Source organism: Oratosquilla oratoria, chromosome 44 (genome assembly GCF_046742065.1).
Source record: "Oratosquilla oratoria isolate Oo_2021 chromosome 44, ASM4674206v1, whole genome shotgun sequence".
Lineage (NCBI taxonomy): Eukaryota > Metazoa > Arthropoda > Malacostraca > Stomatopoda > Squillidae > Oratosquilla > Oratosquilla oratoria.
In genome coordinates, this window is record NC_134820.1 from 8,276,174 (window position 1) to 8,348,262 (window position 72,089).

The 72,089-nt window shown below is 42.1% G+C and overlaps 2 protein-coding genes and 1 pseudogene across 5 annotated transcripts in view; 2 read left to right on the top strand and 1 right to left on the bottom strand.

Annotated features, from left to right (window-relative positions):
- Positions 1–3,979: 3,979 nt before the first annotated feature.
- LOC143022219 (chromosome transmission fidelity protein 8 homolog) lies at positions 3,980–33,668 on the top strand. Of its 2 annotated transcripts, none has more exons than XM_076180328.1 (3): positions 3,980–4,020; positions 13,395–13,512; positions 33,376–33,668. In XM_076180328.1, exons 1-3 carry the CDS (start codon positions 3,995–3,997, stop codon positions 33,595–33,597), a joined length of 366 nt encoding a protein of 121 aa, XP_076036443.1. In that variant the 5' UTR covers positions 3,980–3,994; the 3' UTR covers positions 33,598–33,668. The 2 variants fall into 2 exon arrangements, with proteins under 2 accessions (XP_076036443.1, XP_076036444.1); XM_076180329.1 differs by lacking the exon at positions 3,980–4,020 and adding an exon at positions 4,294–4,433.
- A 9,126-nt stretch (positions 33,669–42,794) lies between these two features.
- Positions 42,795–44,422, top strand: LOC143022215 (uncharacterized; annotated as a pseudogene).
- A 22,659-nt stretch (positions 44,423–67,081) lies between these two features.
- Positions 67,082–72,089, bottom strand: part of LOC143022409 (small integral membrane protein 8-like) — a 7,047-nt gene continuing 2,039 nt past the window's right edge. For all 3 annotated transcript variants that reach the window (XM_076180581.1, XM_076180579.1, XM_076180578.1), the window contains exons 2-3: positions 70,027–70,176; positions 67,082–67,237 (exon numbers count right to left, since the gene is read on the bottom strand). In XM_076180581.1, the coding sequence (XP_076036696.1) occupies positions 67,082–67,237; positions 70,027–70,158 (288 nt within the window). In that variant the 5' untranslated portion in view covers positions 70,159–70,176. The remainder of the gene's footprint in view (positions 67,238–70,026; positions 70,177–72,089) is intronic.

Genomic DNA, 72,089 nt, shown 5'->3' on the forward strand with positions numbered 1-72,089 from the left:
AGCTACTTCAATTAGTGATATGGCGAGTGGTTGTGTTACCGTGTTCAGCACCGATTAGGTACAATCTCTACTTAGTAGAATTGAAGCCTTGGAGGATGCTGTAAAGTGCCTTAAAGAGGAGAATCGAGTTCTCCGCTCGAAGGCCCAAAATACGGAAGACAAAACTAGCTATGAGCTTGGATGGAAAACGGTGAAAAATAAGATGCGGAATAGTGGAAAAAAGTCCTCACCAGCCCCGCTCGATTGCAAGAACTCGTTTCAAATACTAGCGGGTCTAAAGGAAGATGAAACAAATGAAATTCAAGAGAGGGAGGGAAGGGCAGACGCTGAATCCCTGCCCACAGATAAGATTTTGGTTGTAGGAGACAGTCAAGTGAGGTACTTAGACAAGGCTTTCTGCGATAAAGATAGGAAATATAGGACGCAGGTGTGTTTCCCCGGCGCGGGGATAGGAGATGTTAGAGATAGGATTTGAAGAGTGTTTAGTAGGGGAAGGTAAGGACCCTGTAGTTTGCTGAAGTGCCGGGGGCAATGATATAGGTAAGTTAGGGAGTGAGGAATTGTTTGTGCGGTTCTGGGATGCGCTAGACAAGATTAGAAACAGAGGAGGTGTTCCTATTGTATGTGGAATCCTTCCGAGGCGTACAGTTGGAGGCATGTGGCATTCTAGGGCTATTGCGATGAATTGTAGGCTGGCAAAACATTATAAGGCCAATGGATGGGCCTTTGTCGACAACTGGGACCGCTTTTAAGGTAGGAATCATCTATATACAAGGGACGCGGTGCACTTGTCGCCCAGAGGTTTTCGGCTCCTTGCTGAATCCCTTGAACGAGAAGTAGGCACCCTACATGTTCTTTTTCGGGTAGATTACGTGGGAGTAGGGGGGGGGGAGTATCGGAATATAGTTTAGGCAATAGAAACAACTTAGAGAGAGACTGTGAAAAGAATCACCAAAGCAGGTGGAGGGAAGATAAACTAAAAGTTTACTATACAAATAGCAGAAGCATAATTAACAAAATTGATTTTCTGCGAGGTAAAGCAAGTGTAGAGAATTTCGATATTATAGCTATTACTGAGTCCTGGATCAACATGGCTGATAAACATTTATTTCCGGAAATCGAAATAGAAGGATATACTTTTTTTCACAAGGATAGGGTTGGCAGGAGTGGGAGAGGTGTAGCACTTTTTTGTTAAAAATACAATAAACCGTATTATCAACAATTCGATTAAGGAAGAGGACTGTACAGAATCCATTTGGGTAGAGATTATAGGGAAGAATAAAAAAGTTAGTATTGGCGTCTTGTATAGACCTCCTAACTTCAGCATTGAGCAGACTGACCCCCTGATTCATGAAATTCACAGAGCGTCCCAGTACAAAAACGTTGTGATCATGGGAGATTTTAATTATAGAAACATTGGCTGGGAAATTTTAATAGGAGATCAGGAAACAAAGAAATTCCTAGATGTGGTGCAGAATAATTTCCTAAAACAAGTGATTACCGATCCTACGAGGAGAGAAAATACTCTGGACTTACTTTTAACTAATAATGAGCACCTAATGAGTAACGTAAAAGTGGGAGATAGTCTAGGCTCTAGCAATCACCAAGAAATGAGATTTGATATTATTTGGGAAGAATTAAAAAGTACGAATAACGTCCAAGTGCCAGACTTCAGGAGAACAAACTTTGACAATATAAAAACCTATTTGAAGTTGAATATGAAATATCATGCAGACGTTTCGGACATTGTCGAGTCTCGGTACGTGACCGGGGGTCAGGTCATGGTCAGGGGTCGGGTCACGGAGGGTAATATGCATACCTTGGGTCAGGTCATTCTGGGGCGAGTGCTCAACAGACAGGTCAGCGATTTGGATGAAATGTATAGCAATCTAACTGATTTAATTATTAATGCACAAAATATATTTATCACCCTGAAGTCAATACGGAAAAATAGTAATACTCCCAAATGGATGACGGACAGATTGAGACATGAGATCGGAATGAAAGGAGGACTTTACGTAAAGATAAAAAACGGGGAAACACACCTTGGATAAAGATATAACGAAATGGCAAAGCTGGTTAAAAAGAATATACGTACAGCGAAACGTAATTATGAAATTAAAGTTGCTAGTCAAGCAAGATCCAACCCAAAGGGTTTCTTTCATCTCTACAGAACAAAAAATAAAGAAAGAATTGGACCAATCAAAAACGATGAAAATGTCATGATAGAATCGGAGGAAAAAATGAGTGAGGAGTTTAACAATTATTTTCTATCGGTGTTTACTAATGAGAGGTTAGATAAAGTACCTGACTGCGATCCGATTTTCAGAGGGGATGAAGAAAGTAGTCTGTCTAATATCAGCATTGGTAAAGTAGAAGTAGTCAAGCAGATTGAAAGACTTAAAGCTACAAAATTTCCGGGTCCAGACGATTTTTTCCGAGAATGCTAAAGGAGTGTAAATTTGAAATCTGCGACCAGTTAACTGAAATATTTAATAAATCAGTAGACACTGGTTTTGTGCCTACTGCTTGGAGGCAAGCAAACGTTGTTCCTGTTTATAAGAAGGGAGATAGATCGTCTATATGCAACTACAGGCCAATCAGTTTGACATCGGTTATAGGAAAAATACTTGAATCAGTAATAGTAAATAGACTCAGAGAACACATCGAAAGATGTAATTTAATTCGTGATTCACAGCATGGTTTCTCCAAGGGCAAGTCATGTGTGACTAATATTTGATCCTTTTACACTAAAGTATATAAGGCGTCAGATAATAATGATAACTACGATGTTATTTACCTTGACTTTAGCAAAGCGTTCGACAAGGTGCCACACCAGAGACTACTAAATAAAAACAAAGCCCATGGCATAGGAGGAAAAGTGTTAGAATGGATTAGAGCTTGGATTAGTAACAGAAAACAGCGGGTCACTATAAATGGAATAAAATCTAGGTGGGGCAATGTTACTAGTGGGGTCCCCCAGGGCTCGGTTTTGGATCCCTTGTTGTTCATTATGTACATAAACGACTTAGACGACGGGATAAATAGTGATGTTAGTAAATTTGCGGACGACACTAAAATAGGGCGCCTAATTAGGTCAGGAGACGACGCAGAGATTCTGCAGGATGATCTTAACAATTTGTTCACATGGTCGGTGAAATGGCAAATGAACTTCAATATCTCAAGTGTAGCGTGTTAAACGAAGGGCTATACAACCCCGAAGATAGATACAACTTAGATAACACGCTTTTAGAGAAAACTGAGTGCGAGAGACTTGGGAGTTCTAGTGAGTCCGGACCTCAAAACCAGGAAGTAATGCATTAGCGCCAGGAATAAAGCTAACAGAGCATTAGGTTTCATTGCTAGGACGGTAACGAATAGAAGTGCAGAGGTAATTACTCAACTCTATCTAGCGATAGTTAGATCCATCCTTGACTATGCGGTACAGTTTTGGTCTCCGTCCTACAGAATGGACATGAATTCACTAGAATCAGTACAGAGAAGAATGACCAAAATTATACATGAACTCAGAAATTTACCTTACGAGAAGAGGCTTACACTCTGGAAAGACGTAGAGTGCGGGGTGATCAAATAGAGGTGTTCAAGTGGATCAAAGGCTACAAGGGTGATGCAAACAAGGTCATCATATTAAAACAACAGGGCAGGACTCACAGTAATGGTTATAAACTGGACAAATTTAGATTTAAAAAGGAAATAGGCAAGAATTTGTTTACTGATAAGGTGGTCGACGAATGGAATAAACTAACCATGTAGTAAGCGCTGAAACTATCAGTTGTTTTAAGAAACGATTAGACAACTTTATGAATGGGGATGACTGGTGGTGATGGATACGGAGCTGCCTAGTGTAGGACTTATGGTCTCTTGCAGTCTCCTTCATTCTTATGTTTATTCCCGAGATCGTTCCCTGCCAAGTGTTTATAACCGCCGCAATACAAGCCATCACTAAGATGGCAACGCAACCAGAGCAGCGACAATGCGATGTTTACTGGATGAACTGATGTGAGCCTTCTAATTTACATTCTAGCTCTGTGGGAAATCCTTGCTAGAATGACTGAGCAGGACCACAATTGAAATTAGTTTACATGTTTTTGTGTTATCCTCGGCAATTGTAGTTATTTCAAACTATGTGTTCTTTTCATTATCTGCTCTTCTTGTACATCGATGCAATGCCAAATAAACTTCCTTATTACCTGATTTAGTTTTCTTGAAAGTGGCGTTCATAAAAACGTAGCAGTTGACTTTACGGATATACACTTTTAATTTCATCGATGACAAAAACATAACAAAACCCCCTGAAAGAATTGGCGCCTTTGTAAATAAAATTTCAAGGTTAGAGATCATACGATACCAAGTACGTTTCATATAAGTTCATCATTCACCCTCGACATAAAGATGCAGATACCAATTAAGATGTAGGTGTAAAGTGTGGAAATTTAGACAATTCACGAATCTTTAATATTATATTTTATTTCATTTGGAAGATTAGAACATTAATATGTTCTATAATGTTGATTCATGTCCAGAATTTGAATTCAACTAAGATGTTTTTTCCAGATTTGGACATCAGTTATTTACATCGTGTTCTGGTTGCTTATCAAGGTGCAGATTTGCCTAGTTTTTGTTTTACTCAAAACTACGAAAGCCAACATCATAACATGTAATAAGACTACTGGAACACTGAATCAAACCACAGTCAGACTGACAGTGTAGTTTGATTCAGTGTCATATATTTCATTGACTAGCAGTGTCACGGTTAGTCAATGAAATATATTTTTGGATAGTGTAATTTTCAAAGGTAACTATTGCCTAGTAGGCATTCTAAATCTAAGGTAGCTTATATAATCCACTATATACACACATATGTGATATGTACATATGAATGTCATTATTTATTTATTTTTATATTATTTATTTTTTATTTTTTTTCTTGCATCATAGCATGATGACTGTGTTGGATCAGCATCCCAGTCAGTAAATATAAAGTTATTTAGGAATCCCAGCCAATATTTGGCAGCACTGAACTAAGTATATATTTTTATTTATACCAAGTTAGGAACTCATGCAACACCTTTGATTATATTATTCAAGAAATTAAGGGCAGTATTTATAGACTTGAAAGTTAAAATCACTGTGAAGTTTACAGTTTTACTCCTAGATATTTAAAGTTATGTCAAGGTTTTCCATGAAATTTCTTAGGGTACATTTAAAGCTAGAAGTTGTGTGTGAGGGCTTCCAGCAAAAATAAGAATATTAATAATGAACAAGATGGTAGCACATAACTAACTAGATCATCAACATATAGAAATGACCCTCTTCATCAATCATTTTCTGGACACATTAGTCTAAATCTTGTATTCAATAGTCAGCATCATGAGACAGTCTCATGATGCTTGAAAAATGAACGCTTCCTGTGATGTCACTGAGCAGCAGATCGTGCCACGGGTAGTTTTTACGAAAATGATTGTAGTAGATAATTTTTTTGCAGCAGTTGACATGATAAGTTGCAATAAGATGAACAAGTTTTTGTGTAATTTATTTAGCTATAATAGACCTTGAAAGGCTTAATAAGTACACTCATGCCTCGATTTAACGGACTAAAAGGGGGGAACACCGGTCCAATATACCCGATTGTCTGAAGTTTCCGATACTACTGTATTTCAATGATTACGTTACAAAAAAATGAGGAATGAATACAGTACGGTACTTTTGCTTAAGCAGACTATCCAATCTGTTAGTGTTAATACCTGGGATCTGGCCCAAAATTTTCACCCCAAGAGTACCAAGTCCAAAATTTTTATCAACCGAATACTTCAGCGAATATTGGGTAAGTTGTTCCTTTTGTTTACGAATATCAGACACAGTTTGTTTCTTTACTCCATATTCATCACATACCTGCTTCACCGACACTCCACTTTCCAACTTTTTAATCAACTCAAGCTTCTGTGATACTGGTAAATTGACTCTTTTCCTCTTTTCTACAGGATGTACAGGTGCCATGGTTAAAAAAAACTGTTGAATTATTTCTCAAACAACACACAAAACAGGGCCAAAAAGGTAGAAAAACACGGACCAAACAGCTCCACGTGTTCCGGCACAGTTGTAAACAAAGCGACCATAGGTCATCTGGCGGTCAACTGCGGAAACATCGGATCGCGTCCGGTCGCTCTGGACGATCCGGAAGCTACAGATTTTGTCTGTTGCATCCGAAATCTGTTAAAGTGAGGTCCGTTAAATTGAGGTATGAGTGTACTAGAAATTAGGGTATTATTTTAGTTGTGCACACCTACACAATATAGCAATAGAAAATTAAATATTAATTTTGTAAATTATAATACATGAACATAGTATGAGATTTTCTTGGTGGAAATAAAGAAAAAAACCTTGCTACAAGCAAATCTACTAATGAACAAAGCCACTAGGATACAGTACAGACATGCTGTCATCTGTCCAGTCCAGTGACTGTCAGTTAGATGATGGCTTTCATGCTGTGGACCAGGTGTTCTCCAACTCCAGGTGACATTGATAAACACTGTTACAAAGGTAATAGGGCTTCCTTGGACTTTATGAGAGAACATGGGGTTCTGCCGTTGTCTGTTAATTGCTGGAGGTACAGTAATAATCAGACCATCAGCATCCATGATGATGATGATGACCCAGATGATCTTTAGAATTTGAGGTACTGAATTACTAAATATAGGTTAGGTTAGAATAGATGAATTTATCATCCTTTCATTTCTTTGACCTCGGCATCTATCAAAATAAACATGGTGTATCATTCAACCACCGTGATTTTGTTCATTAGTAAATTGGTTTTAGCAAATTTTTTGGTATTGATTTTTGCCAAGAAAATTGCATATTTCATTGATGTATTATAATTTACAACATAGGAGGGAGGGAGGAGGGTGGAGAAGAGTGGAATATATGGGAAATGAAATGGGTGGGAGTGATTTCTATGCCTTTTTCTTTTTGGCTAACCCCCGTGTAAGGGGGAAAAAGCCTTTGGTATATGTATGTATGTATGTATGTATATAGGTGTGCATAACTAAAAATTTACCGGAATTAGATCTTTCACATCCAGGTAAATAGAGCCAAAGGGGCACGGGGATATGGAAAATCATGGATGTGTTGCAATGACCCCCCTCCCCCAGATGAACTTGACATTCGTTTAATCCACTCCTTTCATCTTATTCATTAGATATATATACACTGAGTAAAAAGTAGAATATAAAACATGAAAATATATTTAATATTGTGTTACAATACTGCTCCCTGCCCTTATTCTTGAGGATAGACAAGGTGTTGGGTGGCATGTTGTATTCTTGTAAGGTACCAAAAAATTGACTACCTTACTCCATTTTGATGATGATTTAATTTCTTTTCAATTGTCAGCACAATTTTCCTCTTCTTTTGGAACAGCAGACTAATGGTGTAAATTGAGAGAATTTAGACATAGTACAAATAATAAATATATATACCAAAGGCTTTTTCCCTCTTAAAAGGAAGGTAGCCAAAAAGAAAAAGGCATAAAAACCATTCCCACCCATTCCATCCCTAAATACATTCCACTCCCCTCCACCCTCTACCCTCCCTCTTATCTTGGCACCTCATAATACCCAGAAAAAACATCCCCAGATATGGTGTAATTGGGTACAAGAGGGATAACTGTACTTATCATTCTAGAAATTATATTTCAGTGAATGTATACTGGGTAGGTTGGAATTAACCCCTTCCATACAATGATGCCTACGTAGGCATCATGAGGTGTGTATTTACCTAGTTGTATTACACGGGAAGGGAGCTATGCTCATGGTGACCCGTCTTTGTATCTTTCAGCATCAAGTTTTTTCTTAAGATCTTGAATAGTATTTGCATACACTGTTTCTTTATCTAAGTTATTCCAGATATCCAGCACTCAGTGTGGGAAGCTATTCTTTTTCCAATCTCTTCTATAGTTATTCTTTTTGAGTTTCTTTTCATGACCTCTTGTTTTTTCATATTCATTTTTAGTAAATGACAGTGACATGGTTTGGACACATGGAAAGAATGAGTGAAGAAAGACTAGTAAAAGAGGTATGGAAGGCAGATGTGGAGGGAGTGAACATGAAAGGACGTCCTAGGATGAGGTGGATGGATGGGGTGAAGGGGGCTTTTTGGAAGAGGGGAATGTCTGTTGAGGAAGGATGGGAGAGGACAGAAGACAGGGGTGAATGGAGAATGTTTGTATATGGATGATGTTGTGATGCATGAGGTGGAATGGGCAGGGGGATGGGGGGTGAGGTAGTATGTGTGAGCAAAATTTGACGCAGCCTGAAGGGATTTCTCCCCGTCTTCTCCTTTATGCATGGAGGGGACGCCGATTTAATGAAGCAGCCTTGCTGTGGATGTGCTGTGTCTTGCAACACTGCTTCTGACCCAGGGCAGTGGACAAGGTGCGGGGATGACCCGTCATCCAGGAGGTGCTAAGATAAGAGGGAGGGTGGAGGGGTGTGGAGTGTATTCAGGGATGGAATGGGTGGGAATGGTTTTATGCCTTTTCCTTTTTGGCTACCTCCCTTGCAAGGGGGAAGAAGCCTTGGTATATGTATGTATGTATTTTTAGTAAATCATTCCTATCAAGGATTTCCATTTCTATCATGATTCTAAATTAGTCAGTAGATCACCTCTTTCTCTTCTCTGCTCCAGTGTTGGTAGTTCCAGTTTCAATAATCTTTGTTCATATGTAAATTTGGAAAGAGCTGGTGCCAACTTTGTTGTTGCTCCCTGTATTCTTTCTAGTTTCCTTATATTATTTAGTACTGGGTGTCCATAGTGTCACTGCGTATTCCAGTTTTGGTAAAATCAATGTAACTAATATTTTTTAAATAATATCTTCATCCAAGTAATCAAATGCCACTTTCATTGACCTTAATAGGTTGAAGGTTTCACTGACTATTTTGTTTATATGTTTATCCAGTGTTATGTCTGCTGATTATTACTCCAAGGTCCCTCTCCGAGTGCACTTTTTTGTTTTCTTCTTCACCAATTTAATTTTTTTTTTAAATTCTGTGTTTACTTTTTCCAAACTCCATTATGCTACACTTCTTGATATTGAAATTCACTTCCCACTTTTGAGTCCATTTCCAGGTTTTGTCCAGGTCTGATTGTAATGAATCACAGTCCTCTTCTGTTCTTACTTTCTTCAGTATTTTTGCATCATCTGCAAGGAAATTCATATAACATTCAACTCCTTCATCCATGTCATGTATATGGCAAACACAATTGGAGCCAGCACCAACCCTTGTGGAGCACCACTAATCATTTCTTCCCATTTTGAGTATTTGTCTCTAATTACTACCCTCATTTTTCTCCCATTCAGGAAGTCTTCCATCCATTCTAATAATTTACCTGCAATGCCACCTATGGAATCTAATTTTCTTATTAATTCTTGTGTGGTACTTTATCAAATGGTTTTTGTAGGTCTAGATAGGCACAATCTGCCCATCCATCCCTCTCTTGTATTATATCTGTTAGTCTCGAGTAGAAGCATATCAGGTTGGCGTCTTGATTATATTTATTTTATAGTTGTAGCTGAGGAATCCCCATATTCTGTGAACTGGTTTAATAATTTTTTTGTGGTTATTAATATTCAGAGTGAAAAATAACAAGTAATGCAGCTGTAACTTTATATTTTATGATGTGAATATTGTGGTGCATCATTGAATCATTGTACATCAGGTTGCTGATGCTGCCCATAAGAATTTGACTTATACTGATGAGGTATGGTACATTTTTAGAAGTGCATAACTGTGCAATATGACATTAAAAAATTAGATATTAATTTTGTAAATTATAATACATCAAGGTAATATAAGTTTTCCTTGGTGGACATCAATAACAGAAAAAGTTGCTAAAAGTGATACACTAACAAGTGGAGCTGTGGCAGGTGCTTGAAATACCATCTTTGTTTTCACAAATGCAGAGGTCAAAGAAATTAAAGTATGATAAATTTGTCTGTTCTAATCTAACCTAACTGCATTTAGTAATGCACTCATCAGGGTCATCGTCTATTAATACAAAGATGGCATCTCAAGCATTTGCCACACCTCCATTTGTTAGTGTATCACTTTTAGCAACTTATTCTGTTATTGATTTCTGTCAAGAAAAATGTATGTTATGTTGATTTATTATAATTTACAAAAATTAATACTTAATTTTTTGTTACTACAAGCACCTGGCTTTGCCAGCCATGGCTTTGTCATGGGTGCTTGGCCTGCGGCGCTGCGAGGGCTACGCCCACGTTTTTTTAATGTATGGTTTGGTTAATAAAAGAGAAAAATCCATATAGGTTTTTATTCAACATCAGTAATCAGTAATAACAACATCTTTGGACATTTTAGGTCTTTTACGTGATGGAGTCCTTCCAGTTTCGCCTTCCGAATCATCACTGCCATCATTGTCACTCCATCTCTTGACCGCCTTGATGATGATGTCTTGCCCCTTCTTCACTTCTTCTTGCCCCTTCTTCATTTCTTCTTGTTCCTTCTTCTTGTTTCTTTTCCAACACTTGAAATTTTTCCTTAAACTTTAAGTCTAACAATTCCTCTAAATCTTTCTTGGAGATCAATACTTGTTCACTCGTTTGGAGCATACAAACGCTATATATGACATATCGAGATAGTGCATCTGATAGTTTCTGTGGTCAGTTTTAGCACCGTTCTTCACAAAATTTGAGTATCTGGCAAAGTAGTGTTTCATAAAATTGTCGGAAGCCACGTCCTTGATATCCCCGTCAAAAATCTCTAATTCGTCAAACATTTCATCACAATATTTAAAGTCTTTTAATTCCCGTAGAGTGCTGTTAAATTTAAGGACTTTTCGATGAAACTCTCTTACCGACCCTTTGGTAGTGAAAGATTTGACTTTAGCATATAGAGCGGGGAATGTTTGACTATGTTCGATCCTTAGCTGGTAAAGATACCGTCTATTGGACTGCAGGACGGCTTTTGGAATTTTTTTCTGATCTGTCACCCATTTCCAAAAATGGCGTTGCCACTTCTTCTTTATGGCATTTCACCGGTCAACCGCTTGATGACAACGTGTGTGGCTTAATAAGTGCGAAATACCTTTATGTGAGTGTACTCTGAGATGGAGACACGGGTGTCCCCGTTTTACCGTAGGGAGGGTTAGGCATTGAGAGACCGAATTGACACCTGACAAAGTTTATTTTTTATTGTATATAGATATCGTGTAGATATGCGCTTCTAAAAAAATACCAGAAGTACTGCCTGGACTATGGGAATATATGACTGATTTGGTGAGAGATGTGTTTCAGAGTGAAATAGAAAAAAGCAATTTGTCTTTTGGCATATGTGTGTATAAGTTTCATTAACCCCTTCCATACGGTGATGCCTATGTAGGCGTCATGAGGAGCAAGTGGGTACGCGAGGATGCTGACGTCGGCGTCTTGATTATATTTATTGTAGTTGTACCTGCGTGACCCCCATACTCTGTAAACTGGCTTCATCATATTTTCTATGGTTATCAAAATTCATGGGTGAAAGAGAAAACGTTTAATACAGCAGTGACTTTATTTTTTATAATGCGAGTATTATGACGCAACATCGCACGTCTGGCAGCTAATGCTGCCTGCGAGATTTTGGCCTGTATTGAAGGGGTTAAAAAAAATTTTTCCTTTGATTCTTTTTTTCCCCAAACCAGTTCTGCTAGTAGAAGACTTTGCTAGTCTAGTTTGATTTTTTTTCAGTTGTCTTTCCTTAAATGAAAATTTCTGTTGTGTTGAGGCTGTGTAAAATGAATATTTGTAGGTCATGTACTCTGTAATGGTGAGATTTACAGTAGTGGGAATATGTAATTCTCCTATGAGAATGGTAATGATAATTGTTGCTTCAAGCTTCACTGACCCAACCTGCAACCCAACAATGGCTGGCAGTGGTTCTTGGGTCTTCCAACAGATCTATGGGAAGAAATGGAGGTGCTAAGATAAGAGGGAGGGTGGAGGGGTGTGGAGTGTATTCAGGGATGGAATGGGTGGGAATGATTTTATGCCTTTTCCTTTTTGGCTACCTCCCTTGTAAGGGGGGAAAAAGCCTTGGTATATGTATGTACGTATGTATTAGTTTGGGACATTCTGTGTCACTGGCTAATAGTAGTAGGAGGAGGGGGTGTCACTGGGTTATAATAGTAGGAGGAGGGGAACATTTACCAATTGTCAGCTCACCATATGTGAAAAGATTGAGGAAATACAGTTGAAGTTGATAGATCTTGGACCCAGTCTGGAGAGCAAGTGTCAGCCCCTTGGAACTGCACCTCTTGATGAAGGTGAGGGTTTTGATGGGTTTTGAAGACAGGTAGCAAGGTGTCACACAGCAGTATCACAATGACAGATTGTTATAAAGGAGATTCTATGACTTTATCTCACAGGACCACCACATGTAACCCATTATTGGTCCCTGTAATCCTCAGAATGTACCAAGTAGTTACAATTTTTATTTTTTTATTTTTAGAATAGCCATAATTATTATCACTGCAGTTTCATTGTCATATGCTGTTTTTTATAAAGTCACAATATAAAGAAGGATGCTTATACTGTGTCCTTAAAGAAAGTGGCAGCAGAATTTTAAGAAGTAACAATGTAAATCTTATAGGTGAGGTGGAATTAACTTTATATTAAATAGGTGACTTTTAAAAATTGCATTCTCTGAACTCTGCCTTTAAAGATTTGATAAACTACAGTCTATAATAACAACAGCTCCACTTCTTCATTTAATGTCATTACAGTCTTGAACATATTGCTATATGTTCAGGAGCCATTCTACATAAGAGTGAGTATAGATGGGTATTGTTTATTGCTGCATGTTTACAAATGTGGATCTGTACTTAACAAAAGAGATGCACTCTGATGGATAGGTGCATGGATGGATGGAGCTGCACTGTGAGCATGTAATCCTCCTCTAGGGTAACATGGCACTTGCAGTGTACATTTTTTTCTAATTGTTGAGATTAATTAAACTTTTTCAACCATGTAAAAATGAAATCATGGTGTGGTATTCTTATAGAACACTCAGAACCTTTCTTTAGGCTTTATTTGACCGAATTACATCAACACAGTCTGAAAACAAAATAAAAAGGCTGTATAAGAAATTATACCCATTTCAAGCATACTCATTGACATGTACAATTAATTTTATAAAACCCAGATCACCAACTATGGGTGAATAGATTATGTGTGATGAGGACCAACTGTAAATATCAAGCATTTATCAAAGACATCTTTGATTATAGATACTTTAGACATGTACACTTTAATGAACTTATCTGAAATTTTGATTAATTATTTATGTGTTTATTAGTACTAAACTGTTAATCTATTTCAGTATTGGGGATGATGGTTTGCCACAGTGGGTATTGGTGGAATTGCAAGGTGACTTAACATCACGAACGGAGCAGGCTCTTAAGGACAAATTTATTGGAGATCTTCATTACACCAGACAGGTAACAACACATATGTTGTCATTTATGCAGGTTGAGCTTGTCCTCGTAGAACTACTGCTTTAGGGGCTAAAATACATCGCCTGACATCAAGTAGAATAAACATACAAACCAACTAATAGTGGTCCTTAGACACTCCCATAGATCTCTAGGAAGAAACTTTGGACTGTTATTTGTATTGTAGTTGTGTAGGACTGTTTCTATATCATTAACATATAGTAGTAGGTGGATAGGAGTTGTCATTCCTTATATGAAAAGGAAATACAGTTAATTAAATATGAAGTTTATGGAGACCTTGGGCCCAGTCCAGATCATAGAGATAAATGTCTACAACAATGAGAAGAAATGATTAACAAACCTCTTAGTTGGTAGACAGGGCAGAATAATGCAAAGCTTCCTCTTCATAAGTTATCTAACAACAGATTCAAATCACAACACCAAAGCACTCACCTACACTGATAACAGGACAAAAATAACAAAATAGCTGCTAAGAACACCCAAGCCTTCTTAAACAAATTAGAACAATGGCTTATAAATAATAGGATAGAGGCCTCCTCTTAAAACTCATCAGTAACATTACTAAATCTAGTCAATCTTGAATCAGAGAAACATCCACTAGTAAAGTTGAATGGCCAAACCCTTCCATTGGAAGTACATACATATACCAACATCTTCCCCCGTACAAAGGAGGTAGCCAAAGTCAAAGGTATAAATCCACTCCCACCCATTTCATTCCCATATACTCCACTCCCATTCACCACCCCTCCCTCCTTTCTCAGCTCCTTCAGTATCTAGCCCACTGCCCTGGGTCAGAAGCAGTGCAGCAAGATACAGCATATTCACAGCAAGGCTGCTTCATTAAATCAGTGACCCCCCTTCTCCAACCCCTTATGCAGAAAAGAGACGACGGGGAAAAATCCCTTTGGGCTGCGTCAAAATACCATTCATACATACTCCCTCACTCCCCCATACCCTACCCACTCCCTTCCATGCATCACAGCATCATCCATACACAACCATTCTCCACTCACTCCTATCTTCTGTCTTCTCCCTTCCTTCCTCAACAGACATTCCCTTCTTTCTCAATGCCCCTTTTACTCCATCTGTCCATCTCATCCTTGGTAATCCCCTCATGTTCACTCCCTCCACCTCTGCCTTCTACACCATTCTTACTAATCTTTTTTCACTCATTCTTTCCATGTATCCAAACCATCCCAATACTCTTTCACCAACCCTATCTCCCAACTCCCTTTCCACTCCCCGTTCTCCATCTTGCCTCGTTTCTCACTCTATCCAGCCTAGTAACCCCTGCCATATTTCTCAGGTATTGGATGATGATGTGATTGCATGAGGAGGAATGGGCGGGGGGGTGGGGTAGTATGTGTGAGTAAATTTTGACGCAGCCCGAAGGGATTTCTCCCCGTCCTCTCCTTATATGCAAGGGGGGACGGAGAGGGGGGGTCGCCGATTAAATGAAGCGGCCTTGCTGTGGATGTGCTGTCTTGCGACACTGCTTCTGACCCAGGGCGGTGGGCAAGGTGCAGGGATGACCCGTCATCCAGGAGGTGCTCAGATGAGAGGGAGGGTGGGAGGGGTGTGGAGTGTATTTAGGGATGAAATGGGTGGGAGTGTTTTTATGCCTTTCCCTTTTTGGCTGCCTCCCTTGAAAGGGGGAAAAAGCCTTGGTATATATATGTATGTATTTCATCTCAAACAAATTTAGATTTTTCCTCTTTTATGTTCCATGTTTCTGCCCCATCCAGTGCTGTCAGCACAATCTTCATATACACTTAACCCTCTGCTATCACGCCTTCCACTATTGCATTTTATTGCTATCACACATACTTAAAAAGCTGCACATATGTCTATATTACACACAAAATTACTGCTATTGCATGCCTGTCATTCAAAAACTCATGTGATAGTTGACTTTTTCCAAATACTTTTATTAAGAAATAGTTCTTCACATATTTCCCCAATTGCTGGTGGTCAAGCAAGCTTTACAATAAGTTTGATGTTGTTCTCTTTATATTATAGCAATTTTAATGTAATTTTGATTTTTATTAGTATCTGGCCAGTATATTGGTGGGAGTTCTAACACTTGATTTCTTAGTTTCAAGTGATAGAATTAATGGTTCCATGACTAGACAGTTTGAAAAGTTTTATTTTCATTTATTTCTGCTGGATAATGGAATGTAATCACCTATCATGGCGATGTGACTGCATTTTTATTTTTTCTTGTGTGTTGTGAGGTTGTTGATTATTTTGAGACTTGAGTTTCTGACTTTCACTTTAATTTCATTTAATTTCTGTTGTGGGATTCAAAATGTAAATATTCAGTAAACTACATACAAAAGTAGATGCAACTTTTTCTCCCATTGTTTTATATTTTTGACTGAGAACTAGTTTTTTCTGCTCAAGTTTATGCAAGATCAAATTTCTTTTATTGATTTGGATCATTTACTTTGGCTGTAAAAATGATAGGTAATCCTTCTGTATAGGGTTGTAAACTTCATAAATATTGTGAAAACCGTAATTTTTGGCTACCTCCCTAGTAAGGGGGAAAAAGCCGTGGTATATGTATGTATGTAATTTACCATTATCATTAATGCAATTAATATATTCATTGATTCCATGAGTAGGCTATTTGGAAATTTAGTTTGCTTAGCTTTATCGATTTTTGTATTTCTGATTTTCTTACATTTTGAGTTGACATATTTTTTATATTTTCAATAACAGTTATTGTTTGCTTTTCAGCTTTCATCCTTTGGAATAACTTGTTTTTGAATTATATACATTTATTTTATCTACAAACGCCTTCATCCCATGACACCAGTCTACCACAAAGGTGAAGCACTAGCTGAGTGTCCAACATGCATTTGTGGCTACTGCACCACAATGACACCCCGTCCCCCCACCATTGCCCAGCGGAAGACTGCAGCACCTGTGCAGGAAGTTAAAAAGAGGAAGAACTTAACCTATGTTCAGAAGTTAGAAATTGTGAAGATGATTGACAAAGGTGAAACAGAGCATGGTGTTGGGAAAAAGTTTGGAATAAATGAGTCAACAGTGTGTGGAATTTACCAAAACTGTGAGCATATCAAGTTCTGCATGAAAATAGCTCCATCAGAAGCTGGTGCCCAAGCTATGTGAAGTGGCAATTAAGTGCTACTCAAGACTGAACAGCTATTAGGGAGATATCTAGAGCAGTAGGTTTTACTTTATGTTAAAGCTCTGCTATGGTGGACAAAACTATTTTTTATATGGTTCGATGTACTTTTAATCAACCTGACATTCATTTCCATTGCAAATCAATTAGGTAAGGACAATTTAGTTATGTTAGCTAAATTAATAAATGGCACATGATTGAGGGGAACAGCACATGGTATACAATCTCACCATGCTCAGCCATCAGCCTGCCGGGTTAGGTTACTGCACTACAGTTATGTTTCGTTTATTTAATTTATGAAGACAGACTGTTTGTATAGGGTGGCTTTAAATGAAACAATTGGTTCATATGTTGAAAGTAAATATTTCACAGCACGAACAAACGTGCATACACTTTAGAAGCGAGAACAAGACTGGCATGGGGACGCTAAGATTCGCGGGAAAACATACACGAATCGCATGGTTCAATTGAAAAAAAATGCACACACAAATATACAATGGTAACAATCAAATCAATATGCACAATAAATATATAATACTACAAGTACGTATGTACAACACACAAGGAATATGTCACCATTACATTGCTCGGCCACCACCACTCAGTGACCCCACTGAGCAAAAGAGAAAAACAATTGACCACAGCAAGACAAAATGGACAACATATACATCTGACTCCACACACACCACAGGGGAATGACAAAAGTGTGGAAAGAAATTGGCTCATCAGCACACCCTATACATTAACAAACATATACATAAATGATTACACAAAGACAACATATACAAACACAAAAAGGAACATAAAACTGGCGCCAGTTAAAAAGAAAAGAAAAATAGAGCAATTGCCGGATGTCCAGGACATAATACTTAACATCTAAACACAACAAAATACAATACAACACAATTGGGCAACATCACAATAATAAAAAAAAATGGAAAACATTACATTGGTACATAAATGGGCAACATCACAATGAAAATTCAGGTAATTACAGGACCCCTTGACCTAAGGTCATAACAATGAGGGGTAGCGAGACAAGGCAAAGTTCTTGCTGGGGGCCCAGGAGGTGGCCGGGTAAAGGTTGGGATAGGCACTTGAGTCTTTAGCCTATCAACGTGTGCAATCTCGCTAAGGCCTGTAGAGGGGTCAAAAATCCTAAACTTGTTAGGATGTAGGCGTTCAGTCACCAAAAGGGGTCCCACAAACTTACTATTTAGTTTTGACTGGCGATCAGGTATGCTTTTGAAAGCATGATCGCCCACACTGATGGTCACAGGTGTTGCACTAGCATGTTGTTGTTTCAACATGTCGGCCTTTGAAACAACCAGTTTATCCCTAACAGAAGTATAAATGTCATGCAGCACATTACTCTAGTTTACTATAGTCATCTACATTGTAGAGGGGACGGGCAGGGCTATCAAGCATATCATATGGGAGCCGATTCTCTGATCCAAAAATAACATAATGAGGCGTTTTGCCCGTGGAAACATTAATCGTGCTATTGATACAAGCACTAACATGGGGAAGCCAATCCTCCCAAGACTCATGAAAATCACTAGCAAGGTGACGTAGGATCTCTAAAATTTTCCTGTTCGTCCTCTCCACAAGACCATTGGACGCTGGATGATAAGCAGTCACGAATGTCTGTTTGATACCATAACGTTCACAAATACCCGCCAAAACCTCGTTCTTAAATTCAGTCCCATTATCACTAAGGAGCACCGAAGGAGTGGTGTATGGACATAACACATGGGAAACTAAAGCATGTACTACAACTGGTGCAGAGCTGATGGCCAGGGGTGGTTGCTGCTGATTGGCGTAAGAAAGACTTCCCCACAGACTCAGACTATACACCCTTCATAGACAGTCAGACAAAACTCATAATGCATAATCTCAAGCACTCATCTGCCTGTGGCCCTGATAACATAAGCAACATCCACCTAAAACACATTGGACCACAAGGTATACACGCACTCACAAACATTGCAAACTACAGCTATTCACACAACACTATACCTGACATCTGGAAGCATGGTAAAATAATCACCATTCCAAAACCGAACAAAGACCCAACAATCCCAACATCGCACCGCCCAATCACACTTCTCTGCACCCCCTCTAAAGTCATTGAACGCCTAATACTTAAACTTGTCACACCATATATTCCCCTTGCTGACTCACAACACGGTTTTAGGCCACTACACTCCACAAACACACTTCTGACAAACCTCACACAAAGAATTTTAGATGGCATCAATTCAGATAGGCCCCACCACAGAACATTTCTTATAACATTGGACATTAGTAAAGCTTTTGATGCTATCCCCCGCCACAACCTAACAAATAAAATATATAACACAGACATGCTCAATAACACCAAAAGATGGCTGGCCAATTATCTGGCAGGTAGGAATGCTCATGTGTCATATAATGGCCAATCATCGCACATCAGAAACATTAAGAACGGAGTACCACAGGGCTCAGTTCTATCCCCCACACTATTTAATCTATACATGCATGACTTACCCACACCAGACACCTCAGAAATACAAATCTCTTCCTATGCAGATGACATAACAATCACATGCACACATCGTAACACAGACAAAGCTGCAGAAATAATCCAGCCTTACCTTGACACACTCAACACATGGTTCATCACAAACAGACTCAAAATAGCTCCAACCAAATCTACAGCAACACTTCTCACCAACTGGACAAAAGAACACAAATACATACCTCATCTCTACATCAACAACACTCTAATACCACACACAAACACACCGAAAATTCTTGGTGTAACATACGATACATCCATGTCTTTCAAACAACACCTCACAAACATAAAAAACAAATGCACACCTAGACTTAACGCACTTAAGTCAATCACTGGAACAACATTTGGACAAAACAAAGAAACTAATATAACAATATACAAACAATGCATACGCTCAGTGATGAATTATGCAAGTCCTGCATGGGCTCCTAATCTCAGTGAGACTCACCACAACACCCTTCAAATCATACAAAACAAAGTCCTAAAAACAATTACAGGCTGCACAAATACAACACCTACAGACCATTTACACCATGAAACAAAAGTCCTCAAAGTCAAGGACCACCTCGACATGAGAGGCACACAAACACTTGCCGCAGCCACCACAAACACATCACACCCGCTACACTACATAGCAGAACACCCACACACACCAAGAAACATTAAAACTACACCCAAAGACCTTTATTACGCACAGAAACTCTCTTCTCTTCCTCCACAACCACCAAATACCAGCCTCCGGAAACATATTCATAATCATATCACTCACCGCTCCATTAACACACTGAAAGACAACACACTGCTGCATGCCAGACCCCCTGATATCCACCCTTCTGAATCCTCTCTCCCACGAAAGGACAGAGTCCACTTGGCCAGACTGCGATGCGGTCACCACCCAGCACTTCTAAGCTACCAGAAGAGGCTGGACGACCGTGTTGTGAACAGCTGCCCAGGATGTAACACTTCACCCCATACCATACAACACATAATGGAAGACTGCATTATACACAATCATGCATTCAAACAACACAACATACACTCTATAAAGGATTTGTGGGAAAACCCAGTTTCGGCTGTGGCCTTCCTTGGGGAGACGGGACTGCTCGGACAGACAGTCTAGGGAACGACAACAACAACAACTGGTGCAGATTGACACAGACAGAGGGCTTGATATACAGACTCAGTTTGACACATTGACTATCATGAACAACACACATAATCATACACATATCCCACACCAAGCCCTCTACACTCCCTACTCTCCTGATATCACCTTCTGCTCCCCCTGCCTAACCCCAACAACATCATGGAGAGTGGTCGGAACCCTTGGTTCTGACCACCTTCCAATCATCATCACCACCAAAACAAGATGCACCCCAGTTGGCCACAGACACACATACACCAATTACAAGAAAGCTAACTGGGAAGCTTTTACTAAAGAGACAGAACAACATTTTGAAACACTTAACAGTACACCAATCACAAACATAAACATTGCTGTGCACACTTTTAATACAATCATACAAAACGCAGACAAGAGATACATCCCTAGAGGCAACAGAAAATCACACAACCCCAACTTCACACCAGAAATCCAAGACCTCATCAGACAACGTGACACACTTAAACACGATACCCCCACACCTATCCCTCAAAACATAGCAGACCAAATACAAACACTAAACACTGTGATTGCTAATAAAATACACGAACAATAAACACAAAATTGGCAAAAATTTATCAATGCACTTGATCACAAAACAAACACCAGCAAATTGTACAAAACACTCAACAGCATTACACTATCCAACAGTAACACTACACGCTCTCACGCAGCAATAATCACAACAACAGATAATCTACCCTCAAACAGACAAGCAAACGCACTCATACGTCATTTTGCACAGACAAGCCATCTCACTTCTCATCCTGACGACCGACGCACCATTCGACGTAAGAAAGACTTCCCTACAGACTCCGACTATACACCCTTCATAGACAGTCAGACAAAACTCATAATACATACTCTCAAGCACTCATCTGCCTGTGGCCCTGATAACATAAGCAACATCCACCTAAAACACATTGGACCACAAGGTATACACGCACTCACAAACATTGCAAACTACAGCTATTCACACAACACTATACCTGACATCTGGAAGCATGGTAAAATAATCACCATTCCAAAACCGAACAAAGACCCAACAATCCCAACATCGCACCGCCCAATCACACTTCTCTGCACCCCCTCTAAAGTCATTGAACGCCTAATACTTAAACTTGTCACACCACATATTCCCCTTGCTGACTCACAACACGGTTTTAGGCCACTACACTCCACAAACACTCTTCTGATAAACCTCACACAAAGAATTTTAGATGGCATCAATTCAGATAGGCCCCACCACAGAACACTTCTCATAACATTAGACATTAGTAAAGCTTTTGATGCTATCCCCCGCCACAACCTAACAAATAGAATATATAACACAGACATGCACAATAACACCAAAAGATGGCTGGCCAATTATCTGGCAGGTAGGAATGCTTATGTGTCATATAATGGCCAATCATTGCACATCAGAAACATTAAGAATGGAGTACCACAGGGCTCAGTTCTATCCCCCACACTATTTAATCTATACATGCATGACTTACCCACACCAGACAACTCAGAAATACAAATCTCTTCCTATGCAGACGACATAACAATCACATGCACACATCGTAACACAGACAAACCTGCGGAAATAATCCAGCCATACCTTGATACACTCAACACATGGTTCATCACAAACAGACTCAAAATAGCTCCAACCAAATCTACAGCAACACTTCTCACCAACTGGACAATAGAACACAAATACATACCTCATCTCTACATCAACAACACTAATACCACACACAAACACACCGAAAATTCTTGGTGTAACATACGATACATCCATGTCTTTCAAACAACACATCACAAACATAAAAAACAAATGCACACCTAGACTTAACGCACTTAAGTCAATCACTGGAACGACATTTGGACAAAACAAAGAAACTAATATAACAATATACAAACAATGCATACGCTCAGTGTTGAATTATGCGAGTCCTGCATGGGCTCCTAATCTCAGTGAGACACACCACAACACCCTTCAAATCATACAAAACAAAGCCCTAAAAACATTTACAGGCTGCACAAATACAACACCAACAGACCATTTACACCATGAAACAAAAGTCCTCAAAGTCAAGGACCACCTCGACATGAGAGGCACACAAACACTTGCCGCAGCCACCACAAACACATCACACCCGCTACACTACATAGCAGAACACCCACACACACCAAGAAACATTAAAACAACACCCAAAGATCTTTATTACGCACAGAAACTCTCTTCTCTTCCTCCACAACCACCAAATACCAACCTCCGGAAACATATTCATAATCATATCACTCACCGCTCCATTAACACACTGAAAGACAACACACTGCTGCATGCCAGACCCCCTGATATCCACCCTTCTGATCCTCTCTCCCACAAAAGGACAGAGTCCACTTGGCCAGACTGCAATGCGGCCACCACCCAGCACTTCTAAGCTACCAGAAGAGGCTGGATGACCGCATTGTGAACAGCTGCCCAGGATGTAACACTTCACCCCATACCATACAACACATAATGGAAGACTGCATTATACACAATCATGCATTCAAACAACACAACATACACTCAATAAAGGATTTGTGGGAAAACCCAGTTTCGGCTGTAGCATTCCTTGGGGAGACGGGACTGCTCGGACAGACAGTCTAGGGAACGACAACAACAACAACTGGTGCAGATTTGTTACGTAAGGGAGCTAAGATCACAAAACGAATAAAATGATCCACACACACAAGGACATACACAGAGCCCTGCATGCTACGAGGCAGTTGCAAAAGGTCTACAGCCACAGTCTGAAAAGGGCGAGAAGGAGTAGGGTACTCTATGATGGGAGCAGTGCTCGTAGAACCTTTATTCTGGGCACAAGAACTACACCGGGCTACATGAGAGGTGATGTCTAGTCGCATTTTAGGCCAATAATACTTCTGTGCCATAGCCAGAGTTTTGTCACGACCTAGGTGACCAGCCTGAGGGGCATCATGAGCAAGGGACAAAACAACGGGAACTAGAGACTCAGGGATCACTAGCTGTGCCACATCTTGCTCAAACACTTCCACATTACGAATGAGGGAAAATTGGTACAGAGGTACTGGTAAAGCTGGTAAGATGGAATCATCACCAGACTCCAAAGCATAAATGACAGCAGACCAAACAGGGTCTTCACGCTGAGCTTTTACCAGATCCTGCAGGGAAAAGTTATGAATCACGGTAACAGCAGCAACAGGGATATTCCGTGAAAGTGCATCAGCAACATGGTTCGCATGCCCGGGGACATGCTTTAGGGTTGGATTGAATTCCTCAATCATGAGGAACCATCTGGCTAGGCGACCGGACAGATTCTTGCCCTGAAAAAGCTGAGTGACAGCAGTGTGGTCCGTGTAGACAGTAATAGGATATCCAAAAATGATATCACGGAAGTGCTTTAAAGCCCACACCACTGCCAGGGCCTCTAAATGAGTAACAGAGTAACGGGACTCAGGCTTATTAAGAATGTGACTAGCATATGCAATAACATGAGGTCTACATCCATCTACTTGCTGCATGAGTACAGCTCCAATACCTGTACCAGAAGCATCTGTACAAATAGTAAAGAGGATACTATAATCAGGGAAAGCCAACACAGGTGCTTCAGTAAGAGCAAGCTTCAAGGAATCAAAACTTGTCTGATGGACATCACGCCACTGGAAGGAAGAGTCCTTCTTGAGAAGGCGAGTGAGAGGGGAAGCAATTGAAGCAAAGTCTTTAATGAATGCATGATAGTATCCTGCAATTCCAAGGAAGGAACTTACGTTTTCAACCGACTTCGGTACAGGGAAGTCTCTGACTGCCTTGATCTTTTCACCAGTGGTATGGATACCATGCTTGTCTACAACATGACCTAGAAACTGGATACTAGCCTTGAAAAAGGAAGATTTGGGTAAGTTGAGTTTTAACCCAGCTTCAGCAAAACGTTGCAAGACCATGGACAACTTAGAAAAGTGGCTTTCCACATCTTTGGAAACAAGAATCAAATCATCCAGGTAAACAAAAAGTCCATTCCCAATTAAGCCATGAAAAATGGAGTTAACTAAACGCTGGCAAGTCAAAGGAGCATTCCGCAAACCCATGGGGCAACGAAGCCATTCATAGTGCCCACTGGGAGTCGAGAAGGCTGTGATCTTATGAGACTTCTCCTCCAGGGGTATCTGCCAAAAAACTGCTTTTAAATCTAAAGTGGTGAACACCGTATTACCATTGCCAATGGACTGAAGAAGCTCGCTTAAGATAGGCAGAGGATAATGATCAGGAAGAGTGGCTAATGAAATTTAACACAAGTAAATGCAAGGTAATGCACATAGGTAAAAATAACAGTAAGTACAATTACAAGTTATTTGGAAATTCGTTAACAAAAGTGGATAGTGAAAAAGATCTCGGCGTAATTATCAGTAACGACCTCAAATCATCCAAGCAGTGTATTTCAGCCTCTGAGAAAGCAAATAAGATTCTAGGACTGATTGCGCGATCTTTTGATTTCAAAAGTCCATCACTCATTGACAAGCTATATAAATCGTTAGTTCGTCCACATTTGGAATATGCTGTTTCCGTATGGTCACCGAATCTCATTAAAGACATTGACAGACTGGAAAAAGTACAACGGCGAGCCACAAAACTGATTCCAAATATAAAAAATAAATCATATGAAAATCGACTAAAACACATGAATTTGTTTTCCCTAAAAAAGCGTAGACTCAGAGGTGACTTGATACAGGTCTTTAAGATTTTAAAGGGAATTGACAACATCAAAAGTGACAAAATTTTGACATTGAATGAGAATCAGACAAGAAACAATGGTCTCAAACTGTCTGGAAATAGATTCAGTTTGGAAGTAGGTAGAAACAACTTTGCCAACTGTGTAGTTAATGAATGGAATAAACTTCCTGCACAGGTAGTGCAATGTAGTTCAGTTCGAAGCTTTAAGAATCATTTAGATAAATACCTAAGTAAGATGCTGTAATGATTATAATTTATCTTATTTGTTTTTGTTTTGTTATCATTTGTCTGTCTGATTTTCATTTATTAGTTATATGTCAATTTATTATTATTTACTATTTACCTGTTTGTTTATTATTTAACTATACCTATGCATTTATTTATGTATTTTATTTGTTATTTACATTATTATAGTTTTTATTTATTATTTTATTATTAATATGATTTTTTTTTTTTTTTTTTTTTTTTTTGCATCCGACCTAGATATGGATCAAAAGGTCTCCTGTCAGCATGCTCCGCCTTTGTAATCCTTTGAGTGACCTCATTGACTTTCCTGTAATCAACAACAGGACGAAAAGATCCATCTTTCTTAGGCACCAGGAGAAGAGGCGAATTCCACTCGGAGTGGGACTCCTGTACAACACCTTCACTCAACAAATCGTCAACCAAGGACTGGGCTATAAGCCGACGAAAGTGAGGTAACCTGTAAGAGGGGACCTAAACAGGACGAGTGCCTGGCTGAAGATCAATTCTATGAACCACACGATCTGTAACCCCTAACGGATCACCTGGTAAAGCCAAAGCCTGACGGTGGGTAACTAGCAGGTCAAGGAGACGAGGCGTCTCCTCAGGAAAATCAGTCTCTCCTACAAATGAGGCAAGCTCAGAAGCTAAGTGAGTAGGGTCACGTGTTGGAGGAGACTGTAGAACAGAAGCTGCTATAATAGGCGAATCCTGGAAAGCAGCAATGTGTACCACCTCAAAGGAGCCTAAGTGACTGCCAGGAGAGAGAGGAATAGGAGCACCCGTGACATTGGTTACCATCGCTGTGGTAACATGATCCTCACGAATAGTGGCGAGAGTTCCTTCTAGGGCAAGCCGACGAATACGAATAGAGTCAGGCAAAGAGAGAACGTCAGACCCAATCGGGGCACCTGAGACGCGCACTGGAACTCGAACAGAACTTGAAGGTTCAATAAGATGCTCTCCTACAACAACAGCAGCACAATGAGCAACAGGGGTAGAGCGCTTAAAAGTTGGGACAGGCACATGTGTGGACTGATCAAGCACAGGAGAATCACAAACAGAAACTGGCCTATCCGAAGCAGAGATATCAAAATTGCAGAAAGTCACTACACGGCGACTAGGAGAAATATCTATGCTATGAGCTGTAAGAGCATCAATACCCAAGAGACAATCACACTTAAGGGCAATGCCAGAGACAACAGCAAAAGTGACATTGAAGACTGTAGCATGCGAGGGAAACTGTAAAGGAAGACAAACAGACCCAAGAACAAGCAAGGGAGAACCTTGCACAGAATGCAAATTATTACAAAAGGGAGATAAAGGGAGATTATACAATTCCCGTAGAGCAAGGTAAGCCTTTCTACTTAACAGACTACATTCTGCACCAGTATCTACAGTGACTGAAAGAGGCGTATCCCTAGTAAGAAATTGAAAGGTAAGTAATTGAGAAGATTCAACAGCCACAAAAGGAATTATTTGAGACTGAACATTGCTGGTCAACTCTTTGGGTTGGGAAACACGCGCTGGGAAAAATGGGATTGACGAGGCTGGTGAGAAGTCTCATCCCTAAGTTTCAGAACCTTGAAACATTGATCATTTGAATGTTTACATTGACCATGGATATGGCAATAACTGAGTCTACCTGGAGGTTCTACTCTGGAAAGGTCATGTGACAGATTAGAAGAAACAGTGGGTACACTCCTGCGAACAGGGGACAGTCTTGTCTTGTGTACCTGGCGCCTACGGCGGTAACAAAACTCGCTCGAATGACCAGACCTGTTACAAAAGGTACATAACAGGGGAGGGGGGGTAACTGTAGATTGAGGGGAACTATGAGTAGGAACTGTAGACTGAGAGAACTGAGGAGAACAAGGGACATGACTATGTTGATGAGCATTGCTAATACACAAGGAACTAGACTGCACTTCCCCCAGTTTACGAGAAAGTTGTGACGCAAAAGACAATAGAGTCTCATCAGGCTTATACATGAGAGAAGATGCTGCTCTTCTCTCAGAAGGCACCAAAAAAGGATATACAAGAGAAATTCAATGATAAGACGAAATCTATCTACAGAAATGTTACCATTCTCTACCCAGTCTGACTGTGAAAGTGACTCTAAAGCTTCAACAGCAAGGATACTGGCCTGAGCTTGCGCCCGTCTATAATCAAGAGTGCCCAGTCGGGATACGAGAGTATCAGCCAGTTTGAAGCACCAATGGAACGCACCACCACCAAGAGTATCTGAAAAAAGTTTAAGAAAGTTAGACCTAAAGGTGTCATAATTATAGTTCAGAAATTTAGGATCTAAACACGAAGCCGAGAGTAACTCTGATGCTAGAGAATTTGGCACAATCTGGGACCTCACAAAGGAGATCTTTTCAGGCCCCATCAAAACATTCGACTAAATAATGGCGTCCTCACATTGGTGGATAAAATCAGTCGCCCTATAATGAGGATCTTGACCAGAAAATTGCACCACCGATGGATTTTGATGAAGTAATGTTAATTTGTGAGCCATTGTCTCAGATGAGCTTGGCGGACTGATAAATGAAGGCCTCTTAGACTTAGACATGATGGGAGATGACAACCTGAACCCACTTCTTAAAAGCATATGATAACACTGACACCAAGCAAATACAACACACTAGCATAAGCATGAAATAATGTAAAAAAAATAATATAGAGAAATCACATGGACATGAGACATGAACGTAAGAAAATAATACACACAAACACAGCATTGACACAGAAACAATGCAATACATAAACCACAATGAAGAAAAAATTATATTAAGACCGTAATTAGAAAAAATTCAATAATAATATAGAGCACTAATACGTAAGTATACAACATACGTCACAGGCGACGGGAGTCTAAACATTCCGGGGTAACATTTCAGAATGTAAACAAGTGACGTCACCAAAAAAAAATGGCCGCTTCAATCACGACCGGATAGTTGAATTTATTTTGTGTTAATTAATTTTATCTTATTTATGTAATGTATTTTTTTCACCATATATTCACAAAATTAATAGAAAGACAAAATTGGTAACAAGGTCCAAGGTAGCCAAAGTATATGGCGCAAAGCGATCTCAAGGCTGTCCAGGAACGCCAATGACCGGAATTTCAGTAGACTTGTTTCCTCTGAAGAATACAATTATGGCTGTCCAAAATCCTCCACCATCCAGGCCCAAATTTGTGCTGAGAACACACACAGGAACCCAAGGCGATCCAGTGGCAGGGCAGACGCCGATGATGCCCGAGAAGAGCGGGAACAAAAAGAAATCACCTGGCGCAAATCACCTGCGCCGAAATACAAACTGAAGTCACTGTGTCCAGAGCACTATCATGTCTATTATTAGTTAAGTTCACTGAAAAACACCTGGCTGGAAAGGAAAAATGGGGAGAAAAAAGACATCGCCACAACGCGTACCGGCCGGCAATTCTCAAAGTCACACAAATCGAGTTCTGTATATATACACAATGAATGTTTACGCACTGCCACCAAAATGTATATGGTGGCTTTAAATGAAACAATTGGTTCATATGTTTAAAGTAAATATTTCACAGCACGAACAAATGTGCGTACACTTTAGAAGCGAGAACAAGACTGGCGTGGGGATGCTAAGATTCGCGGGAAAACATACACGAATCGCATGGTTTGATTTTTAAAAAATGCACACACAAATATACAATGGCAACAATCAAATCAATATGCACAATAAATACATAATAATACTACAAGTACGTATGTACAACACACAAGGAATATGTCATCATTACATGTTCATTTAAAATGTTTTCATGTATTTTTAATTTATCTATCATTTATTACCAGTTATAAGTTATAAGTATACATATCTTATAACTTACATATTGAAACTGGTAATAAAATATAGTGTACACCAAAACAAGTCCAAAAAAGTTCAGTAAAACATTACCTAATGGTTTGTGTGACAGGCAAAGTGGAACTTGTCAGTCAGCACACATGATGTTATGGACACTGCCAAGGAGCACGGTAATTTGTGTATTGGGGACAAACGGGTAGAGAATTAAAAACAAGAATAAAAGAACATAAAAATTCAGTAAAATATGCACAACAGAACTCCGCGGTATTTCAAAATGTTGCCAACAATAATCACCGCATAAACTGGGATGAGGTCAAAATCATTTTCAAATCAAAATGTAGTTATAAAAGGAAAACTATTGAATCTTCCTTAATTAAACAATTCCCCAACTTTAACATTTCAAAAGGACAATGGTCACCTGATTATATAACCACCTTGGCAGTTAATAAATTACTTCCTTATACAGACGCTCCTCTACTTACGTTCATTCGTTTTACGTTTTTTCGATTTTACATTTGAATTGACTAGAAAAATTTTGTTAATTTTTTTGGTGATTTTTTTAGTTTAGCGCGCTCTCCGTAGTATGAGACTTTCAAACGATACTTACGCAAGACGCTGCATCAATTGTTTACATGGCACAAACAACAGACTGAACGTGCCTTGCCTCCTCCTCCTCCTCCCCTCCTCCTTCTCCTCCACCATCTCACTTTGTTGCTTGAATTTAATTTATTTGAAATTAATGTTATTATTTTACAATGTTATGTTTATGATTAATGATTTAGGGGTGTTTTATAAGATACGGTAATAGAATTTATGGATGTATAGTACAGTATGAATGGTCATACATTACTGGAATGTACAGTAACAACTTACGTTCATTTTCACGTTACGTTCGGCCGTTCGGAACGTAAGTTGAGGAGCGTCTGTATTGTAAAAGCGGACGACTTGCCACAAAGCCTGCGCAGCAACATAGACGCTACCTGATATGACATGTCCATGTTTCCTCACTCCACCTCTCTCCTCTGTATATAAGAAATGTTTTTTCTCTTGTCTTTGTATTCCGCTTGAAGAGGATCACAGCAAGTGATAGAAATATATGGAAATCGTTATTTCCTTTCTTTTCTTAAATCCAATCAACAGTGGGTTTTTAGTGCATTTATTAATGTGTTACGACATTACTGGACAGTTACCTAGTTGTATTATATGGGAAGGGGAGCTATGCTTATAGTGACCCATCTTTGTATTTCTCAGCATCTAGTTTGTTCTTAATTTTTTGTATGGTGTTTGCACACACTATTGTTTCGTTTGATTTGTTCCAGACATACCACTCTGTGGAAAACTATTTGATTTTTTTTTATTTTCAGATCTCTTCTATAACTATCCTTTTTGAGTTTCTTTTTATGTCCTCTTGTTATTCTTTTATCTCACTTTAATAAGTCTTCTCTGTCAAGGACTTCCATGCCTTTCATAATTCTGTAAATGGCCAGTAGATCCCCTTTCTCTTCTTTGTTCCAGGGTTGGTAATTCCAGTTTAGACAATCTTTGTTCGTATATCAACTTTGAAAGTGTTTGGGTCATCTTTGTCATTGTTTTTTGGATTCTTTCTTAGATTTCTTGCATCAAAAGAATAGATAAGTTCATGTCACATCACAAAGTGAAAAGTGTTAAGGTAACTGCTGAGGTGGTGAGTGGTAATGATTCTGCAGCTCATGCATATCCTGAGTTCTTGAAAAACATTATTGAGGAAGACCAGTACACTCCCAATCAAATATTCAACATGCATGAGACTAATTTCTACTGGAAGACAATACCTAAAAAAACTTTCATCATGAATAAGTCAACCAAGGTTCATGGAAGGAAGGCAATAAAAGAATGCTTTACCCTGCTATTCACAATGAATGCATTGGGAACCTGCCACATGAAGCCAACAGTTGTGCATCGAGCCAAATAACCCAGGGCCAACAGAGGATGCAACATGAAAAGGTTGAATATGCACTGGTTAAACTCAAAGAAGGGGTACATGTTGGCAAAACTTTCTCATGACAGGTTCAAAGAGGCATTAATCCCCGAGGCTGAGGAGGTTTGCCAAGTGAATGATGTCAGGTTTTACATTCTACTCTTTGATAATGCCACAGTTCATTCTCCACTTCTTTGGACTGATCATCCTGATGTTAAAGTGGGTTTTTTTCCACCTAACACTAGCATTAATCCAGCCACTGGCCCAGGAAGTGATAGCTCTTGTGAAGGCAGCATACTTGAGCCTGCAGTTCAGGGCAATGTGGCAGGCAACAGATAATTCCACAGTCATACAGTAGTTGGTGGATAGTGAGTGTGAGGATGAGGACATTGGTGCAAGGGGATACTGAGGCAGAACAGCAAGTGATTTGCTATTGGAAATCTTGCAATGTTAAACAAGCAATTGACTTAGTAGTAGACTGCTGGAATAGTGTTACCCCTGCCACTGTCAACCATGCTTGGTGTAACATTTTGGAGGGATTACCTGAGGGTTGCCAGGTGGCTGTACTTGGTAACCCACAGACAGTTAAAGCAAAGGCAGAAACAGCAGCAGCAGAGGCATGGTAAATCCCTGGAGCTGGATTTGCTGATGTGACTGGTCAGGACATCAGGGAAATAATTCAGCCTCTTGCAGCAACTTCAGAAGATAATGTTGACGAGGATGAAGTAGCACATGAAGAGGAAAGTGAAAATGTGATGCATGTTGGCCTTTAATTGATGACAAGACTGATAGAATTGGGTTGCAGGCTATGCCACCTCTTCAAACAAGATCTGAGTGCCAACAGTGAGGAAAAATGCTCATTAATAAGTAGGGCACTGGAAAGTTATGAAGATCAATATCATGACCACATCAGCTCTCTCCATCAGCATCAGATCACGGACTTCTTACAGCGTTGCAATCAGGCATAGCAACCAGAGGGTGAACTAAGACCAGGACACTCCAACCAGCCCTCTGACTTAGATCAAACATGTGACTGTTAGGGCTTCTCTGGTGCTATGGATGATGAAATCCTGGATGAGTTACAGGCTTGTCGGGTTGGTAACTAACACTCTACCTAAGCCTTGGAATCTACCCATCCACCTTAGCTCCTGATTGTCCACAATGAAGTAAATAAAATGCTATAAAATATATGTTATTGTTATGATTCTTGATTAAGTTTTTTATACTGTATTATTTCATTTTTATACTATCATATGGTATAAAGATGGCAAAAAAAAAAAAAATGACAGCTTGGAGGTCCTAGTATTAATTTGAATTATTATCATAGGTTCTTCAGTTTGGCTATTGTGATTGGCTATTGCACAGTGATAAATGCACCAATTATGCACAATAGCGGAGGGTTGATTGTAATTTCCTCTTAGTATCCATTCCCAAATGTCTATTTCCTATTACACTTTTTAGTCCCCCAAGGGACTAAATCAACATTCTACCTCCACCTCTACTCCTCCCTTTCCTGCCACATTCATATCCAAATGTCTCATGCTATCCACTTCCTCCAATCTCTCTCCCTTAATGCTCACTTCCAATTTGCTGCCATCCTCTCCCCTTGCACATCTCATCACCTTACTTTTACCCACATTTATCTTCAACTTCCTTTCTTTCGCTTACCTTCCCAAACTCTATCACTAATTTCCTTAATCCCTCTGATCCTGCTACAAGTGCAGTGTCATCAGCAGATAATTACTGGCTTATCTCCCACTTGTCTCCATTTTCTTTAATCATCTCCAGTCACTGGTCCATTACCCTTGCATTTACCTCTCGCACCACTCCATCCATGTATAAATTGAACAACTATGGCAACAACATATTCCTGGCAAAGTCCCACTTTCACCTGAAACCACTCTCTCTATTCCTAATTCTAACACATAAAAACTCTTGACTGCTCATAACGGCTTTCCACCTAACCCATATATACCCACACCTATTTAGCTTACTCAGACCTCCCACCTAACTTTATGAACTCAAACTGGTTCAGAGCTATAGTGCAATATTACCCTTAAGGATGGAGGTGTTTGTGAATTGTTGGCAATGAAATATAATACCATTTTGTTTTTTGTATGTATGTTTATACAGTTTTCACAGGGTGTAAAATTACTTCATCTTTTGTCTATTTCAGGGGGTTCCAGTTTTAATCATTGGGCATCATATCTTGTATGGAAAAGTTCAAGATCTCCGGAAGCCTTTTGCAGTTATGGAGAAAGTAAAGATGAGTGAAGGTGCTGTGATGATAGGATCTGCTCCAGTAGTATATCATGTAAAGGCTGTAATTAGAAAGAAGCTCCTCTTCAATACTCGGCCCAAACCAATCATTGCTAATGTTCCAAAGTCAACAAAATGATATAAATATATATTTACATGTACTAATTCTTTTTGTATTTCTTTATTTGATAAATATATAGAAAGTATTAAGATCATCTTGTAATTGCAATATCCAGTTGATGTCAGTCTTATCATTCTATTTAACTCTCTCACTACAGTGAAGTCTTCTCATGCATGCTATAAAAGGCAACTAAGTGGGATGGACTGAGAGGACAAGGGATCCTCCACGCTCTTTTCCTCCAATGAAAAGTTAAAGCATAAGATGGGAGGAAGACTAACCAGAATCCTAGTAATTGGGTTATTTGATAAAAATGGATGTGGTACAGATGAGAGTAAGAGGGAAGAGATTAATAGTATATTTGTGAAAAGAAAGGTGAATATGATAGTATTGAGTGAAACTATGTATTTACCCAGTTGTATTATACGGGAAGGGAGCTATGCTCGTGGTGACTCGTCTTTTTATCTTTCAGCATCAAGTTTATTCTTAAAATTGTGAATAGTGTTTGCACACCCTGTTTTTTCATCTAAGTTATTCCATATATCCAGCATTCTGTGTGGGAAGCTATTCTTTTTCCTATCTCTTCTATAGTTGTCCTTTTTGAGTTTCTTTTCATGACCTCTTGTTTTTCCATTGTCATTTTTTAGTAAATCTTTTCTGTCAAGGGTTTCCATTCCTTTCATGATTCTATATATAGTCAGTAGATCACCTCTTTCTCTTCTTTGCTCTAGTGTTGGTAGTTCTAGTTTTGATAATCTTTGTTCGTATGTTAATTTAGAAAGAGCTGGTGCCAACTTTGTTGTTACTCTCTGTATTCTTTCTAGTTTCCTTATATTCTTTTTAGTACTGGGTGTCCATAGTGTCGCTGCATATACCAGTTTTGGTCTGATCAATGTGACTAGTATTTTTTTTTTATCATTTCTTCATCCAAGTATTCAAATGCCATTTTCATTGACCTTAGTTGGTTGTATGTTTCACCTACTATTTTCTTTATATGTCTGTCCAGTGTCATGTCATTGCTGATTATCACTCCAAGGTCCCTTTCCAAGTGCACTTTTTTTTTATTTCATTTTTGCCAATTTTGTAATTTTTTGAAATTCTGTTTTTGCTTTTACCAAACTCCATCATGCTACACTTCTTGATATTAAAGTTCACCTCCCACTTTTGAGCCCATTTCCAGATTGTGTCCATGTCTGATTGTAATGAGTCACAGTTCTCATTTGTTGATACTTTCTTTAATATTTTTGCATCATCTGCAAAGAAATTCATAGAACAATCAACTCCTTCATCCATGTCGTTTATGTATAAAGCAAACATGATTGGAGCTAGTACTGACCCTTGTGGAAAACCACTTATCATTTCTTCCCATTTCGAGTATTTGTCTCTAATTACTACCCTCATTCTTCTCCCATTCAGGAAGTCTTCCATCCATTTTAATATATTACCTGCAATGCCACCTAATGATTCTAATTTTCCTATTAATTTTTTGTGTGGTACTTTGTCAAATGCCTTTTGTAGATCTAGATAGGCACAGTCTGCCCACGTGTAGTGGAGTGGAAGGAGGTTTCCTCAAGGATAATGGGGATGAAGGTGAAACTGGGAAAGGAGATGTGGGTCTTTGTAAGTGCATATGGGCCTGGCAGTGAGAAGAGTGTAGAAGAGAGGGAGGCCTTTTGGATAGATTTAAATGAGTGCATAGAGATTTAGGGAGAAATGTCAATGTAATAGTACTGGGAGACCTTAATGCTAGGGTAGGAAATGGTCCAGTTGATGGAGTGGTTGGGAAATTTGGATTTCCAGGAAAGAATCGTAGTGGAGAGTTGATGGTGGAAATGTGTCTAGAAAGAGAGTTGATGATAGCAAATACAGTGTTTCGGAAGAAAGTCAAGCATAAGTACACATGGGAGAAGATGGTGGATGGAAGGGTGGTAGATAGAGCGTTGATGGATTATGTAGTGGTAAATAGGACTATGATAGGAAGAGTTAAGGATGTACATGTGCTAAGGAGAGAGGGTGGGGGAATATCAGATAATTTTTTGGTGGAAGGTAAGTTAAGAGTGGAGGATAGATGGAGAAAGAGGAAAGGGACAAAAGGTAGGGAAGTGCTTAGAGTGAACTCTTAAAGGAAAAGGAGAAGGAGTACAAGAAGAAGCTAAAGGAGGAGTGGGAGGGAGTGAAGGATAGAGTAGAGCTAGGTGTGGAGGAGGAATGGGGATGGTTCAAGGAGGGAGCCACAAGGTGTGCAAGGATGGTGTGTGGAACAAGAAGAACAGGAGGAAATAGAAGGAAGGGTAGTGAATGGTGGGATGAGGAAACAAAGAAGGTTGTAGAAGAGAAGAAGCGAGCTTTCACAGATTGGTTCCAAAATAGGACGAGGGAGTCATATGAGAGGTACAAAGAAAAGAAAAGAGAAGTAAAGCAAAAGGTAAAGGAGGCAAAGAGGAGAGCAGATGTGAAGTGGGGTAAGAGTATGACAGAAAATTTTGAAAGTAATAAAAAGATGTTTTGGAAAGAAATTAAGAGAGGAAGAGGAGGTGAATCAAGTAGAGAAGAAAAGGTAAAAGGTGCAGATGGAGAGATGATAATGTAAAAGAAGGCAGTAAGGGGAATATTGGCAGAATATTTTAGGGAGTTGCTAAATGTGAAGGAGGATAGGGAGGGAAAGATAGCTGCAGTGGGAAATGCTAAGAAAATGAGAGTGATGAGTGAGGAAAATGGAGGAGAAATAAGGAAGGATGAAGTGAAGGCAGTTGTTAAGATGATGAAAGCAGGTAAGGCACCTAGTCTGGATGGATGCCATGCAGAATGTCTAAAAAAAAGGAGATACAGTGATGGTGGACTGGCTAGGGAGGTTATTTAATGTTTGCTGGAGAGAGGGTAGAGTGCCAGAGGATTGGAGGAGTACCTGTATAGTTCCACTTTACAAGGGAAAAGGGGACAAGTGTGAATGTAGTAGTTTCAGAGGGATTAGCTTGTTAAGTGTAGTTGGGAAGGCTTATGGGAGGGTCTTGATTGAGAGGATTAGGAGATGAACAGAGGGAATAATTGGTGAGTAACAGTGTGGATTTAGGATGGGTAGAGGTTGTGTAGATCAGATCTTTGTGGTAAGACAAATATGTGAGAAAGATATAGGAAAGGGGAAGGATGTTTTTTGGGCTTTTATGGATCTGGAAAAGGCTTACGATAGGGTAGACAGACAGGCACTGTGGGAGGCTATGCAGATATATGGGATAGGAGGAAAGCTTCTAGGAGCTGTCAAGAGTTTTTATGAGAGTAGTAGAGCTTGTGTCAGGATTAGAAATGGAGAGAGTGAGTGGTTTGAGGTAAAGGTGGGACTTCGTCAAGGATGCGTTATGTCGCCCTGGCTGTTCAACTTATACATGGATGGGGTAGTGCGAGAGGTAAATGCAAGGGTAGTGGGTCAGGGATTGGATATGGTTAAAGAAAATGGAGAAAAGTGGGAGGTGAGCCAGCTGTTGTTTGCTGACGACACTGCGCTTGTGGCAGGATCGGAGGAGGGATTGAGGAAGTTGGTGACAGAGTTTGGGAGAGTATGTGATAGAAGAAAGCTAAAGATAGATGTGGGTAAAAGTAAGGTGATGAGATGTACAAGGGGTGAAAGTGGCAGTAGACTGGAAGTGAGCATTAAGGGAGAGCGACTGGAGGAAGTGGATAGTTTTAGATACTTGGGTGCAAATGTGGCAGGAAAAGGTGGAGTGAAGGTGGAGGTAGAATGTAGATTGAGAGAAGCGAGTAAATGCCTTGTTGGATTGAAGAGTGTAATGAGGAATAGACATTTGGGAATGGATGCTAAGAGGAGACTGTATGAAGGAGTGATTGTGCCAACAGCACTGTATGGGGCAGAAACATGGAACATAAGAGAGGAAGAGAGAAGGAGTTTGAATGTGTTTGAGATGAGGTGTCTGAGAAGTATGATGGGGGTTACTGGGCTAGATAGAGTGAGAAATGAGGAGGTGAGGAGAAGAACGGGGGTGGAAAGGGAGTTGGGAGATAGGGTTGATGAAAGATGACCCGTCATCCAGGAGGTGCTAAGATAAGAGGGAGGGTGGAGGGGTGTGGAGTGTATTCAGGGATGGAATGGGTGGGAATGATTTTATGCCTTTTCCTTTTTGGCTACCTCCCTTGTAAGGGGGAAAAAGCCTTGGTATATGTATGTATGTATTCTTGAATAGAAGCAGATTAGATTTGTTGTACATGATCTTCCTTGTCTAAATCCAAATTGGCTTGGGTTTAGTATAGATTTTTCTTCCAGATGTTTAACCCATCTAGTTTTAATCACTTTTTCACATATTTTAGCTACTGTGCTTGTTAGGGAGACCAGTCTGTAGCTAGTTGGATCTTCCTTACTTCCTTCTTTATATATTGGTACATTGTTTGCATTTTTCCAGTCTTGTGATATTTTCCTTCTTTGAGCAAGCATTTGATTATAGTGTGTATTTTACCTGTTAGTTTTGCCTGTTAGTTTTACCTGTTGGATCTGGAAAAGGCTTATGACAGGGTAGACAGAAAGGCACTGTGGGAGGTTATGCGGATATACGGGATAGGAGGAAAGCTTCTGGGAGCTGTCGAGAGTTTTTATGAGAGTAGTAGAGCTTGTGTCAGGATTAGAAATGGAGAGAGTGAGTGGTTTGAGGTAAAGGTGGGACTTCGTCAGGGATGCGTTATGTCACCCTGGCTGTTCAACTTATACATGGATGGGGTGGTGCGAGAGGTAAATGCAAGGGTAGTGGGTCAGGGATTGGAGATGGTTAAGGAAAATGGAGAAAAGTGGGAGGTGAGCCAGCTGTTGTTTGCTGACGACACTGCGCTTGTGGCAGGATCGGAGGAGGGATTGAGGAAGCTGGTGACAGAGTTTGGGAGAGTGTGTGATAGAAGAAAGCTGAAGATAAATGTGGGTAAAAGTAAGGTGATGAGATGTACAAGGGGTGAAAGTGGCAGTAATCTGGAAGTGAGCATTAAGAGAGAGCAACTGGAGGAAGTGGATAGTTTTAGATATTTGGGTGCAAATGTGGCAGGAAAGGGTGGAGTGAAGGTGGAGGTAGAATGTAGATTGAGAGAAGCGAGTAAATGCCTTGGTGGTTTAAAAAGTGTAATGAGGAATAGGAATCTGGGAATGGATGCTAAGAGGAGACTGTATGAAGGAGTGATTGTGCCAACAGCACTGTATGGAGCAGAAACATGGAACATGAGAGAGGAAGAGAGAAGGAACTTGAATGTGTTTGAGATGAAGTGTCTGAGAAGTATGATGGGGGTTACTAGGCTAGATAGAGTGAGAAATGAGGAAGTGAGGAGGAGAACAGGGGTGGAAAGGGAGCTGGGAGATAGGGTGGATGAAAGAGTATTAGGATGGTTTGGACACATGGAAAGAATGAGTGAAGAAAGACTAGTAAAGGAGGTATGGAAGGCAGATGTGGAGGGAGTGAACATGAGGGGACGTCCTAGGATGAGATGGATGGATGGGGTGAAGGGGGCTTTGGGGAAGAAGGGAATGTCGGTTGAGGAAGGACGGGAGAGGACAGAAGACGGGTGAGTGGAGAATGGTTGTATATGGATGATGTTGTGACTGCATGATTTTAAAATGGCAGGGAATAAATCCAATAATCACTCTGCAAGCTCTATAGATGCTGATAGATTTGTTGAAACACTCAATAGGCTAGACCATTTTGATACTAAACTGCCACCCTTATCATGTGGCTTTTTTGATGGAACAGAAAAGGATAAATTTGCCTTTTCTTCTTTCCTCAATCAGTTTAATAATGTCATAGGTAATAAGGAGAGTATGTCCCAGGCAGTGAAGCTTAGTTATTTACATAGTTATCTTAGGGGTTATGCTTTGAAAATCATTAGCCATTTGTCTATCATAAATGAAAATTATGATATTGCACTAAGATTATTGAAAGCTGAATTTCTGGATGTACCCTTTATAGTGGATGAAACTTTCAGAAGGATTCTAAGCGCAACAGTTCCTCAAGGATATGACAAGGAGTTTTTTACATTAAAGTCATACATCATTGAAATAAGAGCATACATTTTTGAATTAAAGTCAAATTATGGTTATGATTTTACAATGAAAGATTCTCCTGGAAATTTACTATTGAGTCATATTCTCTTTAATAAGTTGCCTACAGCATTCAAAAGGGAACTGGTTCATAAATATAATACCAACTATCCTACCTTGACTGAAATCTTTGAGTCATATAATGACATTATTAAGACTCTAATTAAGACCTGTAAAACTACTTTGCCTAAATCTGATAAAATCAATAAGGCCAAAGAAAATTCAAAAAATGCACCCAAAGAAAATAAAAGTTCTCTTCAAAATTTTAAGACCAGTCAAAATAAGGTTGTTCCCTCTAAAAACCTTATTTGTAAATTGTGCAGCACATCAGGTCACTCCTTGGGACAGTGTGAAAAATATTAAACTCTCAAGGATAAGACAGAGAGAGTACAGGAGTTAGGTCTCTGTGCACGTTGTGCTGGATCTGGTCATAAAGAAGATGAATGCTTTGGCAAGCAAAATAGATTAAAATATGGTTGTAAACACTGTAATTCTTATGGCCATATAGCACCCCTTTGTCCTGAATTTAAAGGACCTAATACTAGTAATAATCATCTTTGTTTAACATCTCAACAAAAATCTGAAAATGATTACATTTCCCCTACTGTAACTTTGGAATTTATTCATGGTAAACAGAGTAAGAAGATCAGATGTTTAATTGATACAGGGAGTCAGCGATCCTACATGTCAGCAAGAGTTGCTAAAGAGGTGTGTACGGATTTAGACTCATTAAATATGATAGACTTCAATGTAAAAACATTCATTGGAGCTGAAGTTAAGAGCTTTAAGCAAACCTTAATAGGTGTTAAAGTTGATACGATAATTCAAATGCCATTTCTTATTGACCCTTCACTCAGCATAAGTTTTGTTGTACCGGGTATGAATCAAGCCCTAAAAAATATAAAAGATCAAGGTTTTGAATTGGCTGATGAAGCCTTTGGATTAAATCTGGATAATGAATTAATAGAGGTGGATGCATTGATAGGTGTAGACTTGCTTCAATTCCTTCCAGAATGTTCATTTGCCCCATGCTTGCAAGGGAGCTGCATGGTAATTGGAAATAAAGTAATTCCTATTGGTAATGTCAATCATTTCTTGACTAGGAAACAGGCTTCTCAAATTGGTAAAAAAATGGCAAGTAATAAAGTTCAAATTTATCAATGTCAGAAGTCTTCTAAAGTTCATGACACCTCAGTTAATCTGATACTTAATCCAATTAAATCTTATTTTAATCCTCTAGAGAACATTCTAAGTGATTCAGATATTGAAAATGGGATAGAATATCTCTTTAGCTTGGAATCTATTGGAATTAGTAAGAATGAAATTTATAATTCAGAGGATCAAGAACAAATTGCTAGATTTAATGAAGCTATTCAGTTTAAAGATGGCCATTACAAGGTTAAGCTTCCTTTAGGAAGAGTCTCAAAAAATCTTAAAAAGTCAAATCTTTATGAAAAGTATGAAGAGGTCTTTGATAAGCAGCTTCAGGATGGAATCATAGAGCAGATTGAAATAGACTTTTCTGATGAAAAGGTGAATAATCACACTTGGATTCCACATAGGCCAGTCATTAAGATGGAAGAGCAGATCTCAACTAAGATTAGACCAGTTTTCAATTGCTCACTAAAAACTGATAAGAATCTACCTTCTTTGAATGAGGCTGCATATACTGGAGTTGATCTAATGGAGTCCTTGCTTAAACTGTTATTTTGCTTTAGAACTAATGATATAATCTTGCTGAGTGACATCAAGCAGGCATTCCTGTCAATTAGGCTCAGCCAAGAGTTTGACAAGAACCGTTTTTGTTTCCTTTGGGAAAGGGATAAATTGATTGCTTATAGATATAGAACTCTAGTATTTGGATTTACATCATCACCCTTCATTCTACATTATGTAATGAAGAAACATGCCAGTAAATTTCCACTTGACAAATGCACTGACATTCTTTCCAGTCAATTCAATGTTGATAATTTAATATTCACAGGCAATAATTTTAAGGAAATGACTGACCTTTATCGGCTTTGCTATGAAAGAATGGCTCTTGGTGGTTTTATTTTAAGATCTTGGAATTCAAATTCACTTGAACTGAGACAACTGATAGAAAGGGATGGCAAATTAGTTGAACATTCAAATGAGACGGAGAAAATTCTTGGATACAGATTTAATCCGAATATAGATGAGATGCAACTTGCGCCTGTTGAATTTCACTCTGTCAGTACTAAAAGACAATTGTTATCCGAGACTTCAAGTTTGTTCGATCCACTGGGATTAGTCTTACCCATTAGTATCAAAGGAAAGTTATTGATGAGGAAGGTGTGGCAACACAAATTAGGATGGGATGAAAAATTGCCTGAGGACATAATAAATGAATGGGATAATATCAAACCAGGTTTTGAGAAAGCCAATCAGGTCTCCTTTAATAGCCAGGCATTAAATGAGAATGAAGAGTATGGACTTAATATTTTTAGTGACAGCTCACAAAATTGCTTTGGGTTTGTTGCTTATGGTACCAGTAAGGAAAGTAGTTCCCTCTTATTTGCTAAAGCAAAAGTGGCTCCTGCTAACAAGGAAAAGGAACATAGTATCCCAGTCTTGGAGCTACTTGGAGTGATTCTTGCTTTAAAGTGCATCTCCACTATTTTGAATGCCTATTCCAATATAAGATTCAACTATATTGATATTGCTGTTGATGCACAAGTTGTGCTCAACTGGTTAATAACCAGACAGACTAAACTAAAATCTAAGTTTGTCAAAAATAGAATAGGTGAGATGGATAGTAAACTACAACAGCTTGAAAGGGATTATAACATTCCCATTAGTTTTAATTATGTCAAAACTGAAAATAATCCTGCTGATCTCTTAACTAGAGGCTTAACCTACAACAAGTTCATCGATAATTTTGAATTTTGGCTCAAGGGACCAGATTGGATGAAATATGATTTAAATACCTGGCCTAAATACCCATTGTTGAGTGTGGGTTTTAATCTGATAAATCAAAATATCAATACTCACAATACCATGCAAGGAAAGGAAGTTGAAATCAAACATATTTTTTGGCATTAAGTTTTCAAACTATAATTAAGTTATGAAAATCACTGAGTATCTCTTCAAGTGGATTTGTATGAAAAGTGGTGAAAACTCTCATGAGAAGGCATTGGATTATTGGATCATGATAAATCAGTCAGTCAGTTTTGCTAAAGAAATTAGCTTCCTTAAACAAGTGGATACACTCAAGTCAAGCAACTTTAAAAATTCAGAAGTGCCTTCCTTAGTATTGAATTTAAACTTGTTTCTTGATGAAAAGGGCATCCTGAGATCACGAGGAAGGATTTCCAAATCACTTTATTTTGATTATAATGTACACAATCCTGTACTTTTGGGAAAAGATCACCATTTCACTGTACTTTTTACCAGATTTTGTCATGCTCAGGTACAACACATGGGAGTCAGTACTACCTTAAATTTCCTAAGGTCCCAAGGATTCTGGATCCCAAAGGGTAGATTTTCTGTTAAAGCTTCAATTAAGGACTGCAAAATTTGCCAAAAGTATAATGTACTTGCCTATAATTACCCTAAAGTAACCAGTATGCCTAAGCAGCACATGAATCTGATCAGACCTTTCAATCATGTTGGAGTTGATTATACAGGTCATGTATTTTTGAGAAAAGATAATATTAATGCTTTGAGTAAATATTTTATATTGATTTTCACTTGTCTTAATATCAGGGCTGTCCATTTTGAGTTGTTGCCTGATATGTCAACTAAGAATTTCATTCTGGCCTTTCAAAGATTTTGTAATCAGTATACTATTCCAACTTACTTGTACAGTGATAATGCCCGATCATTTGTGAAAGGTGGAGACATATTAGAGAAAACTCTCGAGTCGAATGAAATTTTGGATGAACTCTCAAAAAACAAAATCAAACATGTAAGAATCCCAGTATATTCAGCATGGGTTGGAGCAGCATGGGAATGTCTTATCAGAACAGTAAAAAACTGCCTGTATAAGGCAATTGGAAGATCTAAATCAACATATTTTGAGTTTCTCACTGCCCTTTCAAACATAAAAAATGCCATTAATTCTAGGCCTCTCACTTATAGAGCCAGTTCAGAAGAATTTGAATTTATAACTCCAAATTCATTCCTCAAACTTAACAACATTGGTTCATTGATGTTCAAAGATGAAACTGATATTTGGGTTAATGATGAAAATCAGGAAAATCTTGAAAATGCACTTTGCAAACAGAATGAGATGTTTGAGGAATTTAGAAGATTGTGGTATGAAGACTATCTTTGAGTTTAAGGGATCATGCAAAAAATCTTTACCAGAAAGAATGGTCTGACAAGATAAAGAAAGGAGATGTAGTTTTGATTAAACATCCAAATAAACCCAGACCTTTTTGGTTAATGGGAATAATATTAGAGATAATTATTGGGCATGACAATAAGGTTCGGATTATTAAAGTGAAACAAAATAATGGAGAAATTGCCTTCCATACAATAAAGAATTTGTATCCCATGGAATTAAATATCACTCTTGGAAGTCAAAACCCATCACAACCTTCAGAGGTAGATACTGGAAACGACTCAAATCAAACAAATCCTCAAGCTCCATCTGCAAATAATAGAGATCTCAAACCAAAAAGAAAGGCTGCATTAAAGCAGCGTGAACTTATGAAAAATAAACTTGATTATTTATAAATTATAAATTGGGTATTAGGTGTTGGGTAAAATGCTACACCCTGGTTCAGGGGTGAGGATACATGGTGGTGGTTGAGAACAAATGTTTTATTAAAGATTGATTAGAGGCATTAAATCTTATTGAATCATTTGTATTTATATTGATTTGGACACAAGGTTGCATTGCATTGCATTTGTTAAAAATGCAATCTCTTGTCTGGAGTATATTAGAAATTACGTAAAAGGTGACGTCATATTGAACTCATTTATTGAACTCTAGAAGTTTAATTTCATTAAAGTAATAAAATGTATATTTAAATTATTGGATAAAATCTTGAATAATTAATCATTTTAATAATCAATTGCTACTGATAATTTGTAGTCTATTGAAAATTTAAAAAATTTGAAATAAATACCGAAAATTCTGGTCGGTGAAAAGTAAACAATGGCCGCGAAAATTATAGATTTTGTGTATGGCCTGCGGCCGGCTTCATTCAAATACTTGTTTCCTTGAAATCAAGATGCTTAGAATTTGTGTCAACTAGAATAATATAAAATTACTGTAAATCAATTTCGGAGGAACAATTACTCCCAACCATAAAGAGAAACCTCTCTTTAAAACAAAGGATTACTTCACAATTGAAAATAACGGATAAACTCAGTAAGGCAACAGAGAGTAAGTATAACTCGGCTGAGTTAAAACCGGTCTCTCGAAAATCCGCCTTTTCAATAAATTACATCTAAAAATCAAGAAGGTAAGATTGAACTTTCTCATTTTGAATTAGTTTAACTAAAGTAAGAATTATTTGTTTGGATAAGGAAAACAGATCCTTTTCCAATAGTCTGTTTTGTTTCCTTCTTTGTTTCCACCACTTTCCAAAAAAAAATAATTCTTTTCTTTCTCGGTTCTTTTTTCGTTCCTTTCTTTCTCTTCACTTCTAAGCTCTTTTTCTTTTTCTTCTTCACTCATTTCTTTCTTTATCCATACGTTTTTGAGATTTTCACTATTTGCTAGTTTTGCTGTAGAAATGTAGGAGTGAATTTAAGTTTGGGAGTCTAGTGGGAAGGGTCTTGGGAGTGAAAAGGGGGCAAGATAGGGAAGGAGTAGCATTTCTGGTAACTGATGAGATAGGTAAGTGTGTGTGGTGGAGTGGAGGGAAGTGACAATCGTTTAATGCATGAATTTCCGCTAAGTGGAAAACCTGCAGTCCCACTATGGCTGGCAACAGATCTCAGAACCTCCTGCAGATCTTTCTGGGAAGAAATTTTGAACTGCTGTCTGTGTTGTATCAATGTGGGACTGTTTTTATGCTACCAGATGAAAGTAGTAGGAAGAGGAGAGTAATTACTGGTTGTCAGCTCCCCATATGTGAATACCTGAAGAAGCTGAGAGAAGTATGGGAAGCAGTGATGGATAAAAGAGAAACTGGAGTAGAGGAAGAATGGGTATGTTTTAAGGAGAAAGTGATAAAGTGTGCAAATTGATATATGAAAAAAGAAAAATGGGAGTATCAGGACTGGCTGGAAGGCAAACTCTAATGGGGAGAATAGTTGTTTTATTAGAGGTGAAAGTTGGGTGCCAATAGCAATGGTTTGCTCTAGTTGTGAGAAAGTGGGAAGGGGGACAGCAAAGGAATTGATGACTGTGCTTGCAGGGAAGGGGAGGAGGAGGAGATTGTGACAGAGGCAGTGAGCTAGGATTGCAGCGTGATGTTCCAAGGTGATCTGTGTCATCAGCAATTCTATCCAGCTTATATACCTGGGTCTGGTCATGACCCATGCCCTTAATTGGCATGAGGGCAAGTGTTGATGTCTGGAAAGACAGATGGAATGTGTTCTCAGGCTGCTGATCTAACCACATTGGAATATATGGCTTGGTACTACACATGCATTCTTCAAAGAACTGTTGTCTGTCCCAATGCAGTCTGCCAAGGAGCAAGTTTGTCATTGTGGGAGTCAAATGGGTCTGTTATTAGGGTGGTGACTTAGCAAGACTGGAATGTAGATGAAGCCAGGTATTGCATATGCATTTCCTCAAAGAATCACTTGTGTGACTCACACAGCCAGGCAGCACACGACTCACATGGCTGGGCAGCACAAGCGATTCTCCTGGGGCCTTTTGGATCAATTGGGTCATGAGATGGTGGACAACTGTCTTACAGGGAGGAAACAAGAAGAAGCAGTGGATTGTAAAATGAAGAGATAAAGGTAGTGTAAGAAGAAAAGAAGTGAGCATACGAGGATTGTTTGGAAAATAGAACTAAGGAACCACATGAGAGGTACAAAAAAAAAAAAAAAAAAGAGAACAAAAGCAAGATGTTTGACAAATAATTTGGGAAAGAATAAGATGTTTAGAAAGGTGTAAATTGTGAGGGAAGGTGAATCAGGTAGAGAAGAAAAGGTAAATACAGAGTTGGGGATCCCAGGTCTCTTATTTGGTTCCATTTAGTCACTTTCTAATATATATATATATATATATATATATATATACATATATATATATATATATATATATATATATATATATATATATATATATATGGGGTAAGAGTATGACAGAAAATTTTGAAAGCAATAAAAAGATGTTTTGAAAGGAAATTAAAAGAGAAAAAGGAGGCAAATCAAGTAGAGAAGAAAAGGTAAGAGGTGCAGATGGAGAGATGATAATGGAAGAGAAGGCAGTGAGAGGAAGGTGGGGACAGTATTTTAGGGAGTTGCTAAATGTGAAGGAGGATAGGGAGAGAAAGGTGGTTGCAGTGGGAAGTGCTAAGAAAATGAGAGTGATGAGTGAGAAAAATGGAGGAGAAATAGGGAAAGATGAAGTGAAAGGAGCTGTTAAGATGATGAGAGCAGGTAAGGCACCTGGTCTGGATGATTGCCATGCAGAATGTCTGAAGAAAGGAGGTACAGTTATGGTGGACTGGTTGGTGAGGTTATTTAATGTTTGTTTAAGAGAGGGTAGAGTCCCGGAGGACTGGAGGAGTGCCTGTATAGTTCCTCTTTACAAGGGAAAGGCCTGTGAGTGATATGGCGGGTAAATCGGAGCAGGTGACCAAAATGACCCAAAATCCAAAAAATCTCAAAGGAGAAACCATATGAATTTTGCCCAAAATCCGAAGGTGACCGATTTGGTCCAAACTTGCCTCACAGGTAGAGAGTCGGACAAAGTACAAAGCAAGGTAGACATGAACAGCCTTAGCCCAAGGGCGTGGCGGTGGCACTCTTCCAAACTTGGGCCTTTTCACCCAGTATTCACTTTTGGGCCTGTGGCACCCATACCGTATCCCTGAGTGGTGTCATATTGGACTCCACGGCAGCCCAGGACGCCCTCGACCTGTGGGTGATATGGCGGGTAAATCGGAGTAGGTGACCAAAATGACCCAAAATCCAAAAAATCTCAAAGGAGAAACCATATGAATTTTGCCCAAAATCCGAAGATGACCGATTTGGTCCAAACTTGCCTCACAGGTAGAGAGTCGGACAAAGTACAAAGCAAGGTAGACATGAACAGCCTTAGCCCAAGGGCGTGGCGGTGGCACCCCTCCAAACTTGGGCCTTTTCACCCAGTATTCACTTTTGGGCCTGTGGCACCCATACCGTATCCCTGAGTGGTGTCAAATTGGACTCCACGGCAGCCCTAGACGCCCTCGACCTGTGGGTGATATGGCGGGTAAATCGGAGCAGGTGATCAAAATGACCCAAAATCCAAAAAATCTCAAAGGAGAAACCATATGAATTTTGCCCAAAATCCGAAGGTGACCGATTTGGTCCAAACTTGCCTCACAGGTAGAGAGTCGGACAAAGTACAAAGCAAGGTAGACATGAACAGCCTTAGCCCAAGTGCGTGGCCATGGCACCCCTCCAAACTTGGACCTTTTCACCCAGTATTCACTTTTGGGCCTGTGGCACCCATACCGTATCCCTGAGTGGTGTCAAATTGGACTCCACGGCAGCCGTGGACGCCCTCCACCTGTGAGTTACTTTGGTCACCTGTTCTGATTTAGCCGTCATCTCACCCACAGGTTGAGTGCGGCCAGGGTTCCCATGGAGTTCAATTTGACACCACTTAGGCCGACGGTATGGGTGGCAGAGGCCCAAAAGTCAATACTGGGTTAAAAGGCCCAAGTTTGGAGGGTTGCTACCGCCACGTCCTTGGGCTCAGGCTGCTCATGTCTACCTTGCTGTGCACTGTGTCCGACTCTCTCCCTGTGGGGCAAGTTTGGATCAAATCGGTCACCTTCGGATTTTCGGGAAAATTCATGGTCCTTTGAGATTTTTTGTATTTTGTGTTATTTTGGTCACCTGCTCTGATTTACCCGCCATCTCACCCACAGGTTGATTGCGGCCAGGGTTGCCGTGGAGTTCAATTTGACACCACTTAGGCCGACGGTATGGGTGGCAGAGGCCCAAAAGTCAATACTGGGTTAAAAGGCCCAAATTTGGAGAGTTGCTAGCGCGACGTCCTTGGTCTCAGGCTGCTCATGTCTACCTTGCTGTGCACTGTGTCCGACTCTCTCCCTGTGGGGCAAGTTTGGATCAAATCGGTCACCTTCGGATTTACGGCAAAATTCATGGAGTTCCTTTGAGATTTTTTGGAATTTGTTATTTTGGTCACCTGCTCCGATTTACCCGCCATCTCACCCACAGGTTGAGTGCGGCCAGGGTTGCCGTGGAGTTCAATTTGACACCACTTAGGCCGACGGTATGGGTGGCAGAGGCCCAAAAGTCAATACTGGGTTAAAAGGCCCAAATTTGAAGGGTTGCTAGCGCGACGTCCTTGGTCTCAGGCTGCTCATGTCTACCTTGCTGTGCACTGTGTCCGACTCTCTTCCGGTGGGGCAAGTTTGGATCAAATCGGTCACCTTCGGATTTGCGGCAAAATTCATGGGGCTCCTTTGAGATTTTTTGGATTTTGGGTTATTATGATCACCTGCTCCGATTTACCCGCCATCTCACCCACAGGTTGAGTGCGGCCAGGGTTGCCGTGTAGTTCAATTTGACACCATTTAGGCCGAAGGTATGGGTGGCATAGGCCCAAAAGTCAATACTGGGTTAAAAGGCCCAATTTTGGAGGGATGCTAGCGCCACGTCCTTGGTCTCAGGCTGCCTAAGTCTACCTTGCTGTGCACTGTGTCCGACTCTCTCCCTGTGGGGCAAGTTTGGGTCAAATCGGTCACCTTCGGATTTTCGGCAAAATTCATGGGGTCTTTGAGATTTTTTGGATTTTGTGTTATTTTGGTCACCTGCTCCGATTTAACCTCCATCTCACCCACAGGTTGAGTGCGGCCAGGGTTGCCGTGGAGTTCAAGTTGACACCACTTAGGCCGACGGTATGGGTGGCAGAGGCCCAAAAGTCAATACTGGGTTAAAAGGCCCAAGTTTGGAGGGTTGCTAGCGCGACGTCCTTGGGCTCAGGCTGCTCATGTCTACCTTGCTGTGCACTGTGTCCGACTCTCTCCCTGTGGGGCAAGTTTGGATCAAATCGGTCACCTTCGGATTTTCGTCAAAATTCATGGGGTCCTTTGAGATTTTTTGGATTTTGGGTTATTATGATCACCTGCTCTGATTTACCCGCCATCTCACCCACAGGTTGAGTGCGGCCAGGGTTGCCGTGGAGTTCAATTTGACACCACTTAGGCCGAAGGTATGGGTGGCACAGGCCCAAAAGTCAATACTGGGTTAAAAGGCCCAAATTTGGAGGGTTGCTAGCGCGACGTCCTTGGGCTCAGGCTGCTCATGTCTACCTTGCTGTGCACTGTGTCCGACTGTCTCCCTATGGGGCAAGTTTGGATCAAATCGGTCACCTTCGGATTTACGGCAAAATTCATGGGGTCCTTTGAGATTTTTTGGATTTTGTGTTATTTTGGTCACCTGCTCTGTTTTACCCGCCATCTCACCCACAGGTTGAGTGCGGCCAGGGTTGCCGTGGAGTTCAATTTGACACCACTTAGGCCGACGGTATGGGTGGCAGAGGCCCAAAAGTCAATACTGGGTTAAAAGGCCCAAATTTGGAGGGTTGCTACCGCCACGTACTTGGGTTCAGGCTGCTCATGTCTACCTTGCTGCGCATTATGTCCGACACTCTCCCTGTGGGGCAAGTTTGGATCAAATCGGTCACCTTCGGATTTGCGGCAAAATTCATGGGGCTCCTTTGAGATTTTTTTATATTTTGTGTTATTTTGGTCACCTGCTCCGATATACTCGCCATCTCACCCACAGGTTGAATGCGGCCAGGGTTGCCGTGGAGTTCAATTTGACACCACTTAGGCCGACGGTATGGGTGCCAGAGGCCCAAAAGTCAATACTGGGTTAAAAGGCCCAAATTTGGAGGGTTGCTACCGCCACGTCCTTGGGCTCAGGCTGCTCATGTCTACCTTGCTGTGCACTGTGTCCGACGCTCTCCCTGTGGGGCAAGTTTGGATCAAATCGGTCACCTTCGGATTTACGGCAAAATTCATGGAGTTCCTTTGAGATTTTTTGGAATTTGTTATTTTGGTCACCTGCTCCGATTTACCCGCCATCTCACCCACATGTTGAGTGCGGCCAGGGTTGCCGTGGAGTTCAATTTGACACCACTTAGGCCGACGGTATGGGTGGCAGAGGCCCAAAAGTCAATACTGGGTTAAAAGGCCTAAATTTGGAGGGTTGCTAGCGCGACGTCCTTGGGCTCAGGCTGCTCATGTCTACCTTGCTATGCACTGTGTCCGACTCTCTCCCTGTGGGGCAAGTTTGGATCAAATCGGTCACCTTCGGATTTGCGGCAAAATTCATGGGGCTCCTTTGAGATTTTTTGGATTTCTGGTTATTTTAGTCACCTGCTACGATTTACCCGCCATCTCATCCACTTGTTGAGTGCGGCCAGGGTTGCCGTGTAGTTCAATTTGACACCACTTAGGCCGACGGTATGGGTGGCATAGGCCCAAAAGTCAATACTGGGTTAAAAGGCCCAATTTTGGAGGGATGCTAGCGCCACGTCCTTGGGCTCAGGCTGCCCATGTCTACCTTGTTGTGCACTGTGTCCGACTCTCTCCCTGTGGGGCAAGTTTGGATCAAATCGGTCACCTCCGGATTTTACGGCAAAATTCATGGGGTCCCTTGAGATTTTTTGGATTTTGGGTTATTCTGGTCACCTGCTCCGATTTACCCGCCATCTCACCCACAGGTTGAGTGCGGCCAGGGTTGCCGTGGAGTTCAATTTGACACCACTTAGGCCGACGGTATGAGTGCAAGAGGCCGAAAAGTCAATACTGGGTTAAAAGGCCCAACTTTGGAGGGTTGCTACCGCCACGTCTTTGGTCTCAGGCTGCTCATGTCTACTTTGCTGTGCACTGTGTCCGACTCTCTCCATGTGGGGCAAGTTTGGATTATTTTGGTCACCTGCTCCGATTTACCCGCCATCTCACCTACAGGTTGAGTGCGGCCAGAGTTGCCGTGGAGTTCAATTTGACACCAGTTAGACCGACGGTATGGGTGGCAGAGACCCAAAAGTCAATACTGGGTTAAAAGGCCCAAATTTGAAGGGTTGCTACCGCCACGTCCTTGGGCTCAGGTTGCCTATGTCTACCTTGCTGTGCACTGTGTCCGACTCTCTCCCTGTGGGGCAAGTTTGGATCAAATCGGTCACCTTCGGATTTTCGTCAAAATTCATGGGGTCTTTGAGATTTTTTGGATTTTGCGTTATTCTGGTCACCTGCTCCGATTTAACCTCCATCTCACCCACAGGTTGAGTGCGGCCAGGGTTGCCGTGGAGTTCAAGTTGACACCACTTAGGCCGACGGTATGGGTGCAAGAGGCCGAAAAGTCAATACTAGGTTAAAAGACCCAACTTTGGAGGGTTGCTACCGCCACGTCCTTGGTCTCAGGCTGCTCATGTCTACTTTGCTGTGCACTGTGTCCGACTCTCTCCCTGTGGGGCAAGTTTGGATTATTTTGGTCACCTGCTCCGATTTACCCGCCATCTCACCCACAGGTTGAGTGCGGCCAGGGTTGCCGTGGAGTTCAATTTGACACCACTTAGGCCGACGGTATGGGTGTCAGAGGCCCAAAAGTCAATACTGGGTTAAAAGGCCCAAATTTGGAGGGTTGCTACTGCCACGTCCTTGGGCTCAGGCTGCTCATGTCTACCTTGCTGTGCACTGTGTCCGACTCTCTCCCTATGGGGCAAGTTTGGATCAAATCGGTCACCTTCGGATTTGCGGCAAAATTCATGGGGTTACTTCTTTGAGATTTTTTGGATTATGGGTTATATTGGTCACCTGCTCCGTTTTCCCGCCATCTCACCCACAGGTTGAGTGCGGCCAGGGTTGCCGTGGAGTTCAATTTGACACCACTTAGGCCGACGGTATGGGTACCAGAGGCCGAAAAGTCAATACTGTGTTAAAAGGCCCAATTTTGAAGGGTTGCTACCGCCACGTCCTTGGGCTCAGGCTGCTCATGTCTACCTTGCTGTGCATTGTGTCCGTCTCTCTCCCTATAGGGCAAGTTTGGATCAAATCGGTCACCTTCGGATTTTTCGGCAAAATTCATGGGGAGATTTTGGGTCATTTTGGTCATCTGCTCCGATTTACCCGCCATTTCACCCATAGGTAGCAGCTAGTCAGGGCTCTTGCTGGGTCCACTTGGACACCGCTCAAGCCAACAGTACGGGCGTCAGAGGCCCAAAAGTAAAAAATGGGAGAAAAGGCCCAACTTTGGAGGGTTGCTACCGCCACGCCCTTGGGCCCTTGCTCCTCGCGTCTACTTCGCCGTCCACTGTGGTCGACTCTCTCCCTTTTGGCTAAATTAGGGCCAAATCGGGCGCCTTCTGATTTTGGTCACCTGCTCCAATCTACTCGACATCTTACCCAGAGGTCACGGCTGGTCAGGGCTCCTGTAACGTCAGTGGAGGCGGGAGCCCCTGTGGCGGCGCTGGCGGAAGCGGTGGTTTCTTTGAAGTAGCGACGTTGATCTTAGTCGATCGTGACGTCCAGTGTGCGTAAGAGGTCGTGCCTGGCGTTAGTGGGGCTGGGCGTCGTTGGTAGCGGTGGTGACATAATTGAAATAGTGATGTCGATCTGCAGCGATCGTGACATGTAGTGCGGGGAAAGGGCCTTGAGCGACGTCAGTGGAAACGGGATCTCCCTGGAGATGGCGCAGACAGCAAATTTTGAAAGCGGTGGCTTCACTGAAGTAGCGGCGTCGATCTGCGTCGCTCGTGACGTCCAATGCGGGGGAGAGGCCGTGAGGGACGTCAGTGGAAGCGCAAACTCCCTGGAGGCGGTGCAGACAGCAAATGTTGGAAGCGGTGGCTTCCCTGAAGTTGCGACGTCGATCTGCGTCGCACGTGACGTCCAATGCGGGGAAGAGGCCATGAGGGACGTCAGTGGAAGCGCAAACTCCCTGGAGGCGGTGCAGACAGCAAATGTTGGAAGCGGTGGCTTCCCTGAAGTAGCGACGTCGAGTGAGGCGGTCGTTACGTCGATTTCTAGCGATCGTGACGTCGAGCGAAGAGGTGATCATTACGTCGAGCGAAGAGGCGGTCGTGACGTCGAGCGAAGGGGCGGTCATGACGCCGAGCGAAGAGGCGGTCGTGACGTCGAGCGAAGCGGAGGTCGTGACGTCGAGTGAGGAAGCGGTCATGAGGGACGTCAGTGGAAGCGATAACCTCCTCGTCGGGTAACCCTGACCAGCCGCGACCTGTGGGTGAGATGATGGGTAGATTGGAGCAGGTGACCAAGATGACCCCTCAAAATCGGCAGTTGCCCGATTTGACCCCAACAGCCCAGAGGGAGAGGGTGGGCCACAGTGGACGGCGAGGTAGACGCGAGGAGCCTGGACCCAACGACGTGGCTGTTGCACCTCTCCAAATTTGGGCCTTTTCTCCCATTTTTCACTTTTGGGCCTCTGGCGCCCGTACTGTTGGCTTGAGCGGTGTCCAAGTGGACATTATAGTAGCCCTGACCACCCGTGACCTGTCGATGAGAAGGTGTGTACATTGGAGCAGGTGACCAAAATTACCCCCTCAAAATCTGCAAGGGTACCCATGGATTTGTGCCAAAATCGGTAGGTGCCTGATTTGGCCCTAACTTAGCCCAAAGGAAAGAGTCGGCCACAGTGGACGGCGAGGTAGGCGTGAGGAGCCTGGGCCCAAGAACATGGCTGTGGCACCCCTCCAAATTCGGGCCTTATCTCCTATTTTTCACTTTTGGGCCTCTGGCGCCCGTGTAACTAGTGTGCTGTTACTGGGCTAGTGACCCAGGGAGAGATTGACAGTCGGTTTAGGTTAGGTACTTTATTGAAAGGACACTGGAATACACACATAAACGCATGTTGGCAGGCCCGAGTCTGAAAGAATACTGACCGTGACCTGACCTCACACGCCTTTAAGTACCCTCGGGGCGTACCGAAAAGTAGCGTCCCTCAGGCTGGAACAGGGTTGCCGGGCGTAGCCCGGAATTGTGTTTTTGGTAGCCTACAAATATATTACAAGAGTATTATGGCCGTAGCCCAAACATACATGCTCTGACGCATAAGGCTAGTTGTCCTTACACTTTCTCCCAAGAGGCTGCTCACCACATGCCTCAATATGTTCTTGTGGGGGACTGTTCACCACACCAGTACTGTTGGCTTGAGCGGTGTCCAAGTTGACCCCACAGGAGTCCTGACCAGCCGAGACCTGTGGGTGATATGATGGGTAGATTGGAGCAGGTAACCAAAATGCCCCCTCAAAATCTGCAAGGGGGCCCATGGATTTTGGCTAAAATCGGCAGGTGCCACATAGGAAGGCGAGGTAGACGCGAGGAGCCTGGACCCAAGGGTGTGGCTGTGGCACCCCTCCAAATTTGGGCCTTTTCTCCCATTTATCACTTTTGGGCCTCTGGCGCCCTTACTGTTGGTTTGAGCGGTGTCCAAGTGCCCACAGGAGCCCTGACCAGCTGCCACCTGTGGGTGAGATGGTGGGTAGATTGGAGTAGGTGACCAAAATGGCCCCTCAAAATCTGCAAGGGTTTTGCCCATTGATTTTAGCCAAAATCGGCAGGTGCCCGATTTGGCCCTAATTTACCCCAGAGGGAGAGAGTCAATCACAGTGGACAGGGAGGTAGGCGCGAGGACCCTGGGCCCAAGGGCGTGGCTATGGCACCCCTGTGGTGAACAGGTGGTAACAACCCTCCAAAGTTGGGCCTTTTAATCCAGTATTGACTTTTGGGCCTCTGCCACCCATACCGTCGGCCTAAGTGGTGTCAAATTGAACTCCACGGCAACCCTGGCCTCACTCAACCATTGGGTGAGATGGCGGTTAAATCGGAGCAGGTGACCGGAGCCGTAAATCCGAAGGTGACCGATTTGATCCAAACTTGTGGGTGAGATGGCGGGTAAATCGGAGCAGGTGACCAAAATCACCCCAAAAAAAAAAAAAAAAAAAAAAAAAAAAAAAAAAAAAAATCCAAAAGTTTTGCCGCAAATCCGAAGGTGACCGATTTGATCCCAACTTGCCCCACAGGGAGAGAGTCGGACACAGTGCACAGCAAGGTAGACATGAGCAGCCTGAGCCCAAGGACGTTGCCGTAGGAACCCTCAAAATCTGGGCCTTTGAACCCAGGATTGACTTTTGGGCCTCTGCCACCCATACCGTCGGCCTAAGTGGTGTCAAATTGAACTCCACGGCAACCCTGGCCGCACTCAACCTGTGGGTGAGATGGCGGGTAAATCGGAGCAGGTGACCAAAATAACCCATAATCAAAAATATCTTAAAGGACCCCATGAATTTTGCCGAAAATTCGAAGGTGACCGATTTGATCCAAACTTGCCCCACAGGGAGAGAGTCAGACACAGTGCACAGCAAGGTAGACATGAGCAGCCTGAGCCCAAGGACGTGGCGGTAGCAACCCTTCAAATTTGGGCCTTTTAACCCAGTATTGACTTTTGGGCCTCTGGCACCCATACCGTCGGCCTAAGTGGTGTCAACTTGAACTCCACGGCAACCCTGGCCGCACTCAACCTGTGGGTGAGATGGCGGGTAAATCGGAGCAGGTGACCAATATAACAAAATCCAAAAAATCTCAAAGGAGACCCCATGAATTTTGCCGAAAATCCGAAGGTGACCGATTTGATCCAAACTTGCCCCACAGGGAGATAGTCGGACACAGTGCACAGCAAGGTAGACATGAGCAGCCTGAGACCAAGGACGTGGCAGTAGCAACCCTCCAAACTTGGACCTTTTAACCCAGTATTGACTTTTGGGCCTCTGCCACCCATACCGTCGGCCTAAGCGGTGTCAAATTGAACTCCACGGCAACCCTGGCCGCACTCAACCTGTGGGTGAGATGGCGGGTAAATCGGAGCAGGTGACCATTATGACCCAAAATAAAAAAAATCCGAAGGTGACCGATTTGGTCCAAACTTGCGTCACAGGTATAGAGTCGGACAAAGTATAAAGCATGGTAGACATGAACAGCCTTAGCCAAAGGGCTTTGCGGTGGTAACCCTCCAAACTTGGGTCTTTTCACCCAGTATTTACTTTTGGGCCTGTGGCACCCATATCGTATCCCTGAGTGGTGTCAAATTGGACTCCACGGCAGCCATGCACGCCCTCAACCCGTAGGTTATATGGCGGGTAAATCGGAGCAGGTGATCAAAAAGACCCATAATCCAAAATAATCCGAATATCCGAAGGTAACCTATTTGATCCAAACTTGCCTCACAGGTAGAGAGTCGGACAAAGTACAAAGCAAGGTAGACATGAACAGCCTTAGCCCAAGGGCGGGGCGGTGGCACCCCTCCAAACTTGGGCCTTTTCACCCAGTATTCACTTTTGGGCCTGTGGCACCCATACCGTATCCCTGAGTGGTGTCAAATTGGACTCCACGGCAGCCCTGGACGCCCTCGACCTGCGGGTGATATGGCGAGTAAATCTGTGCAGGTAACAAAAATGACCACAAATCCAAAAAATCTCAAAGGAGAAACCATAAGAATTTTGCCCAAAATCCGAAGGTGGCCGATTTGGTCCAAACTCTCCTAACAGGTAGAGAGTCGAACAAAGTAAAAAAGGAAGGTAGACATGAACAGCCTTAGCCCAAGGTCGTCGCGGTGGCACCCCTCCAATCTTTGGCTTTTTCACCCAGTATTCACTTTTGGGCCTGTGGCACCCATACCGTATCCCTGAGTGGTGTCAAATTGGACTCCACGGCAGCCCTGGACGCCCTCGACCTGTGGGTAATTTCGCGGGTAAATCGGAGCAGGTGACCAGAATGACCCAAAATCCAAAAAATCTCAGAGGAGAAACCATATGAATTTTTCCCAAAATCCGAAAATGACCGGTTTGGTTCAAACTTGCCTCACAGGTAGAGAGTCGGACAAAGTACAAAGCAAGGAAGACATGAACAGCCTTAGCCCAGGGGCGTGGCTGTGGCACCCCTCCAAACTTGGACCTTTTCACCCAGTATTCACTTTTGGGCCTGTGGCACCCATACCGTATCCCTGAGTGGTGTCAAATTGGACTCCACGGCAGCCCTGGACGCCCTCGACCTGTGGGTGATATGGCAGGTAAATCGGAGCAGGTAACCAAAATAACCCAAAATCCAAAAAATCTCGGAGGAGACCATATGAATTTTGCCCAAAATACGAAGGTGACCGATTTGGTCCAAACTTGCCTCACAGGTAGAGAGTCGGACAAATTACAAAGCAAGGTAGACATGAACAGCCTTAGCCCAAGGGACGGGGCGGTGGCACCCCTCCAAACTTGGGCCTTTTCACTCAGTATTCACTTTTGGGCATTTGGCACCCATACCGTATCCCTGAGTAGTGTCAAATTGGACTCCACGACAGCCCTGGACGCCCTCGACCTGTGGGTGATATGGCGGGTAAATCGGAGCAGTTGACCAAAATGACCCAAAATCCAAATAATCTGAAGGTAACCGATTTGGTGCAAACTTGCCTTACAGAATGACCCAAAATACAAAAATTCTCAAAGGAGAAACCATATGAATTATGCCCAAAATCCGAAGGTGACCGATTTGGTCCAAACATGCTCACAGGTAGAGAGTCAGACAAAGTACATAGCAAGGTAGACATGAACAGCTTTAGCCCAAGGGCGTGGCAGTGGCACCTCTCCAAACTTGGGCCTTTTCACCCAGTATTCACCTTTGGGCCTGTAGCACCCATACAGTATCCCTGAGTGGTGTCAAATTGGACTCCACGGCAGCCCTGGACGCCCTCGACCTGTGGGTGATATGACGGGTAAATCGGAGCAGGTGACCAAAATGACCCAATATCCAAAAAATCTCAAAGGAGAAACCATATGAATTATGCCCAAAATCCGAAGGTGAACGATTTGGTCCAAACTTGCCTCACAGGTAGAGAGTCGGACAAAGTACAAAGCAAGGTAGACATGAACAGCCTTAGCCCATGGGCGTGGAAGTGGCACCCCTCCAAACTTGGGCCTTTTCACCCAGTATTTGCTTTTGGGCCTGTAGCACCCATACAGTATCCCTGAGTGGTGTCAAATTGGACTCCACGGCAGCCTTGGACGCCCTCGACCTGTGGGTGATATGACGGGTAAATCGGAGCAGGTGACCAGAATGACCCAAAATACAAAAAATCTCAAAGGAAACCATATGAATTCTGCCCAAAATCCGAAGGTGACCGATTTGGTCCAAACATGCCTCACAGGTAGAGAGTCAGACAAAGTACATAGCAAGGTAGACATGAACAGCCTTAGCCCATGGGCGTGGAGGTGGCACCCCTCCAAACCTAGGCCTTTTCACCCAGTACTCACTTTTGGGCCTGTGGCACCCATACCGTATCACTGAGTGGTGTCAAATTGGACTCCACGGCAGCCCTGGACGCGCTAACTTTACTAGGGACACTGGTATTTGCACTGCACCAACGATCACTCACACTAGAAAGGGCACGAGGCACAGTCCGGTCGAAAAGAGCCTCTTCGCGGGCTAGAGGTGGGTCTATCGCCTCCGCCGATGAAGTCCGAGGCGTTCCCTCGCGCGCGCTAACGCTACTAGGGACACTGTTGTTCACCTTGCACACAAGATCGTTTGCACTGTTGTTCACCTTGTGCAAACGATCACTCGCATTAGAAAGGTCACTCGACACCGTCCGCGCGGTGCCACACACTGCCGCTACGTTCGGGGGGCCACCGCGGTGAAAATCTTGTCTGCCTTCTTAGAGTAATCAGCGATGTCCGTAACGTCGAGAGCTGTTAGGTACGCCCTGACTTGAGGGAATCGTACAGGTTTGTGTTCGGGGGATTAGTCAGGGTTGGAGACATTCGAGCCGCAACCTGGGAAGGAAGGGTCACAATGGTAAGTCTGAACTTTTGAGCATCAGTGAATTGGTGGGGGTCCAACATGCGTCTAGGTGTATGAGCCTCAGGTCGATGTCGTATGTGAATGGGGGGTAACCTGGACGGCCATTGCGTGTGGCGGCGGTGGCTGTGACGGTCGTAATGTGTCGAATAACCAGGGTCGGCTGGGTGCACTCGTTTCAAAAACTCCCAGTCACCAATGTAACGTTCAATTGTTTTACTTGGACGAGGTGACATGGTAAATCAAGCTCTATTTGATTTCCTGTTTTATTTGGCGAAAGGAGTTAGGTTTACGCGCGTGTTGGCCGGCCCGAGTCAGAAAGGCAACTGTGACCCGAGCCAATGATGTTTTTTTTATTATTATCATTATTATTATGCGAGCTATGATGGAGCCCGCCGCTGGTTTGGGCGGCCGTGGGACGCTACTCAAGGGTGTTGATTTCCTCGTGTGGTCTTTCGAGGTGGTGGAGCAGCTCTCACCACCCTCAGCAGCGTGCCGTTGCGCTGTACGGAGGAATTTCGCTGCTCTTGTTGCCTCGCTGGTGTAATTTTGGGCCTCCCCGAGCTGCGGGACGGTTTGTCTCAAGCTGCTAGTGGCAGGGCAGTGAAATAGATAGTGGGCGAGTGGGTGGCCACAGTGGTTGCACCCTTTGGTGGCGATGTCCTCTTGTAGCTCTTCTCTGGAGCAATAACCCAGCTGGAGACTATGCAGCGCGACTTCTCCCGCTCTCCTTAGATCTCTGGGGCTTTCGAGGCTTTGGTAGCAAGTGGCCAGGGCATACCAGGCAGCCTGGTACTTGGTGGCCTCGAGCTTCTGGTGATGCAGATGCTCATGACGGGTTGCGGTGCGTCTTACCAGCGTCTTGATCTGTTCTAAGGACATTGGGACATGATGGCTGATAGCTGGGAAGGATGAAGCTGTGCCATGACCACAAGGGTGAACTGTCGTAGCTCCTCCAAAGAACACAGAGCCTTTGGTGCAGGGAGGGACGTGTACGTCACCTCAACAGGCGGTTGATCCCACGGGGGTGGTTCTTGGTATGCCTCGGTGGGTTGGTAGGAGGGTGCTCGTAGGAACTGGGTGGAATCCAGGAACTTGTTGGCTACGTCGGTGACTCTGTAGATCCAGGTGTTAGTGGTGAAGAGGGTCCTATCGTGCGGTAGGCTCCTACTAAGCTTGGTGTGCAATGCCGTCTCGCTGTCCTGTAGGAGGATCTTGGCCACCCTGCAGGCCACGATCTGTTGAGTTCTGATGGTGAGGGGAACCAGCGGAGTCTCGCTCTGTAGTACACAGGTGCTGGTGCACCTGGGCGCCCTCAACATGGTTCTCATAGCCTGGTTCTGGATGACTTCAACCTTCCCCCGAAGTCCGTCGCTGAGCGCGACGAGAACAGGCACGCTGTAGTCGACTAGGGAGCGGACAGCCTGCAGATATTAGAGTTGCAAGACGGCGTAGGACGTCCCTGCCCCCGGTCTTGTCATAGCCCTCATCACTGTGATCCTTGCTTGCGTCCTTTCCCTCAAGTAAGTGACCTGACGAGCAAAGGTCAGCCTGTGATCTAGCCATACCCCGAGAGATTAGTAGCCCTGTGTCCAATTCAGCCTCACGTCCTGGACGTGTAGATGCCGGTTTGGTGCGGTGCCCTGAACATCATGGCATCGGACTTTTCGGCTGAAATCTTCAGTCCCAGCTCCTCGCTTCTCACGCTATGAAGGTTGAGGGCCACCTGTGCTTTGGTGATCAGGTTGCCGCGTCCGGTGACGACGAGAATTAGGTCGTCGGCGTAGCTAAGGAGCACAGTGCCAGCCGTGAATGGTAAGCTAACCAGCTGCTCCATCAGGTTGAAGAGAACAGGGCTGAGGATCCCTCCTTGTGGAGTCTCGTTCTCATGGGTTTTGTAGGATGACGTGTGGCCCTGGAATTCGACCCTGGCACGCCGCCCCTGTAGGTAATCCTCGATCCAAGCTAGTAACCGTGTGGTGTACACATGTACCCCACACATGCTTGTAGGTGCAAAGTTACAGTTGGATGGTAGCCTAACCTGACTCGACGATCGAAGGCTAGAATACCCAATTAGGTCGCGTCTGGTCAAGGCGTCAGATCGGCCCTGGATATATATACCGTCTACCCCAAGCGGGCAAGCCACTCAGCCGACTCAGTCAGTCACCGTCTGATATACCATTCAGTCTGCCTTTGTGTTCAGTAGTTCGTCGCTAGGCCTTCGCGGTCGGTCCCCCCACGTGGGGGGGGGGGCGCCATGTCAGTTCTTTGGCCGATGTACAAGTATCCTCTGAATAAAGCGCATAAGCCACACCGAGTGTCAATCTCTCCCTATGTCGCCTTTCCCCATAGCCGCCCTTGGATGTCCTTGCTGACAAGGTTTGCTAGGATCACGAGGGAGCACGCCAGCTCGAAGGCCCTCTCCAGGTCTAGGAATACGGCAACGGCGGCCCGATTATCCACGTGTTTTAAGAGACCCATGATGCTGTCTGAAGTGCCCACACCTCGGCTGAACCTAAATATGTGTGGGTGACGGGGTTCCAGTCGCCACTGGTGCCGGTTGAGGACCATTCTTTCTGCTGTCTTGGCCACGCAGCTGAGGAGGTAGGCCACAGTTCATCGGTGACAGTGTAAGAGTGAAGATATACAGTGTGTCCAGTCAACCACGTAGTCTCCCTCGGACATGAAACACCATGGCTGAAGCCTTTCGCAAACGAAGTATATTCGATGACTCAGACAGCGACGAGGACGTTGCGGTGTAACTCAAAGCAGCCACCAGAACAAGACGAACCGACGATGGGGGCGAGAACTCCCATCCATCAGACTACAAGCTGGAGAAGAATGTGACGGCAACGACACCAGGAGCCACCTCCAAGACCAGGAGTTAGAGGGATGGCAAGTAGCGCGACGGAAGAAAAGCCCCCGTTAAAACGCGGAGGAAAGCATGACCGCACCTCTCCCCAAGTTTAAGCTTCGGAACCCTGAAGCCTTCCCAAGCCCCTACCAGGCAATTGTATCGCTGGAAAGGGACAACCCGGGGCTGAAGATCACGCTCGGCGCTAACCTAAAGGGTGAGTACATACTCACCCCCAGGGAGTCGGCAATGGAGATGGGAGCCCGGACGGGACCCAGGGCAGGCTGCAGGCTAGTTCGTCTTGACCCCACCGAGAAGCACACCAAGGCTGTGGCTCAGAGGTATCTTCTTGACTTTCCACTGGAAGCAATCATGGCCCACCCCCGCGTGGTAACCGCTGAACGTCTGCAGGCCAGGTCAGACAAGACAGGTGCTGGTGGTCCTTCAGGGCATAGCACCGGCAAAACTCGACCTAGGGGCCTGTTCACCAGAGAACCTGTGCGGTGCTTCAAATGTCAGAGCTTCAGACACCTACAGATATGCTGACCACACAACAGCAGGTGTGGCGTCTGCAGCTTGCACCACTCGACCGAAGACTGCATTCAATGCCACAGAGCCAAAGAAACCACCACCGCAAGACGCCCAAACTGTGGCAAGGGGTACCACGCGTGGAACCTGTGATGTCCTGAACGGATCAAGCGCCTACCCTCCAGGAAAGAAGCACACCAGCAGCACCCACCCCTCAGCCATCGCTTCGTTCCCTCACCACCGCCCACCTGACATGCATGGCAAAAGTCGGACAGCACCCCAACAGCCACCCCCGCCCAGGTAACGAGCCCCCTGACACCACAGCAGCTTCCAGAAGAATCACAAGGGGATGTGAAACAGACGGCCAAACCACAGACAGACCAGAACGCCAAATGCGGCAACCAGCTCTCCCACCCCCCCAACGCATCACCAGCTGTGGTCCTGCAGCCAGCAAGGAAAACTCCGTGCCTCAAGCCAGCAACACCACCCGGGAACCAGCTCGACCTCCTGTGTAGACTCATTAACTACCTCGTCAGGGTCATCAGTAGGCTCCTGCAGAATCCAGACACAGCCCTCACAAACAATGCTGGCCTGCAGGCCTTATTCCTGATGGAGACAATGGGCACCCAGCTGAAAGACCAGCCCACACCTACCACCAACCCATCTCCCGACAGCTGTCACACAGTGAATATTCACATTCATGATCGAGCCAAGTAGTGATGCAAACACCCTGAATATCCTTCAATGGAACGTGCAGGGGCTAAGGAACAAGAGGCACAAAATCCAGCAGGCAATTATCCAAGATAATATCAAACACCAAAAATAAACCCAATGAAATCACAGCTGCCAATTTTTCTTAGCATCTAATGAAAGTTTTCCAACCGCACCATCAATTGCCACAGCAGGTACCTATTGTTGGTCATAATTGTTTTATTTATATACATACACCAAAAGACCCTTTCTTCTCCACAAGGGAGGTTTATAGAAAGGAAATGTGTATATTGAAGGGAATTATTATGTATATATTTCCCTCTTGTCTTTCAGAGACGGGACTGCTCGGACAGTCTAGAGAACGACAACAACAACAACAACAACTACCTGGGATCTGGTGAGAAAGGTAAGAACTGTACCCACCAGTAAGAGAGAAATATACATACAAAAAGCCTTGGTATATGTATGTATGTATATTTCCCTCTTACTCACTGGTGGGTACAGTTCTTACCTTTCTCACCAGACGCCAGGTAGTTGTTGTTGTTGTTCCCTGACTGTCTGTCCGAGCAGTCCCGTCTCCCCAAGGAATGCCATAGCCGAAACTGGGTTTTCCCACAAATCCTTTATAGAGCGTATGTTGTGTTGTTTGCGTGCATGATTGTGTATAATGCAGTCTTCCATTATGTGTTGTATGGTATGGGGTGAAGTGTTACATCCTGGGCAGCTGTTCACAATGCGGTCATCCAGCCTCTTCTGGTAGCTTAGAAGTGCTGGGTGGTGACCGCACCTCAGTCTGGCCAAGTGGACTCTGTCCTTTCGTGGGAGAGAGGATTCAGAAGGGTGGATATCAGGGGGTCTGGCATGCAGCAGTGTGTTGTCTTTCAGTGTGTTAATGGAGCGGTGAGTGATATGATTATGAATATGTTTCTGGAGGCTGGTATTTGGTGGTTGTGGAGGAAGAGAAGAGAGTATCTGTGCGTGATAAAGGTCTTTGGGTGTTGTTTTAATGTTTCTTGGTGTGTGTGGGTGTTCTGCTATGTAGTGTAGCGGGTGTAATGTGTTTGTGGTGGCTGCGGCAAGTGTTTGTGTGCCTCTCATGTCGAGGTGGTCCTTGACTTTGAGGACTTTTGTTTCATGGTGTAAATGGTCTGTAGGTGTTGTATTTGTGCAGCCTGTAATTGTTTTTAGGGCTTTGTTTTGTATGATTTGAAGGGTGTTGTGGTGTGTCTCACTGAGATTAGGAGCCCATGCAGGACTCGCATAATTCAACACTGAGTGTATGCATTGTTTGTATATTGTTATATTAGTTTCTTTGTTTTGTCCAAATGTTGTTCCAGTGATTGACTTAAGTGCGTTAAGTCTGGGTGTGCATTTGTTTTTTATGTTTGTGATGTGTTGTTTGAAAGACATGGATGTATCGTATGTTACACCAAGAATTTTCGGTGTGTTTGTGTGTGGTATTAGAGTGTTGTTGATGTAGAGATGAGGTATGTATTTGTGTTCTTTTGTCCAGTTGGTGAGAAGTGTTGCTGTAGATTTGGTTGGAGCTATTTTGAGTCTGTTTGTGATGAACCATGTGTTGAGTGTGTCAAGGTATGGCTGGATTATTTCTGCAGCTTTGTCTGTGTTACGATGTGTGCATGTGATTGTTATGTCGTCTGCGTAGGAAGAGATTTGTATTTCTGAGGTGTCTGGCGTGGGTAAGTGATGCATGCCAGGTACAGTCAAACCTCGGTTTTCGAACATAATCCGTTCGAGAAGGCTGTTCGAAAAGCGATTTGTTCGAAAACTGAAACAATTTTTCCCATTTTAATCAATGTAAATAATTTTAATCCGTTCCAAGTCTAAAAAGCAACTTTTTCTAATTTTTTTTTTTACTATTTTACACCATAAACTGCACTGTATACTGTTTACCATAAATAAAAAAGGGTAGAAATAGACCATGTGTTTTATTTTAATAAAAGATATCCTATCTAAAAGTATAAAAAAAACAAAATGCAAACATTTCGTATGTTTTTTTACCAACTGTAACATACAGAACATTAAAGGTTATGATACAATAAAAAAAAATAGAAAAAAGGGCATAAAATTGTTAGTAACATAGAGTAACATACAGTACAAGATCATGTGAACAAAAGCACATTTTCATCAATTTTTCGAAGGAGAATCATCTTCCATATAAACGTCGGGTAAGTCGACTGGAAGTGTCGTCTCTCTCGCCCTTCTCTTCGGTTGGGGAGACGTTGCCACAGGGTGTTCCTTCCTTTTCATGAAGAACCTATCTAGAGTCACTTGTTTTTCTCTTTTTTTTTTAGAACTTTACGGAAGTGGCTAATAACAACATCATTAAATGCATAAACGGCTCTACTGCTTGCGGCTTTATCTGGATGGTAAAGTTCCACAAAGTTCTGGATATCATTCCATTTAGCACAAATATCCTTGATATCAGCAGTAGAGGCATCCTTCCTTCCCTCATCCTCATCAGAAGACATCTCCTCCGTCAACGTCTTCTTCTGCTCTTCCTGAAGGTGCTGGAGTTCTTCTGTTGTCAGCTCGTCACGATGTTCGTCGATTAGCTCCTCGACATCACTGTTGTCCATTTCTTTTTTAAATTCAATAGTTTTGCGCACTACTTTCCTCTTTTCTTCACCACTTGAACTTGCTTTCTTTGGACCCATGATTAGGGGCTAATACACAATGCAAAGGTGAAAAAAAGTCAGATTTATGTAAATAAGAACGAACATGTCTGCTCGGAATGAACTTTGATCGCAAATGCGCTACGGAGGAAGCGTCCTTAGCGTTCGAGTTCTCTCGGCTCGCGAGTGAGCCGCGTTCGGGTACGCTCGGCTTCTTTCGGTTTGTTCGAGAGCCGAAATTTGGTCGAGTTCTGAGACGTAAAATTCTCGAACTTTTTGGTCGAAAACCGATTTGGTCGAGAACAGAAGCGTTCGATAACTGAGGTTTGACTGTAGTTGATTTCAACTACTGTCAGTCGTCAGCCTCATCATCAGACGCCTCCACTCATCTCGATCCTCATAAATTTGTTCATTTACTTCTTCCAATGTTAAATTTCTTCCTTCTAAGTTCTTTTTCACACAGTCCATCCACCTTTTCCTGGGTCTTCCGACTGGCCTCCTTCCTCTAGGCTGCAATTCCAAATACTTCCTTGGATATCTACTTTCCTCCATTCTTTTCATATGACCAAACCATCTCAAGTTGTTTCTTTCTATGATTCCAACATGTAACTCATTTACCAAAAACTTGTATGTTTAATAAAACATGAGATACAATATAAATAGTTTTTGTATAAAAACTGTACAACACATGTTTCAACAATAACTTAACAATACTGAAAAATTAATCCCATTTGGATTTTTTAGTCATTAACTGTTCCGTTCCATCTTCTGCTATCGCTACGTACACCTTCTTTTCCCGATGTTGTGATTTCATGTAAGCTAGGTAAGCTGCACTGCCAAGGATGGCAATCACACCAAATGTCATAATAACAGCATTCTGGAAAAGAAAGAAAAGTAAATGTAATAGCTAATACATCTAGTCTTAAATTCAACCCAGTATCATAAAGCAGACAACTGAGTACTATATCAAAATATAACACTTAAATGATGATCAAAAACAGGTTTTTCAAGTCTTTGGATCATAATTACATTTTCATAGCTGTACAAGTACCAAGGGGAAATGGCTCATGGACAAGTATAACTACAATAAACCCACCCATATCCAAACTAACTGGACTGAAGTGTGTTCAGATTTGTGCATTTTTTAGAAAAGTAAGGTAAACTTATCCCCCTCCACCCTCAGTCACCATTCTGCTACGCCAGTGCTGAATTTTTCTTTCTGAAATCATGTGATAATAAATGAAGTTCAGATAATGGCAGTTCTAATATGAAAGTGATTATGAATGTAAATGAACGTAAATGAAAATTATACAGGCTAAAACGCTAGAATGCCCAAAGAAATTGTAGGAAACCACAACTTCATACATACATACATATATATATACCAAGGCTTTTTCCCCCTTACAAGGGAGGTAGCCAAAAAGGAAAAGGCATAAAGTCATTCCCACCCATTCCATACCTGAATACACTCCACACCCCTCCACCTTCCCTCTTATCTTAGCACCTCCTGGATGACGGGTCATCCCTACACCTTGTCCACTGCCCTGGGTCAGAGGCAGTGTCGCAAGACACAGCACATCCACAACAAGGCCGCTTCATACATACAAGCAGGAATAAAGTACTACTAAAAATCCAAACCTATTAATATACCAAGACTTCTTCCCCTTTATAAGAGAGAGGGCCTGAAACCCAAACCTCAAAGCATTTCAAGAAAAGAGAAACCAGCCATGACCATTAGTTCATAAGTCATCGAAGAGATCTAGTAGACCTGTCCTAAGTGAGTGAGTAGAGCAGTGTAGTATAAAATGCTCTGCATATGATGGTTACATTCAAGTCATTTGATATCTGTTATCTGCCCAATTCTGCATTGGTATTATTTCAACGCAGGGTGGTGACCTAGACATAGGCACGCCAGTGCAATTCTAGTCTATCTTAGGAATGATCTCTCTGCTGGGTAATATATTGAGGGGGTCTGGTAAAGTATAGTGGCATCTCAGAATTCAAATGCCATCAGAAGTTGAACAACTTGGAATCTGTACAATCGCTCCTTCGTGTGATCTCCTCTTAGCATCCATTCCCAAATGTCCATTTCTCATTACACTTTATAATCCACCGAGGTATTTACTTGGTTCTCTCAATCTACATTCTACCTCCACCTCCACTCCTCCCTTTACTACCACATTCACACCCAAGTATCTAAAGCTATCCACTTCCTTATCACTCACTTCCAATTTGCTGCCATCCTCTCACCTAGTCCATCACATTACTTTTACCTACATTTATTTTCAATTTCCTTCTTTTCCACACCTTCCCAAACTCTGTCACTATCTTCCTTAATCCCTCCTCTGATCCTACTACAGTGCCTGTTTATCATCCATTCACACCTATCTCTTAACCTCTCCTTTCCCTACTAAACAGACATTCCCCTTTCATCAAGGACACCTTCACCCCATCCTTTTCCCAGTCTTCCCCTCATGTTAACTCTATCTAGCTCTGCTTTCCACACATTTCATATATATAGATATTTTTTTGCTAATCTTTCTTCGCCCATTCTTTCCTACAGCAGCGTGCTATGTCCAGGTTACCATCCATCACTACGACAATACCATCACAGAATAGGCCAAGCCACAAAAGCAAATTACCCCAGACATAACCATTACACAAAAGACAATGAACATGTTAGCTATACCCACACAACACTTCTTCCTTGAGTAACTTATGGGCCACTCTGGTGGATAATACCAGTTACCCGAGACCTGTGGGTCTCTTGCAAGAGAGATCTGGAGCAATAGATCAGCTGATACAGAAAAGGACCCATACTAGTGGAGTTCTGATTTTTATTCTCCAATTATTATACTTCGTTTTCAACTCGTGTATGGTTCCAACTTGTCTTCTATCATCTAGGCTATTCCAGTTTATGCACCTGTACAAAAAAAAAATGCATTTTTCCACATCTTTGAGATATGTTGTTGACAACACTTCACCCCATTATTATACAACACATTAAGGAAAACTGCACTGTACACAATTATACACAACATACACTCTATATGGGATTTATGGAAAAATCCCATTCCAGCTATGGCATCCCTTGAGATGGGAATGCTCAGCAAGACAGTCTTGGGAATGACAACAACAACTATACCCTAAAGTAGTTCCATCATTTGGCAAAGACTATTGATGTAGGGAGGATAATTGTCTTCATTCTCAACTCGTGTATGGTTCCAACTTGTCTAGACTATTCCAGTTTATGCACCTGTACAAAAAAAAGCCTTTTTCCACATCTTTGAGATATGTTGTTGACACTTCACCCCATTATTATACAACACATTAAGGAAAACTGCACTGTACACAATTATACACAACAAGAACACAACATACACTCTATATGGGATTTATGGAAAAATCCCATTCCAGCTATGGCATCCCTTGAGATGGGAATGCTCAGCAAGACAGTCTTGTGAATGACAACAACAATACCCTCAAGTATGTATTTCCATCATTTGGCAAAGACTATTGATGTAGGGAGGAGAATTGTCTCAGTTTCATTTTCCCCTATGGTGTATGAATAATATCCTCAATGTTTTTAAGATAAGCTAATTTCCCCACACACATTATATGGGGTTAAAATTAACTTAAAAGAAAAAAATGCTTACTATGACTTACCGGCTTAGCATACAACTCAAAATTGACAACTTTGAAAACATTGGTTGTTCTAATGGATCTGATACCATCTCCTGTGTTGGCTGTAGTGGCACCTTTCCCTGGATTTGCTGACTCTGTACTTTTATCTGACATTGGTCTTCAAAGAAAGATCTGAAACAAAATAAAAATATCATAAAGTTATACCAGAGAAAAAATATTTTTTCTAATTAATGCTAAGACACTAAGTGCTCACCAGATCCTTCCTTGTTTTGTACATAGAAGATTTAAGCATCTTAAATGTTTTACATAAGTATCATAAGGTGCTACAATAAGATGCCTTCAAATGGCAGCATAACCATCCAGATGACAGAGAACTGCTGAAGTGAACAACATCCAAATAAGGACACATCACCACCTGGATACAAGGCGTCGCCACATCCCCATCTCTACAAAAGGTAACCAAAGCTGTTCCCAGAGATCTGTGCCACCTGCAGGGGAGGCAGGAGCTTCTTGTAACAGTTTGGACCCAAATTCCTTTCATGCTGGGAGTTAGGGGTTGTCCCATGGCATAGATACCAATACACTTAGACCTAGGGGAAACATTAAGGGCAGTCAGGAGTTTTTAAGGGCAGTATTAGGATTAGGAATGGAGAGCCCTATCAACCCCCTTTCCATCCACCACCCTTTCCCATGTATACTTATGCTTGGCTCTCTTCTTAACCCTATTGCATATATGTGTGGTGGTGCACAGTAGGGTTAATGAACTATGTAGTGGTATCAAAAGGAAGGATTGAAAGAGTTATGTGTTCATATTTTCAGGGGAAAGAATGGGGGAGGGGCAGAAATTTTTTAGAAGTTGAGTGCGGAGAAAAGTAGAGCAGGAGGAAAAGGGTAGGAGTTAGAGAAGCTGAGAGTTAATAAAATGAATGAGAAGGAAAAGGAGAAAGAATACCATGAGGAACTTAAAGAAGTGTGTGGTGGTGAAGGATATAGGGGAAGTGGGAGTAGAGGAATGAGCAATGTGCAAAGATGGTATGTGGGACAAGGAGGATAGGTGGGAACAGAAGAGTAGTGAATGGTGGGATGGTGAGGTAGCAGTGGCGGAAGAGAGGTGATCACATATGGACTGGTTGCAAGATAGAACAATGGAAGCACATGAGAGGAAAATAAAAATGGAGCAGAAACACAAAATATGGACAAACACAGACAAATTTAGACTCATCCCCATACTCGTACAGGGACGTAGGCGTGAGCCCGTCATCATCAACGAGGCTGCCTGCAGTTACCAGTAATAACTATTTCAGGTAGGGGTGTTCATAAACTGTTAAGTTTTTCACTAATAATTCCACACAATTCAGCAAAGTCATGATCCTTAGTATCAGTGGGGTGATAAATTTCTATCAGTGTCACATTAATCTGTTTCAGGCTAAGGATTACAAAGGATTACAAAGGCGGAGCATCCCAACAGGAGACCTTTTGATCCATATCTAGGTCGGATGCGAAAAAAATCATAACAATAAGATAATAAATAAAAAAATATAATAATGTAAATAACAAATAAAATACATAAATAAATGCATAGGTATAGTTAAATAATAAACAAACAGGTAAATAGTAAATAATAATAAATTGACATATAACTAATAATAAATGAAAATCAGACAGACAAATGATAACAAAACAAAAACAAATAATATAAGATAAATTATAATCATTACAGCATCTTACTTAGGTATTTATCTAAATGATTCTTATAGCTTCGAACTGAACTACATTGCACTACCTGTGCAGGAAGTTTATTCCATTCATTAACTACAGAGTTGGCAAAGTTGTTTCTACCTACTTCCAAATTGAATCTATTTCCGGACATCAATGCCTCACACATGTTATTGGAAAAACTTAAAAGCATTTCAGTCTATATTATCAAGAAGGAAGAGACATACTCCCCCATGTGATCTATTAATCCTATCAGATCTTATGTTAACAAACCCTTTAATCTGAATTTCTTCATCAATATCATTCTCTCTCAGATGGGTTTCAGCAACTGTGAATGCAGTTTTTTCACCTGCAAGTTCCTTCAAGAA

What these genes read in the sequence shown, in the direction of transcription:
- LOC143022219 (XM_076180328.1), top strand. Translation starts at nt 3,995, where the DNA reads ATGCGATGTTTACTGGATGAACTGAT. An exon ending in TGTTTACTGGATGAACTGAT is followed by an intron (nt 4,021 to 13,394) that starts GTGAGCCTTCTA and finishes AATCTATTTCAG; the next exon opens with TATTGGGGATGATGGTTTGC. An exon ending in ATCTTCATTACACCAGACAG is followed by an intron (nt 13,513 to 33,375) that starts GTAACAACACAT and finishes TGTCTATTTCAG; the next exon opens with GGGGTTCCAGTTTTAATCAT.